General features: G+C 48.3%; 2 protein-coding genes across 2 annotated transcripts; one reads left to right on the top strand and one right to left on the bottom strand.

Annotated features, from left to right (window-relative positions):
• Positions 1 to 6,320: 6,320 nt before the first annotated feature.
• Positions 6,321 to 25,208, top strand: PRMT9 (protein arginine methyltransferase 9). Its single transcript, XM_056118936.1, has 12 exons — positions 6,321 to 6,620; positions 7,633 to 7,781; positions 9,177 to 9,413; positions 10,044 to 10,211; positions 12,129 to 12,231; positions 13,913 to 14,019; positions 17,883 to 18,075; positions 18,443 to 18,626; positions 20,185 to 20,884; positions 22,145 to 22,298; positions 24,588 to 24,710; positions 24,913 to 25,208. Exons 1-12 carry the CDS (start codon positions 6,432 to 6,434, stop codon positions 25,126 to 25,128), a joined length of 2,523 nt encoding a protein of 840 aa, XP_055974911.1. The 5' UTR covers positions 6,321 to 6,431; the 3' UTR covers positions 25,129 to 25,208.
• An 880-nt stretch (positions 25,209 to 26,088) lies between these two features.
• TMEM184C (transmembrane protein 184C) lies at positions 26,089 to 45,684 on the bottom strand. Its single transcript, XM_056118955.1, has 10 exons — positions 45,159 to 45,684; positions 40,122 to 40,252; positions 39,812 to 39,848; positions 38,706 to 38,911; positions 32,864 to 32,938; positions 30,960 to 31,053; positions 28,913 to 29,025; positions 28,023 to 28,122; positions 27,110 to 27,281; positions 26,089 to 26,925 (listed from the first exon to the last, which is right to left on the bottom strand). Exons 1-10 carry the CDS (start codon positions 45,279 to 45,281, stop codon positions 26,666 to 26,668), a joined length of 1,311 nt encoding a protein of 436 aa, XP_055974930.1. The 5' UTR covers positions 45,282 to 45,684; the 3' UTR covers positions 26,089 to 26,665.
• Between the last annotated feature and the right edge of the window lie 10,474 nt (positions 45,685 to 56,158).

A 56,158-nucleotide genomic window follows, 5' to 3' on the forward strand; every position in this document is an offset into this window, starting at 1 on the left:
CACCAGGAGTAATTCCTGAGTGCAGACCCAGGAGTAACCCCTGAGCATCACTAAGTGTGACCCAAATAGCAAAACAAACAAAGAAAAATATCTAAAACAAAATAAAAACTTGTTAAAAAATTCAATATTATTTGGTGGAGTAGGGGGCACACCTAACTATACTCAGGAATCACTCAGGTGGTGCTGGGGAAACCATATGGTGCTGGGGTCGCTGTGTGCCTCACCCACTGGACTCTCTGTGGCCCCCGCCAATTTTAGCGTTATCCTCACCCCTTCTTGTTTGCTGCCACTGCTGCAGTGACTGGGGCTCGTGTAGCTGTGGGGCTCATTCAGGTCCCCTCCATTCCTTATTTACACACACGTGTGGAGGTGCATGAGTTGTGGTTGTGGGGCTCACTGCAGGGGAGAGGAGGTCCTTGCCAGAGGCTGCACTTCTTGGCTGTGGCCTATGTCTATCTCTTTAGTGCATGCGTGAGTGTGTGTGTGTGTGTGTGTGTGTGTGTGTGTGTGTGTGGTGGGGCGATCTCATTTCTACAGTGCTGACACGTTCCTGGCTGAGGCACAGCAGTTGGACATGGCTTGTGGCACTGAGGTCTGCAGATAGTGGTGGTACCAGGCTCAAAGAACTAGCTTCCTGCATTGGACACATGTGGGGCCTCAGGGATTTGAACTCATAACCATACGCTTACAAGGCAGGTGCTGTCAATCCTCTTTCTCCTTCTATATTGTTAAGAAAATCTTTGAATGAGGACCAAGGGGTAAAAGATGCAAGAACACTGGGGTTGATCCCCAGGACTGCATGGTCTTCTGAGCACTGTCAGGGGCAATAGTTGAGCAACAATGGGTGTGGGCAACATGCCTACACGTGCATCCACACACACATGCACATGCACACATGTAAAATCTATACAAGATTTTAATTAAATTTGCCTCATGCTGCTGGACACTTTTCTGCTTTTTGTTTTTTCCCTGCCCACACTTGGCAGTCCTCAGAGGCTCTGATGAGTTTTTCTCTTGGGGGAACATTGGGTGCCAGGGATGGAACCCAGTCTCCAGAAGACAAAGCAGCACTTGCTCCTTTGAGCTATCTCTTTGACACCTACTTCTGAGTTTTTTAAGATGGAAAAAAAGGACTTTCAAAAGGATTGAAAGATAATTACATTGCATACACTAATCTTGGGCTGGAGTGATAGCACAGTGGGTAGGGCGTTTGCCTTGCACGGCGCTGACCTGGCCAACTGAGTTCAATTCTTCCACCCTTCTCGGAGAGCCGGGCAAGCTACTGAGAGTATCTCGCCCGCACGGCAAAGCCTGGCAAGCTACCCGTGGTGTATTAGATATGCCAAACAGTAATAACAGGTCTCACAAGAGACGTTACTGGGCCCGCTCTAGCAAATCGATGAACAACGGGAAGACAGTGACAGTGACACTAATCTTCAGAATGACCAAGAACTCTACGCCTCAGTTAGGAATGAAGTCACACAGAGCAAGCAGTAATGCAGGGATTGGGTAGCTAGTACAGTGGGGAAGGCGCTTGTCTTGCATGCTGCTGACCCAGGTTTGGTCCCTGGCATCTCATAGGGCTCCTCCGAGCTCCTCTAGAGTGAGCCCTAAACACAGAGCCAGGAAGAAGTCCTGAGCACTGCCAGGTGTGACCCTCTGAAAACAAAACAACCAGTGTTCCAATGACAATTTTTATTCCATTTCCTTAACTTGCGCAGATGTTGCACGCTCCTTTCATCAGTTTTAATTTTTTGTTTTTGTTTCACTTGGGGGCCACCCCTGGAGTGGCTCAGGGATTTACACCTGGCTCTGCACTTACAAATCACTCCTGGTGATGCTCAGGAACCATATGGGAAGCCGGGAATCGAACCTGCCATGTGAAGTGGCTCTACCTGCTGGACTATCACTCCAGGTCAGTTCCTACTTTTCAAATGACTTCATTTGTGGCATTCTGACACTACAAACTACAAAGAACTGCCAGTCACTTGAGTTCTCCATCTAGATTCATGATTACATTTTGGGATCCTCGGAGCTCAGAAGTGAGGCAATCCACGCAGGCGGGAAGCTGTCCCCCACTTCCTGGCAGACACACACCCACAGGCTGAGGGAGTAGCAGAAGTTTCTTCCGCTTCTTCTCTGCCCCTTCTTCACATCCTGCCAAGCCACCCTCCATCTCTGAGCTTCTCTTGGATTTGGTAATATGTTCGGGTGAGTGTTCCTGCAGCCGACATGTTTCAGGGGAGTTAGCTCAATAAACCCGACAGACCAAAACACAAGAAGGAGAAACCTCTGGCTCTGTGGCATGGAAAACATGCCCAGGACTATACAAAAGCAGCCTGTGAATGAATGCAGGAGAACTAGAGACTCACTGAGGTAACCGGAAGAGGCAAGTACTTCCTGGACAACCCAGTCTCGGTAGTTCTAGAAAGATCGGTAGAGCTCCCTCTGCATTTCAGTTTCCACTGAGGGAGAGGAGTTGATATCCTTTTTTTCTGATGAAATTCTTTTTTGGGGGGTAGGGGGTCACACCCGGCGATACATAGGGGTTACTCCTGGCTCTGCACTCAGGAGTTTCTCCTGGCAGTGCTCAGGGTACCATATGGGATGCTGGGAATCGAACCCGGGTCTGCCGCGTGCAAGGCAAACGCCCTACCCGCTGTGCTATCTCTCCAGCCCCTCTGATGAAATTCTTAAAGGTAAACTTTCTTTAATAATACAGACACATTTCACATCACTGTAGTAGAAAACATAGCACCAAAAGTAGAAATGGTGTATTTGTTAATAGAGCTCATTTCATGGTTACGTTGTGTCCAAAGTAGGAAAGGAAACACTTTGTTAGTTTTTTTTTTAATTATTAAGGTTATTTGATGTGTCAGGAATGTTTTGGCGTGTGTGTGTGTGTGTGTGTGTGTGTGTGTGGTGTGTGTGTGTGAGAGAGAGAGAGAGTGTGTGTGTGTGTAGATAGACTCTTGATGCTTCCACAAAGCAAAACATGTGCTCCAGCCCTCTTAGCCAGCAACAGAATTTTACCAATTTTTTTTCTATTAAATCCCATGAGGAGATTTAGTGTGTTGGTATTGTCAGGGAAATGCCACAGAGTTACTTCTTTTCTGAGCTTATGTCCTTCCTCCTCCTCCCCTCCAGTGCGGTGGTTCATAACATTGCTATGGTGACGGCGGTACCAGCTAGCTAATTCTTAGTGCGAGGCTCACCACTGTCGGGTTGCAAAGTTTGCACCATCGGGCAGTGGCTCCAGGTTTGCAAGTGCAAATAGTTGTCTTCAATTATTTCCTTATAGCTCAATCTCAAATTGTTTCTTAGACAAAGTATAGCCAAGGACAAAGACTGCCTGTTGTGCCCACCCCTCCCCCGATAAGGAGCAAAGGAGGGCGAGAGAGAAGTGAGAACTTCAGAGGGTGGAAAGGATATGTGCAAAACCGCAAAGGGGTGATGGCAGAGTGACAGCACAGTGGGGAGGGCGCTTGCGTGTAGATCATCTCCGAGGCTCCCGGGAGGGATTTCTGAGTGTAGAAGATTCAGGACTAACCCCTGAGCACTAAAACCCAAAAACAATACATGAGGGGGATGTATCTTCCATTAAAAAACAGAAATGAGCTGAATCCTTACTTAGAGGCTGTCAGGTGTAAAGGCTACAGAACTGGTCCAGAATAAGTTCTGAGGGTGGAGTGTCTTGCTGCAGAGGCAAGCAGTTTACAATCTAGGGCGCTGGATGCTTAAGAGCAGATTAGGATTTAGGCAGGTTCTGAGCCTGCAGGTCCTTCAGATAATCAGATTAAAAGCACAGGCAAGGGCCTGGAGCAGTGGGGCGTCTGTGTTACCTATGAGCAAGGCCCTGGGTTTGACCTCAGCTGAAAAAAAATCCTTCTTCTCCTCCCCCCAACCCCCCCCCCCCCCAAAAAAAAGGCACCACCCATGAGGGCTGGTGGTTCACTGTAAAGGTCCAGGGATACTTGCTCTGTGGGATTGGGGAAACCCTGGCTACCGAGCCTTGCTGGGGACACTCAGGCCTTCACCTAGAGGTACTGGGGCTGGATGAGGCAGATGCATGAGTCTGGGTATCAGATCAGTCAGGGCAGGCCAGGCATGTGGTTTCACGACTGTGCCATTTGCCATCTGCCTTTGTTTGGAGGGTTTGGGGGTCACATCTGATGGTGGCTCGGGGGACCTTATGTGGTGCCTGGGATGGAATAGGGGTGGCCACTTGCAACGCAAATGCTTTAACCTTAAACTATCTCTCTGGCCCTCATTTGTCCTCTTTCTCTTTCTTCCTTCCTTTCTTTCTTTCTTTCTTTCTTTCTTTCTTTCTTTCTTTCTTTCTTTCTTCTTTCCATCCTTCCTTTATTTTTATATTTCTTTCTTTAAGTTGTGGTATCCATTTGCTTACATAAGGGTATAAATGTTTAGGGCTGAAACTACAGCAAGTAGGGTATTTTACATTGCATGCAGCTGACCTGGGTTCCATCCCTGGCATTCCATATGGTCCTCTGAGCCAGCCAGGAGTTATTCCTTAGTACATAGCCAGAAGTATCCCCTAAGCACCATGGGTGTTCCCCGCCCCCAGAATAAAAGAGTACATATGTTTGTATATTTTAGGGACACAGTGTTGTTATATGCAGCACCTGAGGGCTAATATCTGTCCACCACTCTTCACTGGACCCTTTTTCATGATGAACTGGAGGAGCACCTAGTACATGTTTGTTTGTTTGTTTGTTTTGGTCACACCTGGCGGTGCTCAGGGATTACTCCTGGCTCTGCAGTCAAGAATTACCGCTGGAGGGTTTGGGGGATCATATAGGATGCTGGGGCTCTCACCCAGTCAGTCACGTTCACGGAAAGTGCCTTACCCACTGTACTATCTCTTTATTCCTCATAGCCCCCAGTTTTATAGTTTGCTATTTAATAATCATCATTAGTGGAGCAGGTAGGGAGCTTGCCTTGCATGCGGGAGACCCAGGTTGGATCCCCAACCCCCCATATAGATCTCCTGTGCATGGCCAGGAGTAATTCCTGAGTGCAGAGCCGGAAGCAAACCCTGATCATTGTCGGTTGTAACTCAAAAATTTTAAAAAATTAATATGGTCTTTAACTACAAAGAATTTACGCAGTGTAACAGCCTCATTGGGAGAGATGGCGAAAACATAAAATCTGTTTTTAAAATTATTTATACGATCTGAAGAATTATTAAGGTCTAAAGCAGGTTCTATGTATATCAAGCCATTCATCAGTAACTTCCACTTCCCTTCTCTCTTTTAATTACCAACCTTACCCGATCCCCTTTTTCTATATTACCACACCAGAAAAATACACTTGTGGCACTGCATGGAAGGAAATGCACCCCAAGAACAACTGAGAGGTCAACTCGTTAGGGGACTGGACAGTTCCCTCCACCCCCACCAGCAGGCTGGCAGAACTTGGGCGAATTCCTTCTCAGGATGACCCCTTTCTCGACTTGAAGAGGGCTTTGGCACCTGAAGAGCCATACGCCTAACCTGTCCTCATCTCCTTGGGGTTCCTCATGGGCAGCTCTGCAAAGTGAGATCTTGCAGCCAAAGTCACACCTTACTAGAGATGGGCAGAAAGTTCAGGTTCCACTGAGTGCTGAAAATCAGTACCGATGTTGCAAACCATAAGGCCCAGAAGAAATGGAGAGTGAGAGAATGAAGAAAAGAAACGTGTGCCCTAGCGGCAGGTTGGAGTAAGGTGGGGCAGGTGGGGAGCGAGGGGGGAGGGATATTGGGGACAACGGTGGTGGGAAACACACCTGGTGGAGGGACAGGTGTTAGAACACTGTATGACTGAAACCCAATCATGAGCAACCTTGCTACTGGGAACACTGATGATGAGAAATGTACACTGGTGGAGGGACGGGTGTTGGAACACTATGACTCAAACCCAACACCATGACCAACTTTGTAACTGTATCTCTCACAGTGACTCAATTAAAAAATAAAGCAACAAAGGAAATGTTTTAAGCACGTAAAAGCAAGAACAGGCAAGCAAACACCAAAAAACAAAAAAAAAAAACTCCAAATAAAAACAAAGCTCAGGTTCCAGTCCAAGAAAAAGCAGCTGCCCTGAAGCAAGCGGGAGATGCCAGAACAGCGGGGGCGGGGGGGGGGGGGCGGGGGGGGGGAGGAGCCTGGCGCGCAGGCGCACTACGCCCTCCTGCCCCCCCGCCGGAGCCCCGAGGGCCGTGACGCCACTCCCTGCGCCGGGTGCGCTGACGTCATCGCGCGCGCGCCGTCGCTGGGCGGCGCTTCCGGCGGGGGCCGCGCCATCCTTCCGGCGGCGGGGCTCGCGCTGTCGACGGTGTCTGGACCGGGGCGGGTGGCCGGCGAGGCAGTTTGGGCCTTCGCTTCGCGGGGCGAGCGTGCGTGGCGGTGCAGGCGTGCGGCGGGGACCGGCCCATGCCCCACTCGCGGCCCGGGCCCCGGCGGGGCGCGGGCGAGGGCGCCGAGGCGGCCGGGCGCGACGAGCTGCTGTCGCGCTCGCTGCAGAGCGCCGAGCACTGCCTGGGCGCCCGCGACTTCGGCACGGCCTACGCCCACTACCTGCTGGTGCTCAGCCTGGCGCCCGAGCTCAAGGACGGCGTCAAGGTGAGCCCGGGACGCGGCCCGGCTGGGCACCCCCCCACCCCGCTCCCGCCGGGGAGCGGCTCCCCTCCCCCACGCCCCCCACCCCCGACCCAAAAAACGGTCCGCGGCCTCGGCGTTTGGAAAGTGCCCACGGGTGCAGCTCGTCCTGCCCGGAGAGGGGTGGGGAGGGCGACGAGTCCACTGTTGAGGGGCCTGGGAACGCCAGATAAGATGACTGACTGGCAAGGGTCTGATGGGCAGCGCCCCCTTGCGCCCCCCCCCCCCCCCCGCCCGGAGCCCGGCTTGCAGGAGAGAGACCCTTGATTGCATGTTGCGAACGACCCTTAGCACAGTTAATGTGTTGGCGATGGATGCGACAAGAGACTGGGGCCGAAGACGAACCCTAACGGGTTGGAGCGATGGTACAGCGGGTAGGGTGTTTGCCTGGCACGTGGCCGACCGGGGTTCGATTCCCAGCATCCCGTATGGTCCCCCTAGCATTCCTGTGCATCACTGGGTGTGACCCAGAAAGCAAAAACAAAAACAAAAAAAAAAACGCAAAGAAAAACACCTAACAGACCCTGGGGAAGGAGGAGTAGATACTGTGATTTTTAAAAAAATTTATATATACTTTTTTTTCTGTTTGGGGGCCAGGCCTGGCAGTGCTCAGGTCTTATTCCCGACTCTGAGCTTAGGGATGACTCCTGGTGGATCCAGGGGTACCATATGCGGTGCCAGGATAGAGCCCGGGTTGCTAGCCGCTGTACCATCTCTCCAGCCCTGGCGTTGTGATTTGGCAGTGAAGGATGGAGATAATTTTGATTGGGCAGACTGTCAAATTCTGCATGTTCTTGCCATGTAGGTGGTAGAAATAATTCACCGTGCATTTGCTTACTTAGTAAAGGGGTCTACTAAAGCTAAATAAAATTGAAGGTGAGCTCTTAGGTAAGTTCACTTTGTGGAATTTTTAACCAGCGTTGCATAGTTTTTCCATCGTTTCTGTTCCTGACTGACACATTGTTCTCTTGTAAAGGAAACCTTTCAGTACACGCTCTTCAGATGGGCTGAAGAGCTTGATGCTCTCAATCGGACTCAAGACTTGCTGGGTTGCTATGAGCAGGCCTTTGAACTATTCCCTGATGATGAAGTGATCTGCAATAGTATGGGGGAGCATCTTTTCAGGTTTGTAGTGTTTTCAGTATTGTCAAAAATTCTCTTAACTCTCTGAGGAGGGGCAGATGAGACTAATTTGAACAGAAAAATTTAATAAACTGTTAACTTTCACAGGATCATAGTAAGGAGGGATTGACTGGTAAGGAGAGTTAAAAAAAAAAACAACCCCACAGGAATAGCAGACAGGGGATGTTTCTCAGCAGCACAGCACTGGTCTGCATGTGTGGGACCCTGGGTTCAATTCCTGGTACTGCCAGGAGGCGGGGGGTAGATTTGAAGAGAGAGTCCAGGGGTTAAACTGCCTTGGCTTGTATGCTGCTGACCCAAGTTCGATCCCTGACACCACTTAGGGTCCTCTGAGTACCACTAAGTTAATCTCTGAGCAGTCAGAAGTACACCCTGAGTGCTGTCTGTTGTAGTTAAAAAACGAGTACTCTTCTGTGTGGATTAGTAGTTTTTCCTGCCTGCCTTTGTTGTTGATTCAGTCATATCGCTCTAATTTAGTTACCATTATTGGGTCATTGCCTTCCTAAAAAATTAAGAGGAAAAACCAAAGCGTTTAGCTTAGGTACTCTCTATAGTTGCGTTATCTATAATAGTTAAAGTCAGATGTGTCATATGACAGGCAGAAACTGGTCTAGCAACAAGTAGAGCTGACTTTTGAGCCCCACGGCGCACAGTTGCTGGGAGAAAAGGTGTTCCGGGAAGGCCGAGACGAGCCTCTGGCAGGCTGGTGACTTTGTTTCAGGCAGTGAGTGGTTTCTAGAAGGTGCCCGTATCCAGAGAGGGTGACTGTTCAGAGCTTTTGTGCATGCTCTAGCAGGATGGCAATACATAGTCAAGTACATTTATTTGTTTAGGTATTGTGGCCACAGTCAGCTGTGGTCAGGGCCTCTAGCTCTGTTCTTTGGGATCCTTCCTGCTGGTGCTGGGAGACCACATATGCTGGGGATTCAAAACAGGGTGGCCCATGCACGATGAACACCTTCCCTGCCTGCTGGCTCTGACCTTTCAGTCCGTTTCAAGTCCAAGAGTTTGTAAATGTTGTTGGGGCTCAGAAAAGAAAGAAGTGGTTGAAGATTGGGGTCTTCAAAAGAGGCTTCTTGATGCCAGAGCGATAGTACAGTGGGTAGGGCATTTGCCTTGCACGCAGCCGACCTGGGTTCAATCCCCAGTGTCCCACACAGTCCCCCAAGCACCGCCAGGAGTAATTCCTGAGTGCAGAGGCAGGAGTAGCCCCTGAGCATCTCCAGGTATGGCCCCTTCCCCCTCCCCTCAAAAAAGCAAAAAAACAAAAGAGGCTTCTTGAAGGAGGTAGCTCCTGGTTGAGTAAACTTGGGGTCTTGTTAGCAGGAATCAGAGTTGATCACGTTTAGTTGAATACTTTGTCTGTTTTTGCTTTAGAATGGGTTTCAGAGATGAAGCAGCCGGGTATTTCCATAAAGCAGTGAAGCTAAATCCTGATTTCAGTGATGCAAAGGAGAATTTTTATCGTGTTGCCAACTGGCTGGTCGAGCGCTGGCACTTCATCATGCTGAACGACACCAGGAGGAACACGGTGTATAATGCAGCCATCCGAAAGGCGGTTGGCTCGGGGGCTAGCAGCGTTTTGGACATTGGAGCAGGAACTGGAATATTAAGGTTTGCTGGACTTGTATCTTACATGTAACTAAGCAAATGCATGTGAACTAAGGCAAGTTTAACAGTGGACGTTTTAAAAAGCTTATTTCTTTTTATATCTTTATTTTACACCTTTCTATATCTTTTTGTAGTTACTGATTTACTGTTACCACCACTTAAAAAGAAATCGAACCCATGCCCTCACACATACAGAACAAACACTGTAGTGCTGAACTCTGTCCCAGTCCACAGCTATTATTATATTTGTTCATTGACTCTCACTAACCACAAAGTGAATGTAACTACTAAGGAAAGGTGTGGGCTATTATTGCGATGGTGAACACTAACTTTTGAGAGTGCTTCTTCGGTTAGGGGTTGGCAGAATGCTTGCATTAGTGTTCTCATCTCAGTGAAAGCTTGGCAGCTTTGTTTGTGACAGTGGTGAGTTCTTACTGGGGGGGCGGGGTGCCATTTTATCATATGCTTTGTTTTGTGATTAGGATATTAATATATTTCGTCTGCAGAATGAATAATTGTGTTAAAGGATAATAGGAAGAAAATGCACATTTAAGCAGCATTAATTCTACAAAATTTAGGGAAAATAGACATTTGGATTATTCTTGATGGAACACTTATTTTTAACTCTTGTAGCATGTTCGCTAAAAATGCTGGTGCACGCTCTGTGTATGCTTGTGAGTTATCCAAGACCATGTATGAACTTGCGTGCGATGTCATAGCAGCCAACAAGATGGAAGCAGAAATCAAACTCTTGCATATGAAATCGCTGGACATAGAAATTCCAAAACACATTCCTGAAAGGTATTATGTACACAAATCTCATATTTATTATCTACTACTGCATTTCTTAATGTTTTCACATTTCTAGCTTCCAGCTCAAGCAAAAATGTTAGAATTCTTATTGAGAAGACGGGTATTGACTAGTTTAGCATGAGACAGATTTTCCTTTTGAAAATACAGGTATGGGATAGTTTAGCACAAGGTAGGTTTTCATAAGTCTATACTAGATACAGAATTACAGATTTTGAAGAAATTTGTGGCAGGTAACTTGATAAGCCTGATCTTTAGCAAGTTATCTTGCCTTTGTTAATTTCTTGTGTGTGGTCAATAATAGTGAAAAATGGGTACTGAAAATAAAATTTGAGTAACTTGATGGGTGTAGCACTTTTTTGGTCAACATTCTAGGCCAGTCTTTACAGTGAAAGCTTTGGAAGTGTTGGCTGTCAGTGAATTTTGACCTGGACCTTCCAGACACTCAGAGTGTATTCAGTTTTTTACTCATAAATCTTGACATTTTAGTGTTATCTTATTTTGAGTGATATCACAAAGCTGATAGCAATTTTAGAGCTTGAAGGAATTTAAAAATCACTTGGGGGTCTGAATTCTGTCCCCAGCACCACCAGAGGTGGCCCTTGTAGATAAGGCAGAGGCCAGTGACTTAGCACTGGGGTCTGAGCAGAATGCACCTCGCCACACTTGCTCTGTTGGCTCTCCTGCTCAGTCTGCTTCCTCTTACTAACTGTTTAATGCAGTTCTTATTGAGAGAGGTGTTTTTTGTATTGTTGGCCTTTTAGAAAAGTCTCCTGTAATTATTTGTGTACATACTTAGGCTTTGTAGAGTTTCTGTATCTGTCCTGATGAAAGCCATCTCGTTTCATTATTGAGGCAGGTGGTGGTAGGTGCAGTGTTCTTCCGGCTTCACCGGCACCATAACAAATCCCATAGACTAAGGTGTCACTTTCTTGTAGTTGTGCGGGCCAGAGGTGCAGCATGTTTGCTCCCTGAGGGAGTTTGCCTCTCAGGTCCCTGGTCCCTGTCACCCGCCACCCCCCAGCACCTCTTGGTGCACCCTCGCGGGGGAAAAAAAAAATCAAGATCATAAGCCTCTTAGGAAGTAAAAGCTTTACGTAGACCATTTTTCATTTATCAGTTCAACTGACATTCAGAGTATGGATGAAAGATGTTGAATGTAGTACAGTCATAGTTTTTATTCTGACCTTCAGAAGCTTATTTAGAAATGTCACGGTGTTGAACCAGGTGATGACATACCATCCATATCATAAATGTATACAATTGGAAATAATGAACATTTTGTGTCTGTGTGGTTTAGGCATTGTAGGGAATACCAGCTTGTTTTCTGTCCCAAGGCACCTGCAATTACAGGAACAGAAGGGACATATGTGAAACATTTTCGTACCACGTGCATGATGCTGGCAGGAAGTGCTGATGAGGCTCCAAGAAGGGAGAAATTATTTTGGTGTCTATTTGAGTAAAATGCCTTAGAAAAAAAGAAAGGACACACTAGAGCTCTTTGGATAGTCTCTTGTGAAAAGCAAGATCAGCCAAGGAAAGGCATGATGAGCCAGGAAGAAGAGGGACTGCTGTTCCAAAGAGCACGGAAACTGAGCTGCTTGATTCCACTCGCTAAGGAAGGGACCGGTTTGTTAGCCTTGACATTAGGAGTCCAGTTCCTCAGCGGCAGGGAGGGGGCCTGGATGGGTAACAGGAAACCTTGGCAGGGATTCAGCGGTGAGAGCGAAGCTGGTGTCCCCTGAGTGCCTCTGGGAGTAGCGAGAGGGGCAGCAGTTGGAGTGAGAAACGGTCCCCTCGGGCATAAGCACTGTATTATAACATGCTCTTCCTTCTCTCAGCTTTGACGTCTGTGTAAGCAGCATGATACCTTACTTACGTCTGTATCTTTAAACAATCATTCTATAGAGTGTCCCTAGTTGTAACAGAAACTGTCGATGCAGGTTTATTTGGAGAAGGAATTGTGGAGAGTTTGATTCATGCATGGGAACATTTACTTTTGCCACCAAAGGTAAGCCAGCACGAAAGCCATTGCATTTTGTTCATGGTTTCATAGCTGTTCACTGGCGGGGAATTTTATCTCTGGGGGTATTAGGACCACCTCCTAGCGGTGCTCAGGAATTAGCAGCGGGGTCAGCTGTGTGCAGTAGGGTATACTTAGCTGTGTATAGGATATACTGCGTATAGGGTATACTTTTACCCTATATGCTATACCATCTCTAGCCCTCAGTAACTTTATTGAATGCCCAGTGTCTTTGCAGAGTATTCTGCAATGCATCCCACTGTCAGGATAGTCACTCTGGGTCATGGGTCTTGATGTGGGCTGGGATGTAGCCGAGTGGTAGAGCGCTTGCCTTACATGTGTGGGGCCCTGAATACCATCTCCAGCACCGAAATCTATAGAAAGCACTCAGTAACAATGTGTTGTATACACATGCTCGGAATAGGCCGACAGGCACACACCCTTCCAGCGGGGGAAGTTGGTAAGTGTTAGTAGTTAAGATTCCAGTGTAGAGGGACTGACTGGAATTCCTCAGTAGTGTTGAGAAATGGAGGCACTTACACTCTGAAGCCATTTTTTTGAGCCATACCTGTGGTGCTCAGGGACAACTGTGCGTGGTGCTTGCGGACCAAGTGACACCAGGATCAGACTTGGGACTTCTGCATGCAAAGCAGACACTCCAGCCCTCTGAGTTGTCTCCTTGCCTACTCCTTAGATTTTTTGTTTCTGGGCATCCAGCAGGTGTGGGGGTTCGAACTTGCAAAGCATGCACCCTACTCGCTGGACTAGTGCTCTGACCCACCACTTGGATTTTTGGGCAAGTTACTAAGAGGGAGTCTAGTGATAGCTGACTTGGTATTGTTCCCAAGTGCCAGGGAACCCAGGCTGCGATAGGCCAGGATCCCCTTGGTGTTGTCACGTTGTCTTGCATAGAAATGCTCAACTGTGTCTCACAAACCGAAAGTTAGTTTCTGTGATCTGTATTCTGAATGAAAGGACTTGAATCTAGAATGAACACTTCCGTTATGATAGTGATTTGGATTAAAAATAACTAGAAAATGAAAAAAAGCAGTTTGTTTTTTCAAGTGGGTAATGGTGACTTGCAATTTTCTATTAAAATTGTATCCAGTAGTCTTTTGTGTAGTCCTCCTTTTGCACCCTCCTTATTTGTACTATAAAAAAAGGTATTTTTCAAAAATATGTTTATATACACGAATGCATATATGTGTGTGTGGATGTATATACACATACAAATGAAAATAAACATTCATTTGTTTATTTTATTTTTTATTCTAAAAAGACAGAATTGATGCACAACTTAGTTTCAGATGTCCAGTGTAATTTATGAAACTGTCACCTTGATAAGCCTAGTTAAAAAGAGAAACGTGATTCTATTATTCAACATTAAAACATTATTGTGTCATGTTACTGTAACTTATTTTTTGGGCCATACCTTGTGCTTAGGGACTGTTCTGGCTGTAGTCAGGAGTTACTCTCATAGTCCTCTGGGAACTGTATGTGCCCCTGTGCTATCTCTCCGCCCAACAAAAGGAACTTTAAAGAAAAAACAGTTTTAAACAGATTATTCTTAACTATTAAGCTTTTTATTAAAAATTTTCATAGCTTTTCATCACAGGTGTATCATTTGCATATACCTAATTGAGTATAACTTGTATTGTTTTGTCTTTAGACCACAGGTAGTCATGATGATTGTGAAAAATTTGGAAAAGTTATACCAGCAAGTGCTGTTATGTTTGGCATGGCAGTTGAATGTGCAGAGATAAGAAGACATCATAGGTAGGTGATTATTTAGATGGCATATTTAAAAACAGTAATTATAAGTAGTAGAGTACTTAACAAGTCAAGTTACTTAGTAAAATACTTATTTGGATGAGAATTTGTCGGAGATTTTTTTTTTTTTTCTTTTTGGGTCACACCTGGTGATGTACAGGGGTTACTCCTGGCTCCACACTCAGTAATTCCTGGTGATGCTCGGGGACCATATGGGATGCAGGGAATCAAACCCGGGTCAGCCACATGCAAGGCAAATACCCTACCCACTGTATTGCTCCAGCCCGAGAATTTATAGTTTCTTGGCCTTTAAGTTTATGATGCTATTCAAATATTAATTTTGGGGGGACTTTATTGTCATTTATTAATAATGAAACTCTGGATTGAAAACCAATGTTTGATTTAATTTGAAGATTAATTTTGACATAGCATCACGGTATCACGGTCCTCCCATTGTTCATCGATTTGCTCGAGCGGGCCCAGTAACATCTCCATCGTGAGACTTGTTGTTACTGTGTTTGGCATATTGAATATATCACGGGTAGCTTGCCAGGCTCTGCCGTGCGGGCGAGATACTCTCGGTAGATTGCCGGGCTCTCCGAGAGGGGCGGAGGAATCGAATCGAACTCCGTTCGGCCATGTTGGCCGCTTGCAAGGCAAACGCCCTCCCGCTGTGCTATCGCTCCAGCCCTGACATAGCATATTCTTTGAATATGAATGAGTCACATTGAATGAATTGGATAGATTCATACAGCAAAGTATTAATCAGACTGAATTTTATTTTATTTTTTTGTTGAACCACTGTGAGATACAGTTACAAAACTTTTGTTTGAGTTTCAGTCGTGCAATGATCGAACACCCATCTCGCCACTAGTGCACATTCTCCACCAGTGTCCCCAGTTTACACCGCCCCTCTTTCCAGCTCTCCCCCTGCCTCTGTGGCCGACAATTTCCTCATACTCTACTTTTGGGCATTATGGTTTGCAGTAGAAATATTGAGAGGCTATCACGTTTGGTCCTTTATCTCCTTTCAGCACACATCTCCCATCCCTACCGATCCTTCCGACCATCATTGCCTTAGTGATCCCTTCTCTATCCCAGCTGCCTTCTCCCCCAGCTCATGAGACAGGCTTCCAACTATGGAGCAATCCTCCTGGCCCTTGTGTCTACTGTCCTTGGATGTCAGTCTCATATTATGTTATTCTATACTCTGCAAATGAGCGCAGTCCTTCTATGTCTGTCCCTCTCTTTCTGACTCATTTCACTTAGCATGATACTATCCATGACCATCCACTTACAAGCGAATTTCATGACTTCATCTTTCCTCACAGCTGGATAATATTGCATTGTGTAAAGGCCCTCCCGTTGATCATCGATTTGCTCGAGCGGGCCCAGTAACGTCTCCATTGGAGACTTTGTTGTTACTGTGTCTGGCATATCGAATACTCTCGGTAGCTTGCCGGGCTCTCCGAGAGGGGCGGAGGAATCGAACTCGGGTCGGCCATGTTGGCTGCGTGCAAGGCAGATGCCCTACCCGCTGTGCTATCGCTCCAAGTTTCTTTAACCATTAGACTGAACTTTAGACGAAAAATTTCCTGTGTGAAAATAGTTTTTGCTTGAATTTGCTTCTCCCTGTTTCCTCGTTATTCTTTGACTGTTGTGGGGCCTCCGCTCCAAGGGGTGCTGGGCACGTGCGCCCCCATTGGTCCTGCCCAGTGGGTGTGTGCTGCACGCAGCCTTTGCCCCTGCAGGAGCAGGTCAGGAAGGAGAAACCGCTTGGCTTGTGGCAGGGCGGGCCCTCTGGTGGTGCTTGGGGGCCCCAGGGCTGCAGCCCACTCAGCCTCCCGTGTGCAGGCCTGTGCCCGGCCCTCTGAGCTGTTTCCCGGGCCCTGACATACATGCCTTTGGGGTGTTCAGGAGGCTTAGGGGCCCTGTCGGTGATTTGCAGCCAGCTGGGCCAGGGCAGGGTAAGGGTGTGGTGTGTGTGTGTGGAGGGGGGTCCTCTGGCCACTCTGGCAGTGCTGGCGCTCCAACGCTGCACCCTGCGAGTCTTGGGGAGCGTGTGGTGCTGGGAATTGAACCCAGGCCAGGCGCATAGCAGGAGCGCACCCTCATTGCTGTACAGTCTCGGGTGCCTGGAGTTTGAACAGTGACGAGACGGGCCCCAGGAGCAGTGGGGTGTGCCAGGGGCAGCCTCTGCTTTCTCCTGGACCAGGTTATAGCAGGCTAAAGTTGGATGTATTTTATTTTTTGTTTGTTTTGGGGTCATACACTGTGGTGCTCAGGGCTTCCTCTTGGCCGGACTTTGGGGACCTGGGTGGGCCACGCCCTATGCCCTGTACCATCTACTCTGGTCCCACTTGATGTATTTTATAAAAAATTAATGGGATCTTACCATTCACTCCTTTTAATTTTTTTTTAAGGGGGGGGTGCACAACTAACCATGCGCAGGGCTTGTTGCTGGCACTGTTCAGGAATTGCTTCTGCTGGGCTGTGAGAGGGGGTGCATATGGGGTGCTGGGGATTGAGCCCAGGTTAGTGGCATGCACGGCAAGCACCCTGCCCGTTGTCCTCTCTCTGGCCCACCAGTATCCAGTATCTGACTGTATTCCGAGAAGTAGAGACATCAATCCCCGAAGAGTGAATCGGGGCCAGAGAGCTCCACAGCTGAGCCCGGGCTTTGTATGTGGAGCCTGCGTTCCGTCCCCGGCACCTCATGCCCGGGCACCCCCAAGCACCTCCAGGTGTAGCCCCTAAAAACAATGAATCTGGGATTTGCTTGGCTTAGGTAGGCACCCAAAAGTCTCCTCGAATGTTTGGAAATAGTGCAGTAGTGCAGAGTCTGTATTCTCAACAGTACTTGTCACTTGCTATTTCTGCCCCCTTTCTGATGCAGTAATACGATTTATTTCCTTGTTGGCCAGTGAGTCTGAGCGACTGACTGTGCTTCTCTGGACATGTTCTTTTGTCAAGTGTCTCTTTTGCCCATTTCTCTTTCTTTGTTTTTAAAATTATCATAGTTCAGTGACTGCAGTAGTGTTCCTGCTTGATGCTCACAGATCTCACACCTCACCCCCACCAGAGTGTCCGGGGCCGCTTCTGCCTTCTCCCGTTGCTCTGGACGGTTCTCCACACAGCGCTGGGCCCTGCTCAGACCTAGTGACGCAGGGCGGGCGGCCAGCAGAGCTCTTCCGGCCATGCGTGGATGGCTCTGGTGCCAGGGCACGGAACTGATGCTCCCCTGAGCAAGGCATGTGTTTACCCTGTGAGCCGTGTCCTTGGCCCAGTGTTTTGCCCATTAAGAAAACAATTTGTAGAAATTAAAAAATCTGTTTTGGGCTGGAGCGATAGCATAGTGGGCAGGGCGTTTGCCTTGCACGCAGCTGACCCGGGTTCGATTCCCAGCATCTCATATGGTCCCCTGACCACTGCCAGGAGTAATTCCTGAGTGCAGAGCCAGGAGTAACCCCTGTGCATAGCCAAGTGTGACCTAAAAAAAAAAAAAGAAAAAGAAAATCTGTTTCAGCTCTGTGAGTAGTTTGTTGAGTAGATGAATCATGGATCTCTACTGTGTCTGTCTTGGAGTGGCCCAGACCCAACTGCTGTGCAGATTTCTCCTCTGACTGTGGCTGTGTCTGTCCCCACTCTGGCTATCTTTGGATGAGCAGTTATTATTATTTTTTTAATTCTGTGAATCTGTTTGTTTGCATTCTTTATAGTTACTGATTTGTATAGTCTTATTACTGTAATTGTATTTAGGAAACTGGTCTGTAAAATTTTCTTTTTATGTTCACTTTCTCGGGACTGAATCTTAGATGGTATTGTCTGCAGGCACCCACCCGGTCTTTCTTTCCTTCCCCTCTCACCAGAGTAGGGAGTAAGGACCTTGCTGGCATCTGTTTGCCCCCAAATGTGAAGTTCCGGAGCCCGTCTTACACGGCTGCAGATACCGAAGAGACGGTGGAGCCGTATACGACGGAGAAGATGAGCCGGGTCCCAGGCGGGTACACGGCGCTGACACAGAGCTTCGAGATCCTGACAGTAGATTTCAACAGCCCTCAGGTGAAGCGAGGCTCACTGGCTTTCTGGGGCTTGTTTTTGAGCCACCCGTGCTGGTGCTTGGGCCTAACTCCTGGTTTGAGCTCACAGATTCCTCCTGGAGGGGCTTGGGACCTTATGGGGTGTTGGGAGTCCAACCTGGCTCGGCTTTGTGCAAGGCGAGCGTCTTCCTGCTGTCCTCTCAGCCCTTGGCCTTGTCTTTAGGGCTGTGTGGGTTTTTGCCGAGAGCTTCCCCATGGGGCCTTCAGCGTCCCCCAAAGGACACTGGCAGGACCGAGCTCGGAGAAGTGCAAGAGAGTTTTTAGCAGGGCGTGTTTACACTCAGCATTTAGAATCCTTTCTCTCTGTCTCTCGTGTGCGTTTTGATCAGGAATTAAAAAATCTTGCAACCAAAAAACCCAACAAAATGGCTATTCCTGTGGTTAAAGAAGGCGTCTGGGATGCTGTTGTGGTGTGGTTCGTCCTCCACCTGGATGCGGAGCACAGTCTGTCCACCAGCCCCAGCGAGGAGACGTGTTGGGAGCAGGCAGTGTACCCTGTGCTGGACCTCGCAGGTGGGCTTCCTCAGCGCCAGGAGACCCCCTCGGGTGAGAAGGTGCCAGTCAAGGCGGGGTGCGGACCTCTTTCAGAATTTTCTTTCTTAAAGCTAGTTTAAAACACTTACTTCGTGTTAAGATGAGACCAGAACAGTTCTGCTGACCCCACTCAGAAGGACCTGGAGTCATTTCTCGAGTTGGTCATCTGCAGATGGGAGAATTCTGGCCCTTTGTCTCTGCCTCATTGTGTGGAGCCGCAGCCGGGACAGCTGATGGCATCGTGGGGCCCGAGGTCACAGGCCTGCCAGCTCATATAGTCGGGAGTGTTTAGCTTCATGGGGCTCAGGAACCAGGAGCTGCCTTCGGGAAGTTCTGCACTAAACATTTTCTTCTTTTGATAGAGATGTACCTTGGCCAGTAAACTGATGCGATGCTAAGGAATTCACAGCAGTTCTGTTATATAGAAAACCATGATCTTTTCCAAACTGTTTAGTCAGTTAACTTTTTTTCAAGGGGCGGGGAGATAGCTCAAAGGGCTAAAGCGCATGCCTGGTGTCCAGAACCCCTGAATCCTACCCACGTGCTGGATAGAGCCCTGGTAGCCCCCGAGCACCTCTGCAGCGGCCCCATGACACTGGCACTGCATTGCCAAGCTAGCATCGACCATCCAGCATGCGCTTCTGAGCTGGGGTGGCCTCTGAACACCCTAAGCAGGGCTTGAGAGGACCCCCACCCCTCCAATAACAACAGCTCTAGTTTAGCAAGGTTCCTTGTCCCAGAGCCCCTGTTGTCCTGTGGCTCGCTGGTGTTTCGAAGTTGGTCTGGGATTTGGTTTCCCAGCTGGGCCCTGTGTTGCTCCTTGGCTGGCCTTGGTGGTTATTGCTGGTGCTTTGTCACTGTCCGATTCGCCCTTCCTCATATTGCCAAGTTTGAGCCCAGTGCTTCACACAGGTGAGGCAACTGCCTTGTTGCCGCTGAGCTGTATTTCTGGCCTGCTGCCGTGCTCCGAGGAACTGTGTCTTTGAGAAAAGTCTCCCATTAGGGTACCTGGAGGTTTGGTATTGACTGCTCAGTTTCTGTTGTTTGGATCACACCTGGCAGTGCTCAGGGGTTGCTTCCAGGGGCGTTGGGGACTGAACGCAGAGCAGATCCATATGCAGGAGGCCTGTGGCGTTCTCTGGCCCTCACTGCCTGCCTTTCTCTGTCCTGTCTTCCTTCCCTTCTTCATGGTGCGCCCCCTGCAGCCCGTTCCTTGCCGGAGGTGTGGGGACGCAGTCCTGCCTAGCGACCGGAGTTCTGTGATGTGGCTTGTTGGGGTGCTCTGATGGGGCTCCCGAGTCTCTCCACTTGGATCTTCGGATTTCTCTTTTCCTGAGACGAGCTGCTGGGATTGTCATTATTTTGTTTGCCTTCCCCACGCCCCTGAGGGAAATGAATACGCCAGTGCACTTAATTCTAAGGATCCCTTCCTGGGGTGGAAAGAAAATGTAGGAGGTGGAGTGGGAATGGTCGCGAGGACCCTTGACTTACGGTGTCATTCACCTGTTCCATCTTCCCTTTTGTCTGTGTGATGAAGACTACAGGATAAAACCTGGGGACCACGTGATGATGGAGGTGTCATGTCAGGATTGTTATTTACGGATCCAGAGTTTCTGTGTCTGCAGTTCCGATTCAGAAATGGATGTTGGGAAGAGTTCCGCTGGGGAGAAAGACTTGTCCCCTGTGGGGCCCGAGGCTGAACTCTGCAGCGCGCTGGCCAACCTTCAGACCAGTCGGCCGGACGCTGTGGAGCAGACCTGCATGCTGGAGTCCACGGAAATCGCCTTGCTCAATAACGCCCCCTACCACGAAGGCTTCAGACTGGCCATGAGCAAAGTGTTTTCTTCCCTCGCCCCCGAGACGCCATGTCCGGATAGCTCGGAGCCTCGCCTCGTGGGTGCTGGCGAGAGTCCCGACCCGAGCGTCCCTGAGCCTTTCTACGTGCTGGATGTGTCCGAAGGCTTCTCTCTCCTGCCTCTGATCGCGGGCGCTCTGGGCCAGGTTCGACCGTACAGCTCCGTGGAGAAGGACCAGCATCGCCTCACCCTGGACCTCATCTCGGAAGCCAACCGCTTTCCTAAGGACGCCCTGGAGTTCTGGCTGAGGCACGTGGAGGACGAGTCCGCTGTGCTGCAGAGGCCGCGCTCGGACAAGCTGTGGAGCATCATCATCCTGGACGTGATCGAGCCGTCGGGGCTCATCCAGCAGGAGATCATGGAGAAGGCCGCCATATCCAGGTAGGCTGGCCCAGGGGATCGGCAGTACCGCGTGCTGCTCGCGTGTGCCGTTTCTCTTCTAAACTTCGTTGTTGATTCTGGCGCTGTGCCCAGCTGTGCTCAGGGCTATTCCCGGCTTGAAGCTTGGAGGTCATCATGTGCTCCAACCCTTGGGGCGCTCTCCAGTGCCACGGGTTACTGGGGTGTTCCCCTTCAAAGGGAAGCGTGGCACTGCTCTGGGAATAAGAACTAGTCTGGGGATTATATATGACCAGCTAATAAACCCTGTGAAGTGACGCAGATGGTGAGGAGAGCTGGGAACGCAGAGGGTCCAGCCAGAATCAGATGTCACTGATTTCCTGAAGTCATTGAGATTTCTCTAAGTCACTTGATCTCTTTCTCTTTGATTTTCTTCTCTACGTAATGAGGGCTCAGAGGCATTTCAGTTTCCTGAATACCTATTCCTTTTTGTGATGTAAGCACTGTGGGGGATGGTTCGGGTCAGGATCATGAATTGTCTGCACAGTGAAGGCTCCTCGGAGGCATTCTGGCTTCCTGAACAGCTATTACTGCCTACAATTTAAGCGCTGTGTAGGATGATTCTGGTCAGATCATGAATTGTCTTTAGAAGTCTGAAGCTGTTTCAGTTGAGTCCTTCTCTAGCTGTTTTTGGTACATGAGAAGGCTGAGTTTCATTTCTGGTGTTACTTTAGATCACTTGGTTTAAGTTGTATGTTAAATTGCTAAATTTCACTTTTTATTGAGACAGTTATTTGCAAGGCTGAGGCTGAATCTTTTTTTATTTTTTAATTGGATCACTGAGATAGTTAGAAAGCTTTCATGATTTTCAGTCATAATGCTGGCAAGACCTTAACCCAATGCACATGTCTCCCTCGGTGCACATAATTCCACCACCAGTGTCCCCAGTATCCCTTCTGCCATCCGCACTCCATCCCGCCCTCTGCCTCTGTGGAAGGGACCTTCCTTCTTACTGTCTACTTTTGGTGTTTGGTCCTTGGTCTACTTGAGGCTGAGTCTTTGAGACTCCTATTATCCTTTTACTAGCAAACTCTCATTGGGGGTTTCTGTCTGCCAGGTGACTGGTTACTTTCCTTTCCCTGATGGGAAGTCTCTTTAAATTGAGTGGGAGATAGTGTCAGTGGCCTCCCATCTGGACAATGCTGTTACACTGAAATCATGTTAAGTAAATCATGGATTTACCTATGGGTGTTTCTGAAGCGCCGGGAGTCCGGATGCCTGTGAAATGTTTCCCTTCCCTAGATGTTTGCTGCAGTCGGGAGGCAAGATCTTCCCTCAGTATGTGCTGATGTTCGGGCTGCTGGTGGAGTCCCAGACGCTGCTGGAGGAGAGCGCTGTGCAGGGCCAGGAGCGGACTCTCGGGCTAAACATAGCGCCTTTCATTAACCAGTTTCAGGTAAGTGTCTGCTTCCTGATTCAGTGCTGTCTCCGCGGCATTCTCCGTCACTGTGTCTGGGTCGGTTAGGATGGTGCTCAGTTCCTCAGAGCAAAGGAACCTGTTAGGGCAAGAAACAACCTAGGGGTGCTGGAGAAGTATTTCGGGTTAAGGCCTTGCCAGCAGCCACCTGGGCTCAATCCCTGGCACCATGTATTTTCCCCTGAGCACAGCCAGCTGTGGCAACAACAAAGTCCACCTAGGGTCTAGACTGGCCAAGGAATTCTCTGTTACTAACAAAGTCAGTACAGCCCTCCAGCCGCCCATTCGAAGTGAGAAATGGTAACCTGTTTGGTTTTGTGAGAGTGCTAGCTCTTTGATTTTCAGAGAGCCAGACCACCCGTACTTCAGACTTTGAAGTCTGCTTGGTTCATTTTGGGCTACAGTCCCCGCTTTCTGGCGAGCAGACCAGACCTTTATTCAGGTCTTGCATGCAGAGCACATGCCAGCCCGTTGAGCTGTCCTGGCCCTGCGCTGGAACTCAGCCCCGCTGCAGCCTTGGGCGGAGCAGCTCGGTCTGGGCCATCAGGAGTGGAGGGTGCAGGGGACCCGGAAACTGAAGTACAGGTGTGTGTGTGGGGGGGTGCGCTCATTGCTGTCCAAACAGGGAGTGAAATAGGGAGTGTCTGGATCTGAATTAAATTTGTGTGTGTATGTGGAAGTTTAGGGAAACTTGGGGCTGGAGGGTTGAGGAAAGAAGTAGGTGGGTGACTGTTGCAAGCCCGGCCGAGTCTGGGACGGGGGGAGGCTGAGCAGAGGCAAGAAGTACCTGAACAGCAGCTGAAGCCACATGACAAAGCTTTTGACTCTGTACTTAGATCTTCCAAATACACACTTGCTGAGCAAATACTTTTTTTTTTAAAATTTTTTAACTTTCTTTTATTAGTGAGACATCATGAGGTACAGTTGTAGACTTACAAATTTTTGTGCTTGGGTTTCAATTGTACAATGATCAAATACCCATCCCTCCACCAGTGCCCATTTCCCACCACCACGGACCCCAGTATCCCTCCCACCCCCCATCCCCCCATCCCCCCCTACCTCTGTGGCAGGGCATTCCCTTCTGTTCTCTCTCTCCTATTGGGTGTTGTGGTTTGCAAAAGAGGCAGTGGGTGACAATCATGTTTAGTCTATAGTCTACTTTCAGCAGAGCAGATACTTTTTTCAGATCTTCCTAATGTTATAAAGTTTAGTATCCTGTTTTTTGGAGAGTTTAGTAGAGAACATCAGGAGATAGGAACAGTCAAGTTCTTTGTGGTCCAGGGCCACCATCGCTTCTCTCTGGTCTCCAGTGGCATCACTGATTCTTGACTCCAGCAGAACCTGCTGCATTTCGATGCTGCCCTTTGCTGGCCTACAGCCTCCTCCCCCTTTCTGAGAGGCCCCCCCCCCCCCCCCCGGGGCTGTAGCCTCGATCTAGCCCTGTCAGCCCACACCTGCCTGACCATCTCCCCGTCTCTGCAGCCACCCAGACTCTTACATGCTACTCTTCCTTCTCAAGTGTGGTGGTGGTCTGTTAGAGAGAATGCTGACTGAACTAGAGGAGCAAAATTATTACAAAAGAGTAAAAACGTAGAAATGTCTTTGCCAGATGTTACTGTGTACACTGTCTGATGTCTGAGGAACACAGCTTTGAGAGTAGAAAAATCCCTGACCCCGTGAAGCTCCCCTTCATGTGGACAGCACACAGGCTGGGCTGACTGGGAAAGTGGAAGCCACAAAGCCCAGCTTCCGGCCCTGCTGGCGTCGCCCCCTCAGCACCACCGGATACGGCTCCTGGAGATGGACAGACCCAGAGAGCAGACAGAGCTTAGTGTCACGGCCAGGGGCCATGGTAGGTGGAAGGGGAAGACAGTGGCCCTGGGTTCTGTCCCTGCGCCTGGGCGGCCGAGCACTGTTCAGTGTAGCCCCGAGTAGCTCGGAGCAACACTGGGTGTGGGCCCCCCAGCCAAAATCAGTAAGAAATCGTCCTATTTGCTTATCATGTCATCATTCACAAGCATATCCATGGTTGAAAAGTTCAGGATAGTTTAGCTTAAGTAAAAATTCGTTTTCATCCCAGCAAATAGTAGCTAACCGAAACTATAGCAGGTCACACAGCCCGCTTTTGGTTTGCTTATTCCCCTGGAACTGGAATCAGGAAAACCCGTGTCGTCCGACTGGTGAGGAAAGGAAAGGCAGTGAATGCGGTCACGGCCCAAGAAGCCGCTGAGACCTGGAGCCCAGCTGAGCGGGGCGTTTCCTTTGCAGGTGCCTGTGCGTGTGTTCCTGGACCTGTCCTCGCTGCCCTGTGTGCCTCTGAGCAAGCCTGTGGAGCTCCTGCGGCTGGACTTGATGACGCCGTATCTGAACACGGCTCACAGAGAAGTCAAGGTAACGTGGGGGTGACTGCTACCCACGCTTAAGCAGCGGGACTGGAAACAGCCACATGCTTGGAAAATTTAAACGCCACTTTGGTCAGTTGACGTGAATTTGAATTGGATAGTTAGGTTTCTTTAACTGAAAATGACTTCAAAAGCCAGGCGGGCTCCAGATGTGCCCTTTGCTAATGGCCTGGGATGCTTTCTTGCTGCAGGTGCCCATTTGCAAATCCGGACAGCTTACAGCCATCCCCTTCTGGTATCACATGTACCTCGACGACGAGGTCAAGTTGGATACTTCGAGTGAAGCCTCGCACTGGAAACAAGCCGCAGTGGTGTTGGACCGCCCTGTCCAGGTGCAAGCAGGGGACGAACTCGTGCTCAGTGTCCAGCACCACAAAAGCAGCGTAAGCATCACAGTGAAGCAGTGAGCTGGATTCCAGGGCCAGCCCCAGCCTTCTGCTCTGCGTGCAGTGGACTGCCATGACACATGGGCGTCGGTGGGAGTCTTTGTATTAGTCATATATGTAGATGTGTATTTTGGAATTGACACGAATAAAGGTGTATTTAAAGATCCCAAAGTTGTTGGGTCACTGATAAACACTATTGCATGTTGGCATCTGGAAGAACGTTGTCAAGAGTTGGAGATGGGTTAAGGCCAGATGTTTGCTTGTGTCAAGCTTTACCTGCTGTACTCTCACTGTGGGCCCCACCTGTACTTCCAGTAGAAATACTTCATGTAATTTTGCAGAGACCTTTAAATTACTGTGTCCCAGTTAATGTGTATATGTATATCATTATAGCAAGCAAAAGTTTTGAGAAATACATACTACTTGAAATTTGCAACATACTACTCTAAGTACTTTATGTATTTTATTTTCAGTATAAGATAGACCCACTGGGTTATTTATTAGAAAAAAGAATTGGTTCTCAGACGTAAAATCTATACGAGGCAAGATTTTTCTTGGTTTTCTTTGACAAAGGTTTCTCCCTCAGCATCTCCAAGGTCTTCTGACTGGGCTCAGGAGCGTTCAGTTTTGGTTGATGTTTGCTGCGCGTTTAGTGACACCGAGGGAAAGTGCCATGGAAGTGTAATAGCAGCACAGCCCTTTTCCTCTCCTGAGTTTTGTATTCTCCCAGTCTTCCACCTGGTTTATTCCTCTGAGTGCAGGGATAACTATTAGCAGTGCTACAAATGCAATTTTAGGTAGCACTGCTCATAGATGACCAAGGTTAGGTCCTAAGTTATATCTCCTAATGAAATATAAAATAAGTACCTTTAGTTGTCAGGCTTTATAATCCTTAATTTTCAAAGCTTATTTTCAGGCCTTTTAATCAAGCAGTTTTTAAGACATTAAGCTTATGTTTAAAGAATGACAGACATAAAGTAGGTTGCGGAAAATAAATGAGAAATTCTTTATTGAAAGACAACCAGTTGAGAAATTGTTAGGTAAGCATATATGGCACATGATTATGATTTAAGTTCCACTAATTCATATTTCCAATTTATACTTTCTGCTAATTCCAGAGCATTGTATTCATGCAGCACTGCTAGGAAGCATTGATTTCTTAAAACAAAAATGTCTGTCTTGATAGAGCAGTGTAACAGCGGGAACGTGTCAGTCAGTTCCTAGCACTGGAGGGAGTGTGATAATGCTCGAAATGTTATGAAATCAAGTCTAAGTCTAGGGTGTTTAGACCGATTATTTGAGAGATAGAAAATTTGGTTATTACAAATCCAGTACCTGTACCTTGCTTCCACCTAACGTTGAGAACTTAACTTCCCTGGCACTGATGGCTTGTCCTGGCGCATAGTCCTGAGCAGTGGGACCCATGGGTCAAGCCATACGTGTCACACAGCTGCTGTGCCTGGCTGCCACCTAGCTTTCTACTCAAGTTTTCCACTATTTCGGGCGTATCCAAGCAGAGCGTCTGAGGTCACAGGAAGCTGCTACTTCTGCATGAGCTTCAGGAGTCCCCGAATTTAGGCCCTTGAGTCTCTTGGGTAGTGTCGTCGAGCATTTCCTCAGGGATGTCACTGACGGTCCCAGCTGTGGCCTGAGAGGCCAGAGTGTGCCCAAAGCCCTGGTAGTGACCAGCGGGTGAAGGCGGGACAGAGACCACAGACAGGGCATCTTGTGACGACGATGACAACAGGCTTGTATGTTCATTGTGATCCTGATCCTCGGGAAAGAATTTCTTACGAGGCTGTCCCAGGACCGTCCTTCCTTCAAAGCGACACAGAGATGTCCGAGTCAGCCAAAACCTGGGTGTAGGCTGCTTTTTTTTTTTTTAAATGCTAAAAATACAGCCCTTGCAGTGGAAGCAGCACTACTTTACACAAATTATCTCTTAAAATAGCTACTTTAATCACTCTGGTAAGAGACATAGAGTTAAATGGCTGGTACTTACCGACATGTCTTACTTGTTCAGATATGTCATCCCTGATATCGGAAACGTCCCACATGGCAAGGAAGGAATCAAAGCACGATCCCTCCTCTGCTTCCTGGACGTACGGTCTATATGAGAACGTGTAGTGATGGGCAATGGCAGCAAGGAACATCTCTATGCAGATGATGAAGTCCTACAGCAAAGAAAACAGCAGCCAGCTGACTCCCAGTTTTTTTTTTTAATTTTTATTAGTGAAACACCATGAGGTACAGTTGTAGACTCACAAATTTTTGTTCTTGGGTTTCAGTTATACCATGATCCAGCACCCATGCCTCCACCAGTGCCCATTCTCCATCATTTACATTTAGGTAACAAGTATTTCAAAAGTCCTTTATCAACAGCTGTTCTTTTCATAACAATTTTATATTTCTCCAAATTACTTTTTTGTTTTTCTTCCTCCAAATTATTTTTATTTATTTTTTTCTTTTCGGGTAACACCCAATGATGCACAGGGGTTACTCCTGGCTCTGCACTCAGGAATCACCCCTGGCGGTGCTCAGGAGACCATATGGGATGCTGGGAATCCAACCCGGGTTGGCCTTGTGCAAGGCAAACGCCCTACCTGCCGTGCTATTGCTCCAGCCCGTCTCCAAATTATTATTAATCTTTAAAAAATCCTGAAAGTAAACACATTTTATCCCACATCTATCAAACTGTCAGCCAAGCACCCTGCCTGTACCCAGGGACTGAGCATGGAAGAGCAGAAGAAGACAAAGACCGACAGGGTGGAGGTTCCACTCCCGGCTTTCCTCCCCGGAAGTGACCGGCCAGTTCTGTAGGATTTCCACTTCCGCCTGTCAGTGAGGAGGCTGCCGGCTCAGAGAGGACGTGTACAACGCTCAGATGCTAGGAAGGTCTTGAGGGTGCCACTTACCTGGAGTCCCGTGGCCACAGCTTCCACTGTCTGCCACTCCCATGTGTGCTTCTCTGAAATCACGCCAACTTTCACCAACAAAGCAATGACGACTGCTTGCCTAGAGGGCAGGAAAAGGTAAATGCAAGTCTTTGGAAAGCATGGAACAGGCACTTGTTTTTAAAAATATACCATTTAGATCAGGTATAATACACAATTACATTTAATACTGAAGTTAAAAAAATCGTTTTTTTTTTTTGGGGGGGCTGCTGTTTTTGAGCACCTAGTGGTGCTCAGGGATCACCCCAGGCAGGCTCTGGGGGAGCATATAGGATGCCAGGGTTCGAACCCTTGTCAGCTGCAAGGAGAGCTCCCTAGCTCTGAACAAAACCGTTTTAGAAGTTTATCTTCTAAACTGTGTATTCTTTGTATGAGAGGCCTAGGACTTACTGGAATGTTTCCTCCAATGTTGAGACTTTAGGTTATCTTGATTAATTTTCTGGTTTTCGTTTCTGAGCCACACTCTGCCGCTCACTTTGATCTTGTGGATCACTCCTTGTGAGGCTCCATGGCCCATCTGGGGTGCAGGGATCGAACCCAGATCTACCGTGTGTTAGGCAAACACCTTTCTTCCCTGCTGTCTCATCACTCAGGCCCCTACTTGAATCATTGTCTTCTAGTAAATACTGCCGTGACCAACGGATGGTTTGTTCTTATTTTTGGTTTTTCTTTTGGGGAGGGAGGGGTAAGACACCAAGAAAGGCTGAATTTCAGAACGAATATTTTAAAAGTAGAGACATCTGAGTTAATTTCTGCCTATTTAATAATTTAAAACTATTCTAAAACTGTTCCCGGCTCAACAATTTAACTGCTCTTAAGGAAATGAACGTTTAAGAGAAAACAATACTTACCAAAAAGAAACAAAAACCACTAGTTTAACACAAAGGAATTTGCCCACAGGTTGTATTGGACTCAGTTCCTCCTTCAGCACTTGGTAAAACAGCAGAAGGCAATACATGGCGAACTGGAAACCACATCAACAGTTAGACTTCTCCAGTGAGAATAAACGTGTCAAGAAACAGTCAAGTTACACAGAGGTAGAAAGTAACTTTTTTTTTCTTTTTTTGGGGTTACACCGGGCGAGGCACAGGGGTTACTCCTGGCTTTGCACTCAGGAATTACTCCTGGCAGTGCATGCTTGGGATCGAACCCAGGTCAGCTGTGTACAAGGCAAACGTCCTTCCTGCTGTACTATCGCTCCAGCCCCGGAGAGTAACTTTTCACGCAAGTTTTTCTAGACCTTTTGCTATCTAGGTCAGCCACAGACTTATATAATTTACTGTGGCTGAAGATAATCTGCATGATTCATGAATTGCTTCAGATGATGTAGAACACTTTAAGTGTTTTCCTTTTTTGGGGTGGGGTGGGAGGCATACCTGGCGAAGCCCAGGAGTTACTCCTGGATCTGCACTCAGAAATATCTTCTGGTGGTGCTTGGGGGATCACACGGGTGCGGGACTGAACCCGGGTTGGCCGCGTGCAAGGCAAGTGCCCTACTGCTGTACTATCACTCTGGCTCCTTAAGCGTTTTCCGTCTAGGGTCAAGTGCTGGATCGTGGTGCTGGGGAGATCCTGGAGGCCTGCAGCATGGACTTTGCAAGTCCCAAGCTGGCGCAAACTCAACACCACCAAGTATGGCCCTCAGATGGGAACCAAGCCAGCAAGCTGTACAAACCAAGCTGCTCCGAGCGGAAGATACTCAGGCAGAATAAAAGCACCTACTTATGGATGGCTTTTACGCACATTTTATCGGGGCTGGGTTTATTGAGTCTATTTTACACAATGAGGTGTTACATAAGTACCTCAAAAAAGCTGAGTGTGAAATCTGAACAAATCATTGTTGGGGCACTCTGTTAGTACTGACTGGATTTAAGACATTAAAATTTAAAAAAATATATTTTTCAAAAATTAAAATGCTTGTGTAGGCATAGCTCCACAGTGCTAGGGCTTGGTGGGGTGGACTCGAAGGGCATACCCAGCGGCTGCTTGGGCACTAACTGAAGGACATGCACCTGCTAGGTGTGTGCTAAGAGCCCCCACCCCCAATTTACTTTCCTATAACTCCACGATTCCTTTCCACACGTAGGTGGTTCCTGGCAGTGCTCAGGGGACCGTAGGGGGTGCCAGGGATGGAACGTGGGTCAGTTCTGCGCAAGGCAAATGCCTTATTTGCTGTTCTATCTTTCGGGTCCCTGCAGTATGTTTTCTTCAAGAGGCACTGTGAATTTCTTTATGACATATACATATGCAATTAAGTCATGAGAACCAGACTGAATGAACAAACACAATCAACAGGCCGAAGTCTGAGTCCTCAGGTCGGGAGACGGCTCAGAGGGCCGGAGCACATGTTGTGCACCTCACTGCCCCCAAGGGACACAAGAATGAACTTGCAAACAGAACTGGGAGAACCCCAAGACTAAAAAGGTACAAATCAATAAAAAAGATTATTCACGTTAGTTCCATTTATTTGAAACGAATTTCAAGATTACAGAGTAACCCTCTAATTTTTCTGGGGGTGGGAGCACACGCAGGGCTTATCCTGGCTCTGTGCTCAAGGATCACTCCTGGTGGCATTCAGGGGAGACCATGTGGGAATAGAACCAGGCTCGGCGACATGCAAGGCAACTGCCTTCACCTTTGTGTTATCATTCTGGCCCCGTTAAAAAAAAAAAAAGCAACAAACTTTATTCTAGGAAAGTCAACTTAAGAAAAAATACAGGTCATAACTGAGTACGGCTCAGACAAATACTGGCCAGAGACGGTTCAAAGGGCTGGAGCACAAGCTTCGGCATTTGGAGCCAGCCCTGGGTTCAATCCCTAGCCCCGCATGGTCGCCAGCACCCCGGGGACCCCCCCTCCCAAGTGAACAGAAAGAGAGAAAGGCAGACATTTACTTACCAATTGTGACATGTTGTTTATTATAACCAAGTAAGTCCAAGCGTTTGAGAAACTAAAGTTGCCTTCATCGTACACATGAAGCAGCTCACAGATTCTGGGAAAAAAAAAAAAAAGGTAACATCGAAGACAACTTTCAGGTCAGCTGTGAAGGGCCCAGAGGTGCCGGGGCAGCCGCCCTGGCTGGGAAACACAGCGCCCACGGGTCAGCCCTGGCTCAGCAGCATGCCCTCTTGGGTGTGTGGGGCTCCCGGGAACGCTGTGACTTTGGGAGGTGAGCCCTGGGGGCACATCACAGCCCCCATGTGTGTGACCCCAACAGCAAAGGGGAGAGGATGGGGAGGGAATAAAGCCAAAGCAAAACATTGACTTCCTGCTTTAAGTGATTTGATTATGTCCTACAGTTTTTAGGGAACAGTTTGTCAGATCACTTAATGAAAATAAACAGCATTTTCCTTCAAATGCTGTCACAAAGATTAAAAAAAAAAATCTTGAAATATAGCACCCAGAGTAAACGACAATAAAATCAGGCAGATAACTTTAACCTCGTGTAAGTTAAAGCTATAAAGAAGCTGTGAGAAGATCAATACCTGGGAAAAGTATTTTTAAACTTGGGGGCTCGAGAGAGAGTGCAGCGGGCAGGGCGTTTGCCTTGCTGATCCAGGCTCCGTCCCCAGCACCCCACACGGACCCCAAGCACTGCCAGGTGTGGCCCCCAGTCCCCAAAAACATATTTCTAAATATTTTCCAGAAACACTAGGAATAAGGGCATTTAGAGAAACTGCCGGTCATTTCTATTCCTTTTCATAGCAGGGTTTGGCGATTCTCTGTTACCTGGGCTGGAGCATTTGGTACTGCTCCAGCTGGGGAGTGCCGGTGACAGCCCAGCCACCCCAGAAATACCGTGGTGCCTCCAGCGCTGTGCCGGGCAATGTTTTGGGGACCACATGACGCTGGGGGTGGAAAGCGTGCAAGGCGCCAGGCCTGCACCTTAACTACCCCGCTGCCCCATGCTGGCTCTGGCCCCGGCCTTGATGGGCCCTTGCCCATCTTTACTGATCTTTAAATGGAGCAGGGTTTCTATACACAGTTGACAAAGCCAAAATAGAAGCTCTTTAACAGCCATGATCCTAGAGACACACAAACGAATCTTGGAACCAAGCGGCTCTTGGTCAAAATCTCTCCAGAGATTTTAACTATTAAAATTTTAGAATTCGGGACTGTGCGGCTGCTCTTGGGGCTGCGCACATCATTTGCTACTTATAACCAGCAATACAAAACAAACTAACGTTGCCTTTTCGGCAGGTCTGAGTGTTGGGGGGAAATCCCAAATAATAATGGTGGGACTGGTGTCAAAATATTGAATGTAATCAAAGTAGAGGGAGAACAATGTGGAAATTTTCTGCCACGGAGGCAGGGGTAGGGGTGGGATGGGGGGTAGGGGGGATACTGGGGTTTTTGGTGGTGGAAAATGCATGGGTGAAGGGATGGGTGGTTGATCATTGTATGACTGAAACCCAAACATGAAAGCTTTGTTAACTTTTCTCATGGTGATTCAATAAATAAATTAAAAAAGAAAAAAGAAAATGCCAAAACAGACTAGCGATTATGTAAGTGAGGCAATTAATGCGCTTTTTAAAAAAAGTCAGTTTCAGGGTCAGAAGGACAACACAGAAGGTAAGGCGTTTGCCTGGCATGTGTCTGACCTGAGTTCGATCCCTGGCACCCCAGATGGTCCCCCACGCACTGCCAGGAGTGATGCCTGAGTGCAGAGCCAGGAATGGTCACCAAGCACTGCCGAGTCTGGCCCAAAGACCAGAAGCAACCAAACAATAAAAATCAGTTGTTCCCACATTAAGTGCATGACTCCGAAAAGGGAAAAGACAACGTATGTCCTTTGTACTCACAATGCGATGATGGTGGTAAAGGGTCTGACAACAGTATACTGCAACACACCCAGTTTGCACCTGAAAAGCAACACCCTGCAAAAGAAAGGGCGGAACATTTCAGCCACCACTCAGCAGTAGCAGCCCTTCCCCAGAGCCCCCAAATTAAAACCACCAAGGAATGGCAGCACTGCAAATTCCACTATTTATTCTAAATGGCGTCGAGAAGAATGTAAACCTTAGCAAACAAGTAGCATTGTAGCACTGTCCTCCCACTATTCATCTATTTGTTCAAGCGGGCACCAGTAACGTCTCACAACAAATTGTCAGACTTGTTACTGTTTTTGGCATATAGAATACATCACGGGGAGCTTGCCGGGCTCCCCGAGGGGGGCAGAGGAATCGAACTCGGGTCGGCTGCGTGCAAGGCAAACGCCTTACCCGCTGTGCTATCACTCCAGCCCAGCAAACAAGTATTATTATTATTATCACCATTTCTGGATTGGGGGCCAGTCTCTGTGTCCAGGGCTGGGGCTGGGAGCTGCTGGGGACCAGCAGAACCCCTTTCGGGCACCTGAGGCATGCACACTAGCCAACAGTGTTCCTCTGGCTCCTTAGGTAGAAATTCCAAACTACTCTGATGACAGGATTTTCTCAAAGACCATCCTTTTTGTGGATAATCTCAAGCTCCCGAATTTTCGAACCAAGTAACAAAATCAAAGGAACCAAAGTGGTCAGTGTGCTTTTGGAAGAGAAGCTGGACTAAGAAATAACAAGTGTGTCCATGTGAAGTGTATCCACAAAGAATTACTGACTTTTAGGATCCAGCTCAAGTTCGGAATTCACATGTCATTCCAGACAGCAGATACTCTGAGAGAACCAAACCAAGATTCTGCCCGAAATCGTTTTAGTTACTTGGCTCAATGCAGGGGAAAAATTCACAGGGAGCAGCAGCAAACAATGTCCAAAATGGAGGCAAGGTGGGCGGAGAGGCTGGTGGGACTCAGGCGGAAAAGACGGTGCGGGCAGGGCTGCTGGGAACGCTTGTATTGCTCTCCAGTCAAATGGTCAGTGTGGGTCTGGCTCAGAACCTGGAGGGGTGTTTTAGACTGAGTGAAAGTGCTGAGTCACTACCACTAAGATGGCCAGTGGTGCAGGGCTCAGAGCTGGACAGGCACCTGGGACAGGACCTCGTCATGAAACATCCTGGCCAGTCCTCCCCGTCATGGACTTTACAAAACTCAACTGAACTGAACCAACAAGGTCCCCTATGTTGGTTAAACCAAACCAGAGACCACTAAGATTTGTTAGGTCCTTTGGGAAGCTGTGGAGAATCAGCAAACTGGAAGATATATCTGAGGAAACTTCCCAGAACATAGCAATGGCTGAGACGAAGAAAGGAGTGTGAGCTACAAAGAACAGAGATCAGAGTAATATGTAACCGATAATCAACATCAATTGATAACCTGCATTCTGAGAGACAGAACATGCAAGTAGAGGAAAGCAAAACCAGAAGACAGTATGGTGGAGAACTTTCCCAAACCAATGAAAAGCATGTCTCTACAGGCCCACGGACTGGGAATTAAATAGGGTGAAAAGGAAAACCAGAGTGAAACTGCAAACGCCCAAGACAGGGTTGTTCCATGCGGATGGAGACAGACAGTCTGCAAGGAGACAGACAGAAACCTAGCAGTAGTAAGAGCAGGCAGAGGGCCTGGAGCAACAGTACAGCAGGAAGGGGCTTGATCCCCACATTCCAGGTGGTCCCCTGAGCACTGCCCAGAGTGATTCCTGAGCAAGTGCAGAGTAAGTCCTGAGCTTCACTGGTTGTGGCCCCAAAACGAAAAAACAAAACAAAACAAAACAAAAACAAAAAAGAAGTAGGCAGAATAAAATGTTCAAAGTGCTTGAAGAAAATTTCTGTCAATATGGAATGTGTAAAACTTATCTTTCAAGCACGAGGGCAAACTAAATAGACTTTGGATAATTCTGTTTGAGAAAATCTGCCATTGGTACACTGACACATTCAAGGCAGGAATTCAGCAGGGGAAAGAAAATGATTGGAGATGGAGGAACTGAAAGAAGAAATAGAAGCAAGTAAACATAGTCTTTTAGATCTATAAAATAATACCTACTAAGGCCTATTTGTTAATATTGGATACTTAAAAAAAAAGGGGGGGGTTGGGGGGAGGCCACAGCTCAGGGCTGTGCTCAGAGATTACTCCTGGCAGTGCCAAGGCAAGCATCGCAATCCCCGTACTACCTCTCCGGCCCTGAAGCAGTCATGGTAAAATGCAGACTCTTAAGTAATCATCAGACTAGAAATAGAAAATACAATTTTCAAACCAGTAGTGAGTGGGAAAAAAAGGCTCAAGAATAGAATCGGTCACCTACAGGATATGGAGGATCAGCTGTAATCAGACAGTGGAACACAGAGGGAAGCGGTCACTCTGCATTTGTAAGTCAGGGACTGTGCGTGGAGTGCATGTGAGTACCTGGGATCAATCTCTGGACACACACACACACACACACACACACACACACACACACACACACACACACACACACACCAGTCAAGGATGGAGAGCTAAGATGGCTTCAGAGGCCTTGGCTTGATTTCTGGCACACTTCCCCGAACATGACCAGGACTGACTCCTGAGCACTGCACCAGGAGTACCACCATGAGCAGTGCTGGGTGTGACCCGAAAACCAAACAAAAAGTCAGTGATGAAGGTAAAGAAGAAAAAGCGAGACTAAAGGAACAGAGAAACATACCAACATTACAAATAAGCAAAATCACCATGAAAATGTCTTTGCTGACATCGTCAGGTTTAACCCTGCAGGTTCTAACCGAATTTTAAAAGAGAGACAAAGGAGTAAGTGCTGGTCAGACTGGAATGGAAAAATACACTAAAAACTTCAACGTTCTCTATTCTGGAACTGCTCAGAATGCAGTTCAGGTGCCTGATATGTTTTGTTGATGAAACGCACTCTTTCATATTTCCTAAAAAAAAAAAAAAAACCATTCTGATTAAAAAAAAAAACAAAAAAACAAAAAACAAGGCCTATGTTTCCCCAGCACCGCCAGGAGTAAGCCCAGAGCACAGCAGGGTGTGGTCCCAAAACAAAACAAACAGGAAAAGGCTGAACAACAAGTGGTTACCTCAAACATAAGGGCACGGAGAAAGGATGAAGAGGCAGAGAAAAAAAGATGCCAAGCGAATATCACAAAGAAATGTGAGCAACCAGTCGATAGCACACTGACCAGCTTCAGACTAAAGGATGACGGGCAGAGGCAGGGTCAGGGCAGGTCAGGTCAGAGTTCATGTCACGGGAAGGCCCGAACCTGCACTTCACTTACAGCAGCGCAAAGGCAAAAAACGACAGGAATGTGGAGTAAACAGCCAATTATCTATCAGTGGCACTGTGTTAGGAAACAGACAGAGTAAGCGGAAAGAAATGGAAGACAGGAAGTAAAGGAAAATCGGAGACCAGTGCGGGGCTTGGGGATTCCTCCGAACAAGTGGTGCCAGCCGGGTACCGTGCCCAGGGCTCCTGCCTGCAAAGCAAGTGCTTCAGCCCTTGGGGCCTTCTCGGCCAGGCAAGGATTTTTTTCAACAAGACTCGAAAAGTGCTATGAAGTGAGACAGATACCTTCACCGACACTAAAATGGGAGGCCGGAAAGCAGCTCGGCGGCAGAGTGCTTGCTCTGCACGGTTCAGCCCGAGTTCCATCTCCAGCACTGCTCAACATCAACAAATTGGTAAATAAGTTAATCTGGAAAAAACTTCCAGTGATAGAAAAGGCAGGACGACTGCTGAAAACTGCAGAAGCGATTTTCAACCTGCCCGAAACACAGGCCTGGGAGCCTGCTAGGCAGAGATACCCGGAAACACCACAGGACAGAGAGCGACAAGCTGGCAGGAAAGGAAACTAGGAGCGAGGCGGGAGCAAGGCTGGTGGTCAGAGACGCGGGCGAGCACGGGCAAGGGAAGACGGAGCACGCCCGGCCGCCCAGGGTATACCCTAGAGCAGTTTTTCCCGGTCAGGTTCAACCCTGCAGGTTCTAACCGAATTTTAAAAGAGAGACAAAGAAGTAAGTGCTGGTCCACGAGAAGTTTGCTTCATAAGGGTATCAAGCCGTGCAAAACGTTTCCCTTCCACCAACATGAACAAGACTGTGTTTATCCAGAGAAAAACCACTGCGTTCACAGCTGATGGCAGGGAAGTGGGAAGTATAAAACACGGACCTATTTTGTATCATCTACAAATGTTTTTTTTTTTTTTTTTGTGGGGGAATAGGGAAAATACCTGAAGTGTTCGGGGCTCAATCAAGCCTAGGGCTCCTACACTCAAGGCACGCTCACCAGCCTCTGAGCCATTTTCCCCGGCCCCCAGCAGGAACTGTGAGCTTGCTTCTGCTGCCAGGTGGGAGCAAGAGCACCACACTGCAGTAACCTGCAGAGCAGTGGCTCCGCTCAACCAGACACAGGTAGGCGAGGAGAATCGGAGCGCTTGACGGGAAGGCCAGGCCGTGCTTACTGGGGCCAGAGTGAAACCAGCTGGAAGAGACCAGGACATGCCATGCAGGAAGAAAGCCTGCGCAGCCAAGCGCACAAGCTGACTCTGGGCATCCTGACAACTCCGCGAATCATTCTGCTTGGGGTCTGAGTCCTGCGCCAGCCTAGCTGAGGCACCTCCAGCTTCCTGCCGGGTTCTGTAGCAGATCCTCCCCCATCAAAGCTGAGCCAGCCAGTAGAGGCAGGAGAGGCCTGCGCGCACGGCCGTCTCTTCTTCCAAACGAATCACTTCTGGCGGTGCTCAGGGCTTACTCCTGGGTCAGTGCCCAGGGGCGTGTGTGGAGCCTGTGCTCCAGTCCACTGACCTGTCTTTCCAGCCCGACGACAAACTGTTTAAAATACTGTTCCGCACGGTCCCCATGGGAATCATGCATTTAACAGATGAAGTCTGACTTCAGGTGACTTTCCTGGTCTTTGCTGAATGTGGAACACTACGTGGGAATCTGATGAGGCCAACTCACTGTTAGGAGCCGCCAGGATACAACCTGCTGCTCCCCAGGCTGACCATCTCCTCCCCAAGTCTTAGAGCTGAGTTTGCGGCTGAGCAGGGACGTGGCCTTACATGCGTTCATTTCTGCAGACGACCTCCCAGCTGTCAAGACTGTTGGTTGAGTATTAGGGCTGGAGCGCATGTTCTGCAGGCAGGAGACTTGGGCCAGGGAAATGGGACAGCGGGGAAAGCATTTGCCTCCTGTGGCATATGGTCTCCCAAGCGTCTAGAGATTCCTGAGCACAGAGCCAAAGTAAAAAAACAAAAACACAAAAACCCTAGTACCCATGGTCCCATGAGCACTGGTACCCCTGAGCACCAAGAGGGTTAATTTTTATGGTTTTCTTTTTTTATTTTTTTTAAACCACTAACATACTTTGGGGCTGGAGCAATAGCACAGTGGGTAGGGTGGGTGTTTGCCTTGCACGCGGCCAACCCAGGTTCGATTCCCAGCATCCCTTATGATCCCCTGAGCACCGCCAGGAGTAATTCCTGAGTGCAGAGCCAGGAGTAAGCCCTGTGCATCGCCAGGTGTGACCCACAAAGCAAAAAACAAACAACCCAACAAACCACCAACATACATTTGGCAAAGACTATTTTATGTATGTGGATCATAAAAATGTGTTTTGTCAGTCTTCAAACTTGACTATGAACTCACGAGGGGAGAACTCTGCCTCCTACTTGCCACCCTGCTCACTGAACCCCAACCAAATGCCTCTTAGAAGACTGATACTAAAACTCTATGTATAACTAAACCCAAAGCATCTAAGAATTAAAACCAACCATACTTACTCTCCCATAGCCCACGGTGGACAGCAACATAAAGGAGGAAAATGTTTCTGCTGTTCTTTGGCTTCGAGGATTAATACCAGATTTGGATATCGGTTAGTTAGGTAATTGGTAAGAAACCCCATAAAGTTGTAAATGACATAAGCTTCGTAACATTCTCTGCAGGTATCCACATATATCGCAATACTGGGATATTTCAAAGCTATCCACTATGAAAAAGCACAAATGGAACATTAAGTGGAGGGCAAATGACCAACACAGAGAAACTACATATGCACTTGAGCTCTTAAATATAACCTGAAATTTACCCTGACATTATCCTATGAAAAGCTTACTACTGAGAACTTTCTTATATTTGAACAAACGAGAACAATGACCTAGGGCTGGAGAGAGAACTCAAGAGGGTGAGTGAAAACGCTGTGCCTGATGGAGGCCTGGGTCTAATCCGTGTCACCGTACGGCTGGCCACTCCCCCCCCCTCCCCCGCCCCACTCCTCCTCATCACCAGGAGTGATCCTGAAGCACTATGCTGGGAGTAGCCCCTGAAAACCAACCAGGTATGGTGTGGGCCGAAACACCAAAAACAGCTGTTCTCTGTCTGCAACAACTGCATGCGTTAGAACCCACCAGGAACTGTTTTTCTGTTTTACGCCACACCTGGCAGGGGCGACTTCCTGATCGGTGCTCAAGGGTCTTTCCTGGTGGTACTCAGGTGAGCAAGTGGTGCTGGGGCCAGAACCAGCTCTCCCGCATGCAGAGCATGCCTTCTAGGCTGCTGACGCTCTATTTATTTTTACTGCTTTTCAAATAAAAATAAAAATAAAAAGGATGAATAATAACGTAATCTAAAATACTACAATTGTAAACACAGCTAAAATCTTAAAAGGCAAGCAAAGAAAACATCCACCGAGTTCCACACACAAACCTGAAAACCTCTGCATCTTCCATAGACACTTATTTCCATCATCAGTATAACAAGTGAGCCTCTTCGTGTCTCCTGTAATCTGACGCCACCGTCAAATGACACGCTCTCAGGACCTTATGCATTCTATAAGTACAGTCAGTGATATCATACAAGTTCTTAATGAGATCAAATGAAATATACTTACACTATCCAAACTGTATATGGGCACCATCCAAAGAATCCTATTTGGAAAACAAAACAAACAGAAACTTTTTATGTCCTACTCATGACAGAGGCCAATACGACACTTAGTAGGACCAAAATATAAGTTGACCTTATTCTACAGAATGGAGCTGAGCAAGGTGAGCAAGGTGGGGGGTGGGGAGGGCATAGGGGTGGCTGGGAGGGGGTGTGGGGACACTGGAGGTGGTCACCCTGCATGCACAAAACCCTAACACCAACAGTGTTGTACAGCGCGGAGTCGCAGACGAGTCGGAAAAGGGGAACCGAGTCACCTTATGATGGGTTTCTGCAGTTCAGGCTGCGTGTAGTGTACCAGGTGCTGGAGGATCACCCAGAGGGACACAGGTATCGTCAAGAGTAGAAAGATGCCAGCGATAAACCAGGCCTTGGTATGAATACCAACCTACGGGGGCAAAGGAGCAGGTTAGCACAAAGGTCCCAGGATCAAAACGGAAGAGCTGGAGGAAGCACTTTTATTTCTTGACCTTTCGTTTGTTTGATTAGCAATGAGGCAAAATATCGACCAAACGACTGGCCGCTATTTTCTGCCTTCCTTTTGGCAAACAGTCTGGAGGGTTCTGGGGCGGGCGGGCTGGAATCTGACTCCCTGGCTTTCAGCAGCGGCATTAAGGCCCAGCGCCCCCCAACTGCGCTCCCAGCTAGGAACTCTTTACAGCTGAGTATCATTTGGGGGTGATTGTACACAAGTTTTGAAATTTCCCGCAATTCAAACCTAAAATTCATTCCATGGTTGCTCTTTTTTTTTGTTTTGATGTCTAGAAAGCCAAGGAGGACCTTTTATTTTCTATAAATCTTGTTATCCAACATCTGAGTACAAATTGTTAATTCAGCTACCACTTACGCACAGCGACACGAACTCAGAAAAACAGCATTCAAAGGATGTCTGCTGGGTGCCCGGGGGATGATTCAGCGGCTGAGCAGTTGCCTTGCCTGTGTGAAGCTCAGGTTAGATCCTCACCCACCCCCACGGCACAGAGCAATAAATGAATATATCGCTCCTCAGTGGAGCAGGTGCCTTGGATGGGAGGCCCTGGGTCTGACCACACACAGTGCAGACAAACAAAACTCTTTTTTTTTTAAAGGTCAGTACCTGATGAATCCTTTGTCTTTTGAAAGCTTACTTCTGGACCGAGGAGATAGCTCTAAGGCCCGGTACATCTGCTTTACACCAGAGTCATGGGTTTAGTCCCCTGAGCCTTGTCCGGAGTGACCCCTGAGCACAGCCAGCTGTGGTCCCAAATACCTGGGTCGGCCACACTCAAGGCAAGCGCCCCATCGGCTGTGTGTGGCTCTGGCCCCGCAACAGAGTCTTGATGTACATCCGGCTGTAGGCGGGAGAAACCGCACAGAGGTCCAGGCGTCTGCCTTGCACACGGCTCACCCTCTCCCACCCCTGGCATTGCCTATGGTCCCCAAATGCAGTCAGGAGAGATCCCTGAGCACAGAGCCAGGAGTAAACCCTGCGCACAGCTGGATGAGGCCTAATTCTTGCCTCTCTCCCCCTGAAAAGAGGGAAATGTCATTAAATTGGACAAAAATAATTTTCAAAACACAATGTCCATAATTAGAATGGAAAACTTGAACAGCACAAAGCAGAGTCATGTTGGAGTGTGAAGTTAATCTGAGCGGCCCTACAGGGCAGTATGTGGCAGTGTGGCCGAGGGAACCAGCTCTCAGGGGGGTTTGTCTCGAGGTTTTTGTCTTGCGGCCACACCTGGTGGTGCTCAGGGCTTACTCCTGGCTCTGAGCTTAGGGATCATTCCTGGAGGGTCTCAGGGGACCCTATGGGGTGCCAGGGAATCTCTCCCAGGTCAGTCCCCAGCAAGGCAAATGCCTTACCTGCTGCACTACCTCGTGGACTCCACGGATAACTACTTTACTCAATTTCACTTCAAACTGAGCATTTGCTTTAAGGATAACCTAAAAGAATGCTAAAAGAACGTTTAGATCGTCTCTTTGGTAACATGATCATTCCAAACAGTTCTGCCAAGTCCCTTTCATGTCCACATTTGCTTTTAGGACTTGGCCCGGCGCCCCAAGCACAGCTTGGTTGTGGACTTAAGAGAGAAATGATGTGCCGGTGACTCATGAAGGTCAGGCGTCCTGGGTGTGCTGGACGGAAGAAAGTTCTCCCAACAATCACAAAGCGACTGCCCCGAGAGCTGATTCATTACTGGACACTGGTGCCAAGTTTGGAAAAAAAAAAAAAACCAACAAAAACCCAACTGGCATCAGTCAGGCCCTTGTTAATGGACACGAGACGCCACCTCCAAACACATCATCAGTCTCATCCACGGGCGCCACTGGTGCTCTCAGTGCTTTGTTTTCTGAACTAACACAGGAGCTGAAGGGAGCAGGAATGTGACTGCCTCAGGTCCCATATGTGTGTGCCTATTTAAGGGGCATTCCGGTACGTCAGCGCTGGGGGTCCGTACTGATGCCGAGGAGGACCATCATACTCGCTGGGATGGGATTCACACTACTCTCTAAGGCACCCGCCGCAGACACACCAGGCCACACGAACACGCGCCTAAAGCCTGTCAACCCTGCACGGAGAGCTTTATTCCGTGCATGGAAACTGGGAGATAAGCATCGCTGCAAGTCGCTGCTAGTTTTCCTATAGTAACGTGAGAAAAGACAAACGAAGGGTGAGAGGACTCTCCCAGCCGGGTGGCTGCGAGCAGAACAGAAGGACCAGAGTCCACTCAGGAGTCACCTGGGGCTGGGGGCCGTGATCCACCCTTCCCACAGGCTCTCGAGAGCTCCTGCCCAGGGCCACCTCAGGCCGACTGGGACTCCAGTGGCCCACGGACCCAGCATTTTCCTTACAAAAGGACTGGTCTGAGCAAGTCCGCCACCTATCTGCTTGGAGCACTTCATAAAGAGGTGAGGATGCAGGGAGCCAGTGAGGGCCCAGGGCCAATCAAGAAGCTATTTCCTCAGCGATCTGAGCATTCTCGAGCAGATGTAATTAGGGAGTATTGAGAAGCAACAGCGCCAGGCACAGAGTCACCTACTTCAGAGGTGGACCCGAAGCCAGCAGGACAGTGACGCAATACTGACCACAAAGCACTCTGCCTGGGGTCACTTTACCCGCTTATCTCCAGACCTCCATTTCACAAGGGAAGATGAGACTCACTCCTATGCCTCAGGGTCTTTAAGAAGATTAAATGAAACTACACCTGAGCATGGGGCCCAGAGAGTCTACAATGGGTAAAGTGCTTGGCCTCGTCTCGGCTGACCTGGGGTTCGATCCCATGCACTCCAAATGGTCCCACAAGGCCTGCCAGGAGTGATCCCTGAGCACAGAGCCTGGTACATCCTGAGCACAGCTGGTGTGTCCCCCAAACAAAAAACTACCTAAATGGAAGACAGAATGAAGGATGATAAACCCTTGGCCTTGCCTTACACTCAGATGACCAAACGGGGGTATTGGAGGATCGAGGAGGTGGCAGAAGGACAGTGGTACAGGGTTCTGGGCTCTCTAGTGATGGCGGGGTGCAGTAGTTGTACATCACTACCCTAAATGGTAAGACTTCTGCAACCATGTGACCTAAACAACAATAACAAAAAGAATTCTAACACGATTATACCCAAGCCTTGGAGACAAGGTCCAGTTAGTACCTCTGGCCTCAAAACAGAGTTCGGGGGGTCGTTGGGCCGGGGGGAGAGAATCCCTCCCTCAATCCCACATTCCCTCACTTCTCTTGAGAGTCAAAGTTCTCCAGGAAACTCCAACATGAGCAGGAAACTGGTTTTGTTCCCCGACTCTCTGCATCCCCAGGGAATTCCCATGGCTGGTCCTCTGACGCCCGTTGTTTCCCTGCCACAGCATCTAACAGGACTTTCTTTTCTTCTTTTCTTTTTCCTAACAGGACTTTCTATCACTCAATTGTTTCTGTCCAAATACTGCAGAGTGGGCGCCTGTTTACTGTAACATACGAAACACAAGGCAGACGGATCACGGGGACTTAAATGCCACTTAATAACTCCAGTGTCAGATAGCGGGGCAAACAGAACAACACCCTGCCCATGTATTTGATGATGACGATGAAGGTGATGCTAGAGAGAAAGACAAAGTGGTGACACATGGAACGGAGGCGAGGATGCTGGTCATTTTAAATAGGGCAGGGCGTGGAGTGACATTTGCACACAGACGTGAATGAGAAAGCGACCTGTAGGGAAGGAAAATGCTTAGTGCGAAGGCTTAGGAGAGGACACATGAGGCCCACATCTGAGCAAAGCCAGGGTGCGGGAAGCCCAAAAAACAAAGAGAGTCAGGATGGGGTGAAGAAGGGTGTGCAAAAGATTATGTCAATTCTCCAAGCGCTTACCCTCTAAACTATCTCTGTGGTCCACTTTGTTTTGTTGTTGTTCACTAAGGACCTACCTTGGGACTTCCCAGTCTATTATATTTTTACTGCTGTCACAAGAATATGATGTTAAAAAAAAAAAAAAAGAAAGAAAGAAAAAACAATCCTGGAGCAATAGCACAAAGGGTAGGGCATTTGCCTGGCATGTTGCTGACCCGGGTTTGATTCCCAGCATCCCATATGGTCCCGCAAGCACCGCCAGGAATAATTCCTGAATGCAGAGCCAGGAGTAAGCCCTGAGCATCGCCGGGTGTGACCCCCCTCCCCCCAAAAAGCAAAACAAACAACAACAAAGAAAAATCCTAACAACTTCAAGGGACTTTTGGCAAGATGTCTCTGGGCTAAAATGCACACTTGGAAAGCAAAACACAAACCAGACAAAGAAAAGCCTTAAACCAAGCAGGCTCCAGGACACCAGCCACTCGCCAAACGCCACACGCGGGTTTCAAGGCGGTTTTTCTCCAGCTAGGTAGGGCAGAGGAGAGCCTGGAAGTGACCCCCCACCCCCCAATTTGGGGGACTAAAATGACCTTGGACTTGGGGAGCTGGCGAAAACTTGCAAGAAACAAAGCCAAACCCCAAACAAACAAAAACAGAGCTTCTCTTAAGAAGCTCCCTGCACAGGGTCTATTTCAAACCCGCCACATGCTTGAAATAAAAAATAAATAAATAAAATAAATTAAAAAAAAAGTGACTAACAAACTCGACAAGCGTGTCTTCAGACGGGGCTCAACGCCACGACAGGGCTTGACAGGGCATCCAGCCTGGGGTAGTCAGTGGCAACCAGTGTGGGTGAAAACGGGGGGTGGGGAGGTGGCGGGGGGCAACTTTAGCTGAGCTGCGCGGTAGAGAGGCGCCTGCCGAAGGTTGCGGGGCGCTCCCCGCCCCCTCCCGGCGCTCCCCGCGCCCCCTTACCTCCAATTTCTGCAATTCCCACACGCACAGCGGGACGGCCACCACGACGGCCAGCAGGTAGATGACCACGGCCAACGGCCGGATCCACTGTCGCCAGTTCCTCCAGGTGCAGGTGCACGGCATGGTGCGGCGAGGGCGGCGCCCGGGGGCGCTCGGGGGGCGCGCGGAGAGGCTCGGGGCGGCGGGCGCGGCTGGGCTCGGCCAGGGCACATGCTAGGCCGGGCCCGAGGCCGGGGCGCTGCTGCCAGGGGCCGGCGGCGCGGGCCGCATCCCGTCTCCTCCGGCCCCGCCGCCGGCTCACCTGGGCAGCGCCCGGGGCTGCACCTGCACCATGGCCTCGGGGCCGGCACCCGGGACGCGCCTGTCCTCCTCCTCCGCCGCCGCCGCCGCCTCCGCCCGGGCGCGCCTCTCGGCGGGACCGCGAGGATGGAGAAGCGACCGAGAGAACTCGAAGGTACCGGCCCCGAGGTTGCCTCACTCCCTCCCTCGGGACATCCCCGGCGGCGGAACCCCGGCCAAAGCGGGACTTCCGCTTCCGCCCCCGCCGCCCGCGGCTCGGGATTCGTGGACGGCGGCCAGGGGCCCCGCCCCATCCGGCCCGCTTCTCACTCTCCGATTGGCCATTTCCAGAAGGCGGGGATAGGGGGCGGGGCTAGAGGGCGGGGCTTGAGGCCGGGATCTTTTGGAAGGAGGTTGGTTTGATTGAGCCTGGTTCCCGGCGGGAGAGCATCTCGAGCTCGGTTGCAGGCAGCTGGCTGGGTTCACGAACCCCAGCGGTCCGCCCGGAGTCGTCCCTGATCGCAGCCCGGTGCGACTGAATGAATAGATAAATAAATAAACAAACAAACAAATAGAAGGGAAACGTGGAGAGAAATGGTTCGAATTGATGCCCGCGGACCCAGTCGCTTTTTTTTTTTGGGGGGGGGGGGCGTTCACACCTGGCGATGCTCAGGGGTTACTCCTGGCTTTGCACTCAGGAATTGCTCCTGGCGGTGCTCAGGGGACCATATGGGATGCTGGGAATTGAACCCGGGTGGGCCGCGTGCAAGGCAAACGCCCTACCCGCTGTGCTATCACTCTAGCTCCCCAGTCGTTCTTGAAGTTGTGGAAGTTGCAGGAAGTGAGAGCAGGTGAAGAGCATCCAGGACTTTCTTTTCTGCTTGCCCTCCAGCCTAAGAAAGCCCCGGTATAGGGCCCTTGCCAGCGGAACCATTTTCAGCACCAAGAGATTTGCGGTTCTCCTCTTGGAGGAGATACGGGAGGCAGCTGGATGAAAAATAACTGGAGAAAGAGAAACACACGCCAGCGTGATTATTTTGTTTTTCTATCAATTGCTAGATTCTAGAGGCAGGACTACTAGTTATTTTGGATTTTGCAGAGAGCTCATCCTAAGGAGAGCTTAATTTAAGAAGCGGCTGCAAACACTGAACATCCTCTTCACATTTGGGACTCGTGTTAAATACACACTTTAAATTTTAAAAGCTTGGTATTGCAACTAACGACTTTTATGGGCATTAAGGGCTTACCTAAACCTATAGAGTGACAAATAGGATATTTAGAGTTTTTCTTTGGGAGTGGGGTTTGGGCCACTTCCGGCTCTGGACTTGAAATTAGCCCCGATGGTGCCAGAGGACCCATGTAGTATGGGGATGGCACCCAAGCCTCTAGCATGCAAAGCCTGTGCTCAACCACTTAAGCTATTCTACCTGCCCAACACACAGAACCTCAAAAGCTTTCTAAACCAATAGCGAAAAAGGAAAAGAAAGGAGGGGTATCATCCTCTACGCCCTCTGACCCCCAAAGTTAGATACTCTCAATTAGATACTAAAATGTATCCTGTATTATCGCTGTCATTTCCTGAGGGATAGAAACTGTATGAAGTCCTTGAACTGCACTCTAGCATTGATAGCCACAAAAATCCTGAAAAGTGGGTAGGTTTCTATGCTACAGGTTCATGAGGTTAAGTAATTTGCCTGAGTTTATTGAGCTAGTTAGTGGTAGAACTGGAATTCTGGAAAGATCAATTGTTGACAGAAGCCCAGGAGAGGGTTTTAAGGGCCGTTAAAATATTCTGTCCATGCTCATAGAATGTACAGAATCAGGAAAAGCAAATCTTTAGGAGGGGCAGGAAAAATAGTAATGAGGTTAAGATACTAAAAGAAAGCAGACTTCATGAGTGCAATGGAATGATTCTTTGCCTTCAGTGAGTTTATGATTGTCCTGTGTTCTTGTAGTGATCAGATAACAAAAGTCTCTGTGTATTTGTATATGGGTATATGTACCTTCCTCCTTTTTTTATTTTTCTGCATTGGATGGTGATCAGGGCTAACTCCTGGCTCTATGCTCAGGGATCACTCTTGGAGATGTTTGGTAGTCTAAACATTGCCGGGACTGAACTGCAGTTGACTCTCTGGCTCTTAGGTTTGATCCTTGCCACGCCGTCAATGGTGTCGCCCGCGTAGCAACCTGCTAAGGTGACCTGGGCCTGGCCCAGGTCCCGCGGGAAAGGGAGGTTCGCGACCTTTGGGTCTATGCCTCCGGCGCCCCCTTTTTCTTATCCTGCTTTGTGTGCTTCTGTGGCACTTTGGTATGTGGCTCTTCTGCATCCCGGATGGAGTTTATAATGGTTGCCTGCCAATTTTACTTATAAGTTAGGTATTTAGAATTAATAGGTAGAAGCTTTGTAGTTATAGTTTGCTTTTAATCATTGTGAAATCTGTAGGAAACTAAGGAGATGTTAGGTTTGACAAAGGTCAGGAGTCATAAGTGAAACCAAACAATAACAGGAGCCAGAAAAACCGCCAAATATTGTGGCTGAAACAATTAGATCCTTAGCATACAGTACAGCCCTCAATTTCAAGCAAGGGTGCCTAACATAAAAGAAAACAATAAGCTACCATATGAGAGAATGAGGGACATTGTGAAACCTCTATCCCCCCATACAAAAACTGATTCAAGCACATACACCCTGGAGTTTATTAACAGAAAAACAAAGTGTTGCAAACCAATATATGGGAAGGTCCAAGACCCTTCCTGGATTGTGATGTGTGGTTAAGACCCTGTCAGATGAAAACAAAAGTTGCTGAAGAAAAACAATGATAAAGAACTCTGTAGAAAGGGGAACCATGGTTAGACATTAAATCCTGTGTAATCACTGTAAAGAATTCATAGGTAAATGTTTTGTCCTAATTTGAAGCAGGAAGTGTATTAAGAAAGTGTTTTTGTCCCTCGATATTTTTTGGAATATGTCACCAATAAGTGACCACGATATGATGTAATGTCCGATTGTATTCTGGCCCTTTGTTCTATGATTTTGCCTTGACTGTATAAAAAAGGAACTCTGTGCTCAGTAAAATCGCAGCAGCACTCAACCTCACTTGTGTTGGTGTCTGTCTGTCATCGCCGAATCTCCTGCTTTCCTGTAAACCTTCTCCCACGTCCCTCAGCCTGGTGGTTCCCGACCGAGCCAGTCTGCGGCAGATCCTGTACGAGATACCCTGTGATTGTGCTAATCATAACTGCAGATTGGAGCTTTGTAGGTTGGAATGTGGGAAAGGAATGAGCAGCTTGACAGTGGGGACAATTGTGTAATGAGTCATTTTTTTTCTCTTTCCCTCAGACAGGGAGAAAGAGTGGTCTGCTGACTGCCTTGTATCACAGGAAAACGAAAAGCAGGAAAAGACTCTCCCCCATGTGTGAGTGTAGCCTGTTTCCAATTAACCTGCCATAGCTCTTGGCTATGTGCTATAGGCCTGGGACTCTCTCTGCCCATGAAAGCATTTGATGTTTTCTTTCACTCTGTTCTTCGCAGTGTGTTGCTTGGGGCCAGAGAGATAGGACAGTAGGTAGGACTCTTGCCTTGCACGCAACTCACCTGGGATTGATCCCCAGCATCCCATATTATCCCCCAGACTGATTCTAGAAGTGATTCCTGAGTGCAGACCCAAGAGTGAGCCCTGAGCATTGCTGGGTGTGGCAAACCCCCCCCCCCCCAAACCAAAATAAACCAAAACAAAAAGCCCCAAACCGGTGTGTGGCTTGAAGGAGGACTTTAAAGTGCTCTGGTTTCTTTCTGGAAAGGTACTAGATACTCTTGAGCCACCACTGTGGTTATGAGTGCAGCTCTGGTGAGGGCTGTGACAGTTTGTATAGTAAATAATAAATGACTTTTCTATTCATTTTTACCCATGAGCAAAGTTTCCGGTAGCCCCATCTGGCAGCAAAGTTTGATTCCTATTATCTTGTGTGATGCTTTATTTTCAGATTGATTTAGATGATAATCTTGTTCTATCAGATAACAAAGAAAAAGAAAGGCGGAAAAAAAACCTTAAACATATTCTTGTTTTGTTTTTCTCAGGTCATGCCCAGGGGTTCTCAGGGCTTACTCTGGGCTCAGAGCTCAGGGATCACTCCTGGTGGGGCTCAGGGAACCATATGGGGGTCAAATCTGGTCTGTTGCATGCACTCTATCCACTACTCCTGCCTCTGAAATTTAAAAAACATAAGAAAACAGCACAAACTAATCAATGAGATAGAAAGAAATTCTCTGTGTGTGTGTGGGTGGGGGGGCACACCAGGCGATACTCAAGGCTTATTCCTGGTTCTTGTTCAGGAATTCAGGGACCATATGGGATGCCAGGGATTCAAGCCGGGTCAGCCATATACAAGGCAAATGCCCTACTGGCTGTACTATTGCTCCAGCGCATGGAAAATATTCTTAAAACATTCTCCCCTCCCACCCCCCACCCCCGCGGTCTGACACTCAGCAGTTCTCAGGGGCCTCTCCTAGCAGTCTTTGGGGGAGCAATGTGATCTTGAGTTTGAACCCAGGTCTTCTGCATGCCAAGCATGTACTCCAGTCCAGGCAAATAATTTTGTTTCACTTATTTATTATATATATTAAACATTTATTTATTTTATACTTCTCTGTTGATTTGGGTTTTGAGCACCACCCAGCTTACTCCTGACTTTTGCATTAGGGGATCAGCCCTAGAAGGCTATTGGTGCTGGGATTTGAATCCAGGACAGTAATTTTATAGGAAGACAGATTTTTATGAATTAGATAGAAAATCAATGTCACTTATTTTGTGATTTCTTGGAAAGAAGACAGGACCAGATATGAGAAGGGAAAATTCAGGGAAGAAATGAAGCCTGGAGAAAAGATTCTTCTTTCAATGGGAGGGGCTATCTCCTCTGAGCGTCACACCCAGCAATGCTCAGGGCTTACTCCTGGCTCTGCATTCAGGAATCCCTCCTGGCCAGTGGTTGGGGGACCATATGGGATGCGGAGGATTGAGCCTTCGTCAACTTCATGCAAGGCAGACGCTCTAGTATGCTGTAGTATGGCTCCGGGTCTGCCCTCTATAGTTTTACCTGAGGTGTGGTGGTCAAAATGGACTCTCTCAGCCCCCAATTCTAAAAGAGCATTGTGCAAAGAGTCCATCAGGCTTGGAGCACCATCAGCTTAAATAGTTTCTTTATGATGTAGACAAAGAACCGTTATTTTGTCCCTATAATGTACATCCTATGCTTGGTGCTTCCCTGGCTCTCCTTTGGGATGGTAGAGAAACACAAGAGAGCGGAATCTTTGCTTCTTTCTACCACTGCTAGTATTCTGCAACTACTCCTGGCTTTGTGCTTCTGGCTTCTTCCTGGTGGTGCTGGGCCACGGTGCCATAGTGGGGATGGATTCTGGGCATAGCTTGTGCTGAACCCATTGAGCTCTCTCTCTCTCTCTCTCTCTCTCTCTCCCCCACCCCCGAGGGTTTGTATTTCCCCCCTTGCTGCTCAACACTCCCTCTTAATAATAAATAAGCCAGAATAAGAATCAGGCAATTGCTCTAGAACCAAGCCTTGTCAGTTCCCCTGGCCCGCTACCCTGAGACTCTCAGCTCCTCTGCCTCTGAGAGTCTGACTCTGAGTTCCCAGGCAACAGTGCTCCAGAGGACCTTCCTAATGTGTTTTCTGTGGCTGCCTTAAGTATGGAGCACAGACCTCGCTGCCTTCTGCAGGTTGTCAGCTTAGTGCTAGAGAAGCACCCAAACTCCAAGGCAGTGAGGGGACCATCCCAGTCACATGTTGAGGATTGCCTCTGACACACAGCAAAAGTGTCTGACGCACAGCTCACGGAGGGAGAAAAGAAGCAAAGATTTGGGGGGAGGGGCTTCCAGTCTGCTGTACTTGCCATTCCTTCTGAGAGAGCAGATTCCTTCTCATCAGCCCTTACACAAGCCCCAGGGTGTCGCTGTTTGGGGGTTGGAGTTGTGGTTCCATCTGGTGGTAGTCAAGGGTTACTCCTGGCTCAATGCTTGGAGGTCACTCCTAGTGGTTCTCAGGGGATGATGTCATGTTTGGGATGGAATTTGTGGGCAGTATGCAAAGCCCTGTGAGGGACAGGCCCAAAATGGACCACCACCAGAATTAATTTAGCTTAGCTTAATAGGAACCTGCATTGCAAAAATAACTAGTTTTTCTGCCCCTGAGCAAGGAATTCAGATACAGGTACTCGAGTTGCAAGTCACGAGAAGGGTGGGGGTCAGACCAGATAACCGGATGTCTCTCACAAGACCCATGTTGCAAGACCCAGGACTGCCCTAAAAACCAGGATGTTTCTAAGCACTGACGCAAATGCTGATCTTTAAACTATAGACTAAGAAGTGATGTACCCTTAATTGGATTGGTTAGGAAAGTGTCTGTTATTACAAATCTATTGGCTATGAAATGCGCAGGCTCTGCTGTAACGGTCGGTGAAGACCTATATAAGATCTCCTTTGGAGAAGCTCATGGTCTTTTACCCAACCTGCCGGACCTGCGTGTCTGTATAGGCGGTTGGACCCTGGCTAGCCAGTCTTACAATAAACCCTGCTTGCTGTTTGCAGTCTCTTGAGTCTCTTTGTCGTTAAAGGGAGATTTCGATCCGCGCCCTAACATTGCCCCCCTTATATGTGGGGGTGGGGAGCTTTTGGTTTACTCTTGGCTCTACATTTAGGGATCATTCCTGGCGGTGCTCGGAGGAACAAAAGAGTGTCAGTGATAACTCTAGGGATGGCTGCATGCAAGGCCATGTGCTTTACTTCCTGTTCTCTCTCTCTCTCCAACTCTTCCTTCTATTTTTGTTTCCTTAGTTTTGGGACTACACCTACATTTTCTCAGGGCTTACTCCTGTCTCTCTGAGAACGTACTGAAGGCACATTCCACGTGACTGGCCTCCACTTTATCAACAAAAACATTTTTTTTCTTTTTTTTTTTTCTTTTTGGGTCACACCTGGCGATGCACAGGGGTTCCTCCTGGCTCTGCACTCAGGAGTTACTCCTGGTGGTGCTCAGGGGACGATATGGGATGCTGGGAATCGAACCCGGGTTGGCCGCGTGCAAGGCAAACACCCTACCCGCTGTGCTATCTCTCCAGCCCCAACAATAACATTTAGTAGGTAAAGGGAAAGAACCTTAAAATTTTTTTTGTTATTTTCAAAAACATTTGCAATTATAAAAATTATTATTTTATTTAAACAGATATTATTATTTTTGCTTTTTTGGTGGTGCTCAGGGATTACTCCTGGCTCTGCATGCAGGAATTACTACTGGTGGTGCTCAAGGAACCATATCTGATGCTGGGAATTGAACCCGGGTCAGCCATGTGAAAGGCAACACCCTATCTGCTGTGCTATCACTCCAGCCCCTAAACAATTATTTTGAATTAATATTGTCAAATAGTTCTAAATAAAGGGCCAGAGCTATATCACAGCAGGTAGGGCATTGGCCTTGCACATAGCTAGCCTGGGTTCAGTCTCTGGTATCCCATATGATCCCCCGAGCACTGCTAGGAGTGATTCCTGAACACAAAGCTAGGAGTAAGAGTTGAGCATCACTGGATGTGGCCAAAAGTAACCAAAATAGTTCTAAATAATGATTAGTGGTTATAAGATTGAATCAAGCCTCCAGGAAGTCATAGAATTCAACCAAGATTATACATATTTGTTCAAATCTGGTGGTTTGAAGACAATTTAAGAGAAAAAATGCTTATGAATGTTGGGGCAAGGAGTAGGAAAACACTTGAAAAAGGACAGAGAAGGGCCAACAGAAGGAAGTAGAAACCAAAGCCAGAAGGAAGATGGGAGGAACATTGACCCGTGAGGGAGGAGCCCTGGGGGCAGGTGAAACGATGAATGCTTGACCTTACTCATCTTTCTCTGCTCTCACTGAGGCGTCTTATTGGTCAAACCCAAACGTAAGCCAGAGGAAAAGGAAGCCTATTGACAGCCCCAAACAGGGCTGGAGAGATAGTACAGGAAGAAGGGAGGGTGCTCGCCTTCCAGATTTGATTTCCAGCACTGCATATAGTCCCCCTGCTCTGGAGCGATAGCACAGCGGATAGGGCGTTTGCCTTGCATGTGACCGACCCGGGTTCGATTCCTCTGTCCCTCTCAGAGAGCCCGACAAGCTATCGAGAGTATGCCTGCACGACAGAGCCTGGCAAGCTCCCCATGGTGTATTCGATAGGCCAAAAAACAGTAACAAGTCTCACAATGGAGACGTTACTGGTGCCTGGTTGAGTAAATCGATGAACAACCGGAGGACAGTGCTACAGTGCTATAGAATTGCCAGGGGTCACTCCTGAGGCCAGATCATATCCCCTGAGCATCACCTACATAGTTCCTAAAACCCAGAACAATTCAGCCTCCCAGTCACCAGAACCCATCAAAAAAGGGCAGAAGATAGCTTTAGAGTGACACATGGAAGAAATCACATCCCAATCAACTGAAAGAAAGTAATGGAAATAATACTGACCCTAAAATATGCTAACTCCCCGATGTTTTTACAGTTAGACAACTTTTGCTTCCACCAGGAGAGGAAATGAGCTGTTTGGGGCATAAATCTGCCTAACTATATACGTTAAACAGTCTTGTTTATTTTTTATTCTGTCCCTATATAAATATTAATATTTTACAGCATCTGACTTGCGAGAATCCAGGAAATTGGCTGGGATTTCAACACCCTCCCATCTCACTCCGAGAATTGAACCCTCTCTGCGTACTTGAATTATGTCCTCATTTTTGTGTGGTCACTGAACTGGCTGGGTGCAGATTTGAGCCAATTATTTCAGACGCCCTCTCGCCGGCTTCTCCTCAGTGTGGCTGGGAGGGACTGGGTGGCCTTCTCCACTGATTATATTCAGGGCTGTGAGTGGAGGCTCAGCCGGCGCAGGCTGATCAGCCTGTTCAGAAAAGTCCTTTTCCAAGCTGCAGTTCCAAACAGCGGCGCCCGCCGGGGAAAGATGCTGATCCTTCACATTCTTTTCCATCAAAATCTTCAGCTCCCTCCTGTCACCCACATTGGAAAAGCTAATCGAGCAGGAAAGGTGCCCTGACATAAGCTCCCTGCCTCTTCAGGAAGAGCCAACGGGAAGGATGTCCACACTTGAGGTCTGAAGCAGGTCCCAGCTGGCCGCGTTGGTTATCCGCCCATCAGTGAGCGACACGTGCTTTCCAAACGGCCAAGCTCAGGCAGAGTGGGGGCAGAGTTGGAAACGGAAGATAAGCGGAATTTTAAGCAGAATCTGTGATACCAAAATGAAGCTTAGTGGATATTTTCTTTCCAATGACAGTTAATTCTTAAGCCTTCTACCCGGGAGCTTGTAGATGGCCTGGGCCCCCGTAGCTGCCACACTCCCTCATGGCCTTAAAGAACCCCAGCTGCAGGAGGGGACCTGCCATTTCTTTTTTGTTTTTGTTTTTGGCTTTTTGGGTCACACCTGGAGGTGCACAGGGGTTACTCTTGGCTTTGCACTCAGGAATTACTCCTGGCAGTGCTCAGGGGACCATATGGGATGCTGGGAATCGAACCTGGGTCAGCCGCGTGCAAGGCAAATGCCCTCCCCGCTGTGCTATTGCTCCAGTCCCGGCCTGCCATTTCTGAATCAGATTATTTTGCTTTTTAAATTTGGGATATTGTGTCTCTCTATGTGTGTAAGTGTATGGCAACTGAGCAGGGTTTAGTTTGGGTTTAGGTTTTGTTCAAAGAGGGATGATGTATTTGTTATTGTTGTTATTATGGCTTGGGGCCATGTCTGGAGGCACTCAGAGCTTACTCCTGACTTTGTGCTCAGGGATCACTCCTGGTGGGGCTCAGGGGACCAGATGGGGGTGCTGGGGACCAAATCCCGGCTGGTCACATGCAAGGCAAATGCAAATATAGAACTCTTTATTTGTGGTCTAACTTCTGAAAACTCCCAGAACCTATTTTCTGGATATAATAAGCTACTTAACAAATATGTGATAGGCAACCAAGAAATATTTATTTGTTGATTAATGCCACAAGACTTAGCCAGGAGCTATTTTAATAGATTTCTAGGTCCTAGCATTTTTTGAACTTTTAGAACATGTAGACCCTCCAGATTAAAAGTGATATCTCACAAATTAATCAGGGGATACATATATATGCACATATATGTGACTATTTTATTGTCACCATGTTTTGATTTTAGGGTTCTGGGGGACTTGTTGTACAGGTGATGCTCAGAGGGCAGAGCCTGATGTTCAGTGCTCAGGATGGGCCATGTGGTGTTGCTGTGGGCCAGTGGGGCTCGGGGGTCTCCAGGGCTGTAGTAATGGTGATCAGGGGCCACGTGGTGTCAGGAATAGAACCCAGGACTTTGTACATGTAAGGGATGCTTCTAGCCCTTGACCTGTCTTCTCAGCCCTGTAATATATATAATTTGTGTGTGTGTGTGGGGGGGGGGGAGGGTGGCCACAACCGGTGGTGCTCAGGGGTTACTCCTGGCTCTGTACTCAGGGATCGCTCCTGGTACTGCTTGGGGACCTTATGGGATGCTTGGGATCAAACCTGGGTTGCCATGTGCAAGACAAATCCCTTCCCTGACTGTGCTATTGTTCTGACCCCAAGTCCTTTAAGATATTTTAAAAATGACTTATATGCTGAAAAGATTTGAGTTGTACCTTTAACCAAAGTCTTAAATGTGCTTTTTTTGCTTAAGGGGGTGA

Source organism: Sorex fumeus, unplaced genomic scaffold, assembly GCF_029834395.1.
Source record: "Sorex fumeus unplaced genomic scaffold, SorFum_2.1 ptg000039l, whole genome shotgun sequence".
Lineage (NCBI taxonomy): Eukaryota > Metazoa > Chordata > Mammalia > Eulipotyphla > Soricidae > Sorex > Sorex fumeus.

What these genes read in the sequence shown, in the direction of transcription:
- PRMT9 (XM_056118936.1), top strand. Translation starts at nt 6,432, where the DNA reads ATGCCCCACTCGCGGCCCGGGCCCCGGCGGGGCGCGGGCGAGGGCGCC. An exon ending in GAGAAGGCCGCCATATCCAG is followed by an intron (nt 20,885 to 22,144) that starts GTAGGCTGGCCC and finishes TCCCTTCCCTAG; the next exon opens with ATGTTTGCTGCAGTCGGGAG. An exon ending in CGGCTCACAGAGAAGTCAAG is followed by an intron (nt 24,711 to 24,912) that starts GTAACGTGGGGG and finishes TTCTTGCTGCAG; the next exon opens with GTGCCCATTTGCAAATCCGG.
- TMEM184C (XM_056118955.1), bottom strand. Translation starts at nt 45,281, where the DNA reads ATGCCGTGCACCTGCACCTGGAGGAACTGGCGACAGTGGATCCGGCCG. An exon ending in CTGCAGAAACCCATCATAAG is followed by an intron (nt 39,849 to 40,121) that starts GTGACTCGGTTC and finishes TTTTCCAAATAG; the next exon opens with GATTCTTTGGATGGTGCCCA. An exon ending in TGAACAAGTAAGACATGTCG is followed by an intron (nt 26,926 to 27,109) that starts GTAAGTACCAGC and finishes GTCGCTTTGAAG; the next exon opens with GAAGGACGGTCCTGGGACAG.